The sequence below is a fragment of the Delphinus delphis genome, chromosome 14 (genome assembly GCF_949987515.2).
Source record: "Delphinus delphis chromosome 14, mDelDel1.2, whole genome shotgun sequence".
Classification (NCBI taxonomy): Eukaryota; Metazoa; Chordata; class Mammalia; order Artiodactyla; family Delphinidae; genus Delphinus; species Delphinus delphis.
The window spans coordinates 24,563,959-24,636,047 of NC_082696.1; the positions used below are offsets into that span (position 1 = coordinate 24,563,959).

The 72,089-nt window shown below is 39.8% G+C and overlaps 1 protein-coding gene across 1 annotated transcript; it reads left to right on the forward strand.

Annotated features, from left to right (window-relative positions):
* Positions 1 to 12,495: 12,495 nt before the first annotated feature.
* Positions 12,496 to 47,348, forward strand: TXLNB (taxilin beta). The gene is made up of 9 exons (XM_060029876.2): positions 12,496 to 12,948; positions 19,475 to 19,566; positions 24,848 to 25,018; positions 29,030 to 29,224; positions 31,051 to 31,170; positions 34,906 to 34,980; positions 42,146 to 42,238; positions 44,370 to 44,465; positions 45,703 to 47,348. Exons 1-9 carry the CDS (start codon positions 12,510 to 12,512, stop codon positions 46,831 to 46,833), a joined length of 2,412 nt encoding a protein of 803 aa, XP_059885859.1. The 5' UTR covers positions 12,496 to 12,509; the 3' UTR covers positions 46,834 to 47,348.
* The last annotated feature ends 24,741 nt before the right edge of the window (positions 47,349 to 72,089 follow it).

Genomic DNA, 72,089 nt, shown 5'->3' on the forward strand with positions numbered 1-72,089 from the left:
GGGGACAGGAGAACTCATGAGCCTTGGAGAAGAAAATCAAAATCAAATCAATCAAAAACTAACACTAGGGGCTTCCCTGGTGGCGCAGTGGTTGAGAATCTGCCTGCTAATGCAGGGGACATCGGTTCGAGCCCTGGTCTGGGAGGATCCCACATGCCGCAGAGCAACTAGGCCCGTGAGTCACAACTACTGAGCCTGCACGTCTGGAGCCTGTGCTCGGCAACAAGAGAGGCCGCGATAGTGAGAGGCCCACGCACGGCGATGAAGAGTAGCCCCCGCTTGCCACAACTAGAGAAAGCCTTCGCACAGAAACGAAGACCCAACACAGCAAAAAAACAAATTAATTAATAAACTCCTAGCCTCAACATCTTAAAAAAAACAAAAAAACAAAAAACTAACACTAAAAGTGTTAGTTACCGAACCTCAAAAAAAAAGCTATTTGAAAGAGATGCCTTTGGCAAACCTTTGAAAGGAGGCACAATGCTCGAATGGCAAAACACCATGAATCTATCATTTTTGGAGAACTGATTCCTTTATTTAACTATTGGCAAGCAGTGCTGTCTTATTAGGAAGGGCTGATTTTTTTTTTTCATCAAATCTCATCTACCTGAGGATGGATCAGGGTGGCTCTGGACAGGACCTCTGAGTCCAAGGGAGGTGGGAAGATGATCTGTGGGATCCCTTCCCTTGCCAAGATTCTGCAGATGCCACTATAACCATCAAACCCCGGAACAAGGAGGAATGAGAAGAGGGGATGGAGGAAAGAAATACACCTGACAGTCAAGTCCCAGTGCAAAACCACAGGTCCTCAAAGTTGGGAACATCAGCAACTGACATTTCAGTCAGTCTGCATCATTGCCTTCTTGTCATTAATTTTGGTATCTTATGACCAGAGTTCTTTCAAAAGGGATCTATTTCCCAAGTCTCCTGTGGGGAACATGAGCCAGAGGAAGGGGGACACCATGAAGTGACTGTAACCCTGGAGTTCGGGAATTCTGCCCCCAGGGTTATGCTAGAGTATTCGAATGCCAGCAGGGTTTTCCTGCCAAGCTGCAGCAACAAGCAGACCACTACCCAAAATAGTATCCTAGAACTCGGCTGGATAAACTGTTGGTGACACAGGTTTAGACAGGATGGAGGGGAGAAACATCACCATGCTTCAGCCATATGGTCTTTTTTTTATTTTATTTTATTTTTTTTTTTATTTTTTTTTTTAACTGTTTTTGTTTTTAATTTATTTATTTATTTTTGGCTGTGTTGGGTCTTGGTTTCTGTGCGTGGGCTTTCTCTAGTTGCGGTGAGCGGGGGCCACTCTTCATCGCGGTGCGCAGGCCTCTCACTGTCGCGGCCTCTCTTGTTGCGGAGCACAGGCTCCAGACGCGCAGGCTCAGCAGTTGTGGCTCACGGGCCTAGTCGCTCCATGGCATGTGGGATCTTCCCAGACCAGGGCTTGAACCCGTGTCCCCTGCATTGGCAGGCAGACCCTCAACCACTGCACCACCAGGGAAGCCCAGCCATATGGTCTTCCAGCCCCCTTGCCGGCAGGTTAGAACAGTGAAGCCTGTTCTGGAGAATGCCATTGCTGCAGTCCTTGGTGGCCATGAAAACTCAGCTCTACCCTCAGTGCACACATTTCATGTGAACAAGGCAGTACACAGTCCCATGCTCCTGGGTCTCTACTACATTCAGCAATGCAGTAGGGAGGGAGTCTTCAGAGATGAATCCAATATTACTGCGATATGACAGATTTTATTCTGACCTTCCTTGAACAAAATATTGACATGAGCCAAATCTCCCTTGTGGAATGCATGCAGCAAATCTTTTTAATTGAGATTAGAGAATCTGTGTAAAGGAGCTTACTCTAAAATTTATCTGCATTATTTATAAGAAGAAATTCATGATTAAATTGTTATCATGAAAAAATATTTAAGTGTAAATATTTTTACACTTAAGAAGTGGAGTTCTTCTTTCCAAGTGTGGCACCCAATACTTATGCAAATTTCAAATGATTTATTTTATTTGTGAAAGCTACTTCACATTGCCCTTTAACAGAGACAATCCTTGTTTAACTAATTCTCACTTTAAAGTAATAAAACTAAATTCTTTTCATAGGGTATGAATCATACATTTCACTTCTGGAGACCATCTACACACAGCTAGTACAAATTAAAGAGGTATCACCATAGGAATCGAATATTGTAACTTGCTGCATGGTTTTGTATTCAGACTAATTGAAAATAATCTCTGCTTGACCACAAGCCCACACTTTCTCCTATTCTAGAAACACAAAGGTGATGTCTGCTGAGGAAAACAGAGTGTACAGACTTGCTCCTTACCCCAAGACAAATCTAACCCAGGTCAAGTGTATATATACCATGACCAAGAAATGATAAAATAGATTCTCACACTTAAACTCGATTCTAAACAGCAACAATTTCAAAATGCTATTAGTTCAGAAAATATTAATTCCCATTTCACAGGCTTGTCTTAAATGCATCATTACTGGAATTAGTTAACTTAGTGTTCATTACATAGATCACATTTACTGTGTTAATCTCAGATCAACCATATAAAATAGTAGTCCCATTTTACAGAGTAAGAAATTAAAGCTGAAGAAATTAAAATAGAGCCTAAGTAAAAGACAGAACTGGAATTCATATGGAGGCTGCCTAATTTGCAGGATTATAGCCATAATTATTATATGATTTCTGCTTCTCTTAAGCCCGTGGTAGAATTCATAAACTCTTATATTTGAAAGAGATCATAAGTGAGTCATTTAATCTAATCCTCCCCCACTGCTCCCACCATGCAGAAATTTCTTCTTCAGAATCTTTAAAAGAAAGAACAACCAGGCTTTATTGGATATTTCCAAAAGTGGAGCTTCTTTCTTTGGAAGATAGTTCATTTCATTGCTGGACTATTAAAATGGTTAAGTAGATCTCCCTGAATCCAAGATGACATTATAAAGATTTTTTTCTGACCTCTTTCTCCTCTAAAACTCACTAGCAAACAAGAACAAGAAACAGAAATAGAAACTCTAACATCAATGAAATCAGAAGAACTGAATCCATAAACCCCAAACCACAATGAATGAGGACTACAACACAAGACATAATGGCAAATGATCCCACAGAAAAAGTGTGCTTGACAGAAACAGGGCTGGATGGCCACAGGAAAGGCAGTGAGAAAGTGAAAAGCAAGCTAATTTGCCTGGTAGACTCTGAAAAGGCTAAAGAATTTCAAGTTAATACTCAGCAAGTGGTGATACTATCAAAAGTAATAGTAAGGCAGGAGACTACAATGGGATCATTTGATGGCTAGTCTTTTGTTTGGTTTCTGTATTTGGTTTTTTAACTAGGAGAACAGTTAAACCGAAGGGTCCCCAACTCCACATCACAAAGTCAAGTAACCTCTCTCCACCTTTTTGGGATACCTGAGGATTGTTCTCTGGAGAAAGTTAACCAAAAAGGTTCTGGACTCAGGGATATGAGGTCCAGAGGAGAACAAGGTGAGAACAAATTATAAAGTGGGAAGGAGGTTAAATACATGAGTCTCCAGATTTAAAAACCAACTAAGCACCCAACACAATCAATGAAAAACGGCCCACATCAAATTTTATTATTGTGAAGCTTCATGATATCAGAGTTAAAGAGTAGATTCTAAGAGGTTCCAGAGAGGAAAAAAGAAATAGATCATACAAAGGACCAGGAATAAAATTTTAAGAAAAAAATCTGAAATGAATAGACAAGGGAATAATGCCTTAAAAACTTTGATAGAGATGTAAAAACGTTTCATCCAAAATTTTTTTTTACATTTTGTAAAAAGGTTTATATCTAACCAATTAATCAAGTAAGTACAAGAGTAGCAAAAAGGCATTTGAGGCGTACAAAGTTTCCCATAAATGCTTTCTCAGGAAGCCAACAGACAATATGTTTCACTAAATGAGGAAGTAAACCAAGAAAGAGGAAGAATGGAAATTAGGAAACATGAGAAAGGTAAAGGGAATTCCCAGGATGACAGCAAAGGAAGTGCTAGGACCACAGCTGTGCAGCAGACCAAGAAAGTTACCAAACTGGACCAGAGCAGGAAGTCAAGGCTCTGAGGGTGTTGGTATGTGGAAGTGATATCTCCAAGAAATATTAGAATGTATAAAATTACCTGATAGATTTGATCTTGGAGGAAATTGCATAGAGAGGTATTTTACAGAGTTCTTGTACAGGTTGGGAAGACAGAGTGTTCTCAATACGAAACAAATAAAAAGAAAAGGTAATCATTAACTCCAGGAAAAACAGAAAATTGCAAAAGAATGGACCTATTATCACAGTGTTCTACCTGATTTAGCATTGAACTTTATTTCAATAATGAAAACATAGATATGAATTAAAAATTGAGATGTAATTTTCTTGAGAAATAAGGAAAGGAAAAGTGGTGTAAATAATTTAAATCTTTACCTATCATTATGGGAAGACAATAGGTAATGTCAAAAACTGATGAGTTGACAGATAGCAATCTAGGCATCTTATTTACAAATGAGGAAGTAAATCACAGAAGCAATATCTGTAATAGTTTAATATTTTTGCCTGGGGAGCTTTGGGGAGCATGGCAAAGTTGGAGGAAGGGATAGTGGGGAGAACAAAGGAATACCGTTTCTCGTGATAAGCTTTTTAGTATCATTTTCAACTATTTTCTTGTAATACTTACATAACAATGTTATTTTCAAAAAATAAATTTATTCCTTACAGTAGCTCCAAGATTGATTTTATATTGGTCTTCCCTGCTGGTGCAGTGGTTGAAAGTCCGCCTGCCGATGCAGGGGACGTGGGTTCATGCCCCGGTCTGGGAAGATCCCACATGCCGCGGAGCGGCTGGGCCCGTGAGCCATGGCCGATGAGCCTGTGCGTCCGGAGCCTGTGCTCCACAACGGGAGAGGCCACAACAGTGAGAGGCCCGCGTACAGCAAAAAAAAAAAAGATTGATTTTATAATAAAGCACTGAGCTCTACTGATTTGTCTTTTTAGTTGCCTTCTTTGAGCCTCTACCACGTTACAGACAGATTCTTGGGAGCCACTAGTTAGTGTGTTTGTATATTCATTTAATTGTAATTAATATGTACAGGTATACCTCATGTTACTGAGTTTTGCTTTACTGTGCTTCACATATATTGCATTTTTTACAAATTGAAGGTTTGAGGCAACCCTGCATCTAGCAAGTCTATTGGTACCATTTTTTTCTAATAGTATTTGCTCACTTCATGTCTCTGTATCACATTTTGGTAATTCTCCAAATATTTCAAACTTTTTCATTATTATCATATTTCTTATGGCAATCTGTAATTAGTAATCTTTGATGTTATTATTGTAATTTGTTGGAACACCACAAACCACGCTCATATAAGATGTGGAACTTAATGGATAAGTGTTGCTTGTCCACCAACCAGCTGTTTCCCTGTCTCTCCTTCTCCTCAGGCCTCCCTATTCCCTGAGACATGACAATACTAAAATTAGGCCAAGTAATAACCCTACAATGGCCTCTAAGTAAAAGAAAGAGTCATACATGTCTCACTTTAAATCAAAAGCTAGAAATGACTAGGCTTCGTGAGGAAGCCGTGTTGAAAGCCAAGATAGGCTAAAAGCTAAGTCTCATGCACAAGTGAATGTAAACATTCTTTTTTTTTTTTTTGCGGTACGCGGGCCTCTCACTGTCGTGGCCTCTCCCATTGCGGAGCACAGGCTCTGGACGCGCAGGCTCGGCGGCCATGGCTCACGGACCCAGCCGCTCCGCGGCATGTGGGATCCTCCCGGACCGGGGCACGAACCCGTGTCCCCTTCATCGGCAGGCAGACTCCCAATCACTGCACCACCGGGGAAGCCCTGTAAACATTCCTGAAGGAAAGTAAAAGTGCTATTCCAGTGAACACATGAATGATAAGAAAGCAAAACAGCCTTCTCACTGTTAGGGAAAATGTTTTAGTGGTCTGGATAGAAGATCAAACCAGCCACGATATTCCCTTAAGCCAAAGCCTAATCCAGAGCATTAACCCTCTTCAATTCTATGAAGGCTGAGAGAGGTCAGGAAGCTGCAGAAGAGAAGTCTGAATCTAGCGAGGTTGGTTCATGAGGTTTAAGGAAAGAAGCCGTCTCCATCATATAAAAGTATAAGGTGAAGCAGCAAGTCCCTGATATAGAAGCTGCAGCAAGTTATCCAGAAGATCTAGCTAAGATAATTAATGAAGGTGGCAACACTAAACAGATTTTTAGTGTAGACAAAACAGTCTTATATTGGAAGAAGATGCCATCTAGGACTTTCACAGCTAGAGAGGAGGAGTCAATGCTTGGCTTCAAAGCTTCAAAGGACAGGCTGACTCTCTTGTTAGGAAGAGAAGTTGAAACCAATGCTCATTTACCATTCCAAAAATCCTACGGCCCTCAAGAATTATGCTAAATCTACTCTGCCTGTGCTCTATCAGTGGAACAACAAAGCCCGAATGACAGCACATCTATTTACAACATAGTTTACTGAATATTTTAAGCCAACTGTTGAGACCTAGTGCCCAGAAAAAAAGACTCCTTTCAAAAGATTACTGTTCATTGACAAAGCACCTGGTCATCCAAGAGCTCTGATGGAGGTGTACTATGAGATTAGTGTTGTTTTCATGACTGCTAACAAAACACCCATTCTTCAGTCCATAGATCAAGGAATTATTTCAAATTTTAAGTCTTATTATTTAAGAAATATATTTTGTAAGGCTATAGCTGCCATAGATAGTGATTTCTCTGATAGATCTGGGTAAAGTAAATTGAAAACTTTCTGGAAAGGATTCACCATTCTAGATACCTTTAAGAACATTCATGATTCATGGGAAGAGGTCAGAATATCAACATTCACTAGAGTTTGGCAGAAGTTGATTCCAGCCCTCATGGATGACTTTGAGGGGTTCAAGACTTCAGTAGAGGAAGTAACTGCAGATGTGAAATAGAATTAGAAGTGGAGTCTGAAGGTGTGACTGAATTGCTGCAATCTCACGGTAAAACCCTTAACATAAGGAGTTGCTTCTTATGTATGAACAAAGAAAGTGTTTTTTTGAGATGGACTCTACTCCTGGTGAAGATGCTGTGAAGACTGTTGAAATGACAGTAAACGATTTAGAATTGTACATAAACTTTGTTCATAAAACAGCAGCAGGGTTGGAGAGGACAGACTCTAATTTTGAAAACTCTACTGTGGGTAAGATGTTATCAAACAGGATTGCATGCTACAGAGAAATCATTTGTGAAAGGAAGAGTTAATCAGTGTGGCAAACTTCACTGTTGTCTTATTTAAGAAATTACCCCAGTGGGCTTCCCTGGTGGCACAGTGGTTGAGAGTCCGCCTGCCGATGCAGGGGACACGGGTTCGTGCCCCGGTCCGGGAAGATCCCACATGCCGCGGAGCGGCTGGGCCCGTGAGCCATGGCACATCCGGAGCCTGTGCTCTGCAACGGGAGAGGCCACAGCGGTGAGAGGCCCGCGTACCGCACAAAAAAAAAAAAAAAAAGAAAGAAAAAGAAATTACCCCAGCCACCCCAGCCTTGAGCAGCCACCATCCTGATAAATCAGCAGCCAACACTGAGGCAAAACCCTCTGTCAGCAAAAATATTCCAACTCACTGAAGGCTCAGATGACGGCTAGCATTTTTTATCAAAACAGTATTTTTTAATTAAGCTATGTACACTGGTTTTTTTTAGACATAATGCTATGGCATCCTTAATAGACTACAGTACAGTGTAAACATAACTTTTATATACACTGGGAAACAAAAAAGTTCATGTGACTTTATTTATTGCAATATTAGCTTTATTTTGGTGGTCTGAAACTTAACTCGCAATATCTCCAAGGTATGCCTGTGTAAGTCAATTCTGGATTATCTGGGTAGCTGTCATTTCAGTGTTACCATGTATATCGTTCATTTTGTGCCTTCATTATCATGTGTACATCTAGTTAAGTTAGCACCAATTATTTTAATAATTGCAGGAAGATGAGAAAGAGCAATAAATGATGCATTAATATCAAAGGAAGTCCAGTTGAAATTATGGCAGGTCATATGAATGAAACTTATGTAGTAATCTGAATGGACCAAGTGTTGATGAAATTGAGTCATTTCATAAAGCCTATTGTAGAAGAGTGCCAGGAACTCAAAAGGACTAGTAGCCAGTACCATATTCATGTTGCAAGTAGCAATCTGGGTTCAGCAAAATATTATCAGTCACATAAAAGTAATGTTGTTATTCTGAATTGTATTTATTGGTTCTGTAGGGTTTTCTAAATAATATTTTTTAATTGTATCATATAATAACTAAGTATCAGAAGTTTATACCTATTTTTACATCAGTATATATTGGTACAAATAATAATATAATTTGTTTCAGTCATGGTGAGTTCTCTTTCTTCCTTTAAATTAATTTCAACATTAAGTTATTCTGTTAAGAGAATATGTACATTACTTAAATTTGAGAAGCACTGACTTATTGTTTGTATTTACTGAGAGATCTCTCCGGGCTGGTTTGCTACAATCCAATATGAAATATCACTCACTGTGGCCCTCACCAAGTACTCATTAACTTCGAAGGAAGTACTTTTTCCTCTCACCCATTTTAATTCACCAACTTTATTATCAAATGATGCAGTAAACAGCTTCACTGTCTTCCTCTCTGGAATTTCTTTATCCTGACCTCCACTTACTGGGTACTCATCTATCTATAACCTATGCCTTCCCTGAACTTGGAGAAAGGGGTGAAAAAAAGTTGGAGAGTAGGATTATTTCAGTTTCCTTTTGCTACTATAACAGGTTACCACAAATCTAGTGGCTTATAAACAACACAAATTTCTTCTTTTATAGTTCTGGAGGTCAAAAATCCAAAATGAGTTTCACTGGGCTGAAATCAGGTGTCAGCGGAATTGCATTCCTTCTGGAGGATCTCAAGAAAAATGTGCTTCCTTGTCTTTCCCAGCTTCTCGGGGGTCCTCACATTTCTTGGCTTGTGTCCCTCCATCACTCTGACCTCTGCTTGGATCATCAAATCTTCTTTTCTGACTCTGACCCTCCTGCTTCCCTCTTTCATTTACAAGGACCCTTGTGATTACAAGGGACCCACCCAAGTAATTCTGGATAGTGTGTCTATCTCAAGATCCTCAACTTGATCACATCTGCAAAGTCTGTTTCACCATGTAACATAGCATATTCACAGGTTCTTGGGACTAGGATGTGGAAGTCTTTCTGGTGGCATGATTCTGCCTAACACAGTGGCTATCAATATGCCCAGCCAGTCCCAAGAGCAGAAACTCTGATGGGGGAACCCAACTTGGAAAAGTGTGGGAACACATTCTCCAGAAAGAGAAGAAAAGGGTAATGGACGTAGGTTAAGAGAAAGAGGCATTATATGGTGAATGAAGAGGAGGTTATTTTTCTGAGGAGGATTAAGGAACAGGTTGAAGGCTTGAGATGGTGGGAAAGACTTGGAAAAGTCACTGTGGAAGGTGGGAAAGCCTGCAACTAAAGAAAAAGCAACTGCTTCCCCAGGGCTTACCTGAGTAAAGGCAGTTACCTCAGTAAGACGTGGGGTCTGAGGTCACGCCAATTAGCATGTACATGAAGATGGCACTAAACCCAGTGCCAAAAGAGCTGTCTAAATTTTTATTTCAAATTTTAGGACAAAACCAAACAATGACATAAGAATTAAAGTGTTTCTACCATCTCCTTTTTGTTATGCCATGTTTCTTCTTTTTCCTTGATTCCTATAAGAAACTTGACACTAATTAAGCTAGCATAAGAAGGTGGTAAAAAAAGAAGATGAATCATAGACCACCACTGGAAATAAACCAAGAAATAAGAAAAACTGATCTCTGCCCCGAAGAACAACAATGGTGAAAAACTGCGCTAGCAAAGGGGCTATGTACTGAGAGTTTAAATATTTTTTAAAGGACAAAACATGGAGTCTGATAAGATGTACCAGCTGCTTCTCTTTTCTAAGACATTTGCCCAGGAGACAGCTACTAAAGCTTGAGTGTGTTTCTCTCTTGCTGTGTCACAGGATGTTCCTCTCCCCTCCCCACCCCCTCCCTGCTCTCCTGCTGCGTGTGTGTGTGTGTGTGTGTGTGTGTGTGTGTGTGTGTGTTCGGTTTCTCTCTTCCTGGTAAGAACTCAGCCCCCGCCTGTCTCCTGCTGTTGCTGCTGCTTGACTAGCTTGCTGCCTCTTGCCTCTCCTTTCTCTCTCTGCTTAGCACCTTGCCTTCTGGTAAGTATGAAAAACACTCCCCCAAGCCCTGTGAGATGATGTAGGGTGCGGTTTGTGGTGTTCAAAACTTGCAACTTTGAGACTGCCAGTGAACTGTTGAAGAACTTTCCATTGTTTTATTTACAATTAAAATGTGTTGCTCAGGAAGGGATGTGTGTGTGGTAATCTGTTGGGACTGCCAGGACAAGTGAAAAATTCTCTCTCAGAGGAGGCAAAAGATGGGCAATGAAGTTTATAGAAAATAAAACAGAAATAATCCCTTGCTGTAAAACTGATTGATATAGAAAGAGAATTTAAAAGTAACAGAGTTCTTTGTTTTTTTCCTCTTGTGGATTTGTCTTGAGGCTACTTTTAGGAATTGAGTTGTCCTGTGGTTTACAACAACTCAGTTATTCTGTTTTAAAGTAAATGTGGAGCATGAGTTTAAAGGAGATCCATGGACTTAATATTAAAAAAATCAATGATTACGGCCTCTGATGAATGAAGAATAAATCAAATACAAACAAAACGCTTGCATTTAGACTAACCACACTAAAATTCCTATGGACAATCAGTTTTAAATTCATTGCTTTAAAGTTTGGTTTACTTTAGATTTTATTTCATCCTCAGGAGGCTCCCTAACACTTTAAAACCCACATATGGATTTAAACCAATAAATGTTTACTGTTTTCAGTTTGATTTAAAAAGTATTCTCTTCCCTTGATTTCCAAAGACGAAGTGCTAAAGGCCAGGGCTCCTTTTAGAAGAGCTTAAAATAACTTCTGGCTGGACAGCAGGTGCCATGTGTCTTTCTCCAAGTTCAGGGGAAGCACAAGTTATATATAGATGTGTGTGCCCAACAAGCAGGGGTCAGGATAAAGAATTCCAGTGATGAAGACAATGAAGCTGTTTACTGCATCGTTTGATAATAAAGATGGTGAATTAAAATAAATGAGAGAAAAAAGTACTTCCTTCAAAGTTAATGAGTATTTGGTGAGGGCCACAGGTAGGTGGCAATGTCTGTACATTGAATTTTCTGTTGTTTGCATTCGAGCATTTGACATTGCCTGCCCTAAGAACCAGAGGAGGAAGCTGCATAGCACATGGAGCAGTATGTTTTCGTTTTCACTTTCATGCCACCACAACAGCAAAACCTGTGTGTTATTAGGACCCTGTCGTAATTGTATGCTGCTAATTAGCAGCATCACCATTAAATATTATTTACAAATAAAGCGCACCATAACTTAAAGGTCTAAGCCAAAGGTACTGCAACACTAGAAATGGTGATAGCCAGAAACCCTCAGCCCATTCCTCACCCCCTATTTCCAAAGAGCCCATATTATACCTGGATTATTCCCCTAGTTCATTCCCTCCCTGCTTTTTAGACATTTCTATTTCTTAACAAGTATTGTTATCCTAGAGCTCCTTGACTGAGACAAGAAAGTTGCAATCTGTTTTTTTTCTAAAAGAAAGTCAGTTTTTATATCAGAACAAAAAGGTATAGAAACTCAAGGAATTGTTATTATGAGCATCACCATGTTTCCATACAAGTTCATTAGTTAATTTATACCTTTCCTCATTCTCTCTTATTCCAAAAATGAGGCTGGTTTGAACTTCAGAAAATAAAAAGTGTTTTTCTGATTGACAATTACATGTTGCTCATTTGGGAAAAGGAAAATACCAGACAAGCAAGTATCTCCTGTATCCAATATAATAATTCATTTATATTAATGGACTCATACTAATCAATATGGATTAAAATAGAGTTTAGAATGTTATCATTATGAATGATTTTAGTAAGGTCAATGGCTCTTGTATTCAATGTTTTAACTTTGGGGAAAAAGCACCAATTTAAATTTAAACGTTAAATGTATATATCTATGTATTTATAACGACTGTAAATCTACATAGAATTATATAAGAGAATGGTATCACAAACTGGCTATTCTAAGCAAAATGACAAATATGACCATGAAAAACGGTATCTTGAATTACTCTGTTAACATCAGTAATAGGAGATACTATCAGAATTTAAAGACCAAAACCAAAAATATGCTAATGGTAAGACTCGATTTGGAAAGATGCTTCTCACTGTTCCTACTCAACTAATTGCAATATTGGCGGTTTGTGGAAGTACATTCATTCTATGTTAGAAACTGTAATTAGTAGGTGCCCATGTGGGAATAGCCTTACCATTTACCTGTAACTGAGTTAACCACATCAACGCTGGCTGTGCTTACCACCAGATACCACTCCCAGTATGGAGACCAATCAGTCTGTACAGCTGTCGGGGGAGCCACAGTCAACACCTGTGGGGGACAGTTCAGTATTGCCCAGTCAAAATGGCCTTGAGAAGCAAGATGATCAGGATTCCTCAACCCCACTCCTAGCACCTGAGGAGGAGGCAGGTGTGCAGCCTGAACGGGGAGCCCATGATATCTCTGAAGAACTGAACCGACAACTGGAAGACATCATTAACACGTACGGGTCTGCTGTCAGCACGGCAGGGAAAGAGGGTCCCACCACGGCCAAGGAGCAGCCTGAGAACACAGCACCACCTGACAATGAGGACAGGGCCTGCGAGGAGGCCGCTGAAGAGACGGAGAGAGAACCTCCGGCCTCTGGAGAGCCGCCCACGTCCAAAGAGCCTGTCAGCAATAAAGAGCAAAAACTGGAGAAGAAAATTCTAAAAGGATTAGGCAAGTAGTTACATTCTAATGTATGACTTTTCTTTGAATTATTCCTAAAAAGGGGCACTTCCTCCAATCTTGCTAAGAGCCACATCTCATATCTGGATTTTACCACAATAGCTTCCTTCAGGATCACCAGTACCTTACTGTACTTATCCTCAGCCCCTTAGTAGTGTGTTCCATTACTACATATATAAAATATTTTTTAATTTAACAAAGCTCTTCAGAAATGTATTAATTATAGAATGTTGAAAATCTCAGAAAACAATTTTACTCTCATTAGTTCACTGGTTCAGCAAATATTTACTAATGCCTAGTCTTTATGAGGTACACAAAGATAAAAAAGTCTTTGGTTAAGGAGCTCTAGGTCTGGAGGGAAAAATAAACATGTACACTAATTGTTATATAGGATAAGTGCTACAACAGGCACAGGAAAATTGTTAGGAGAGCACGGAGGATTGGTAACACCAAAAATGGCTGTGAAAGAAGGATGAGAGAGTTAATTGTTTAGCTATGAGTGAGAGCATGTTACTGCACATAGGAGCATCCCTCTGCTTGTCTTGGTGAATTTCACTGAAACACTCACTACAATTACCACCTCCTATGTGATACATTCCCTGACATGCCCAGGTAGTTAGCATCACCTTCCGTCGTCATGAAATTTTCTGCAGCAATCATTTGTTTATATACCTGCCTCCCAAGCTGGAGGGAGAATCTATTGAGACAGTGGTCCCATCTTATTCGTTTCTGGAAGACAGTGTGGGAGAGTAAAAGATCATGGGCACTGGAGTCAGACTCCAGTGGACAAGTTACGTGTAAACCCCAAAGTATGTCTATGCTGTCATAGGACCTCACTTTGGCGCGTGAAACCACTGCTGGCAATGCTTTCAAGAAGGGCTAAAGGACACATTCAGACAGCTACTTTACCTACTTAGCATAAAAATGAACCCAGATAACACCAAGTTCTAAAGTGCAAGATTAGAATCACTTTAGTGTTTTGGAACTCTGGGAAACAGAATAAAGTTGCTCTGTGTTACAGAGCTATTTTTTCTTCCCTATCCAAGGCATCTCAGAAATAACCTTTTACATTAGTCATTGTTAAACTTTCCGTAAGATAAAACAAAATCACATCGCAGAGGTGAATGATTTTAAGTATTCCAAACCAGGAAAGTTCTTTGGCTTTATCACTTTGAAACTACTTCTACATAGGAATTCCTATGTGTTATAATGGGGGGATAGGTATGAAGAAAGCAGGGGTGAAGTTAAACATGACCAATTTTGGTTTCTATTCTGTCTTCCATAAGTTATTTCAAAGTCTGTATTAACTGCATACTTACCAAATAATCAAAAAAATTCTTAAAGAAAGAAAAACTTTCACAACTAATTCTGCCACTTTCAATAAGTTACCAAAGTTCAACTGAATGTTTATCAGAACCAATGTTTGTGATCAGAGTGCCCAGGTGTGTCCACTCTAATTACATGTGTATAAGCTGCTGACACTTTCATGCTGTTCCTCTGAACACTATCAGTATATTCTTCTAAACATTGTACTATTTCAGCTCTATTATGGGTTAAAACAATTTTTTTAATTAATTAATTATTTTTGGCTGTGTTGGGTCTTCGTTTCTGTGCGAGGGCTTTCTCTAGTTGCGGCGAGCGGGGGCCACTCTTCATCGTGGTGCGCGGGCCTCTCACCATCGCAGCCTCTCTTGTTGCAGAGCACAGGCTCCAGACACGCAGGCTCAGTAGTTGTGGCTCACGGGCCCAGTTGCTCCGCAGCATGTGGGATCCTCCCAGACCAGGGCCCGAACCCATGTCCCCTGCATTGGCAGGCAGATTCTCAACCACTGCGCCACCAGGGAAGCCCAAAACAATATTTTTAAGCTAATTTAAATATTTTAAACATCATTTCAATTATCTGCAAGTGGTTTTAACAGGTTTCTTGGCTATTTTTCAATTAAATGATACTACACTATGGTCTAGACCAATGATTTCAAACTTACTGTGCATTGGAATCAAATGCAGAATTTGTCAAAAATGCTGTGGCTGAGCAGAGAGATTCAGAATTGGTAGGTCTGGACTGGGGCCAAGGCACCCTGGGTAATTTTGACACAAACAGATTGCGGAAGCAATGGTTCTGATGCTTCAGAAAGTTCTTCCTCCACCCATGTGGAGAAAATATAAAGTGCCGGCTGTGGTCTTCTTTTAGAAACTATTTGAAGCTTTTATAGAATATTAGTATGTCATTCAATCCATACCTGAAGATATATCTTTAGTCTTTGCTTACATATTTGATCAAAGATGAGTCTTTAATTATTGTATGTTTATCAGATAACATTTGCTTTATTGATACATTTGAGATACTGAAATGTTCTGACTCAATAACCCCAAATTTTCCAAAGTATATACTTTGGGATATTTGAGATTTCAGACCAAGCTTGTCTCCTAACTGCCAGAACTCTCTGACCTCTAATATATACAATAGTGAAAAATCTCCAATAGTGATGGGCACAGTTTACAACATTTCCTAAATTTATTGGACCAAAAACACCCATCTTTCACAGAACACCTCTGAATATTTGGGAAATGTCTCTACAACCCAAGCACTAAAGACTTGTTTTTCCTTTACAGGCTGCATATCCTCCCACAGTTAACATATTATACACTGGAGCAGCTGGGGGAACACTTTGAAATCTCTTTAGTTGGTGGAGTCACTTTCTCCTTGGCATTGACCAAAACGAAAAACAGATTCCACATGAGACAGCACCATGACATGTCCTCTTAACATCTAAGTGTCCCCCTTCCTTCCCCCACCCCATCTTCCAGCTCACAAGTGTCTTATTAATCTCTTCTCTGTCAGCGTTACGTGGGCTGCACAAGTCCCACGTAGTAAGAAGCACAAAACAATGATAAAATGTAATATCCCTTCTGATATTTAGATTGATAACTGATTGAGTAGGAATTCATAGGTTTGAAGCATAAACCCACGAGAAAAACAAAGCTGATCCACAGGTCCATTCTGAGCTCAGAATCTATCTAGTCAACTCACTGATTTACTGAGAGGGAAATTAAAGCCTAGAGAGTTTTAAAGTCTGCCAAAAAAAAAATTATTCAACTAATTGATGTGGTTGTGAGATTAGTCATAAAGAAAGCAAGATGCAGACCTGAAGTCACTAATATTACAGGGCCAAAGATATATAAAAATAATTGATACGTTGGTTGAGGAGCATTTAATTGAGCTTCAGTTAATTGGTTTCATCTTTCCAGTGACAGGTGAGTTTCAGTTCTACCTTCTGAGTAGCATCTTGACTAGGACATTGATTTTCTAAAATCTTTTTGGCCATTGACTTACTCTGCCTTAGAATGGTCACCTTCCCAGGTAGTCTATTTTATAAGATTTTAGCTTGATTTTTTTTCTAGTTTCACTCTGAGAAGGAAATAAACTGTTGCTTTGATATAAATACTAAATTTTCTGGAAGAAATGGTAGAAAACCAGAAGAATTTAGGAGAGAGAGGAATCCACAGAGACTGAAGGGTCTATGAGTAGATTCATAGAGAAGCTCAAACTTAGGCCAGATCCTGAAAGGAAAGGAGGGTTTGGAGGAGTAAGTGAAGTAAGAGAAAAGAAAAATTTGTCTTGGGAAAAATGATGAGTACTTTCTTCTGACCCAAGTTGGGAATGGATGTATTTATTTCTTACTGCTTTTTCTGATATTATTCTTTTTTATTGTAAGGTTTTGCTTTATTTTGTTTTCCCTGGAATAATCTCATTATTAGGCTCAAAGTTGTTTTCTTTTTAAGAAAGTTTTCTTTACAGTTATAGCTAAGAAATTGCTAGCACCTTAAACACATAAAGCCGATTTTTCCTCTTGTGTCAGACACTGTCACCAAATGACCCCATTTCCTAAAATTGTAAATTATAGCCTTTCTTAGAAGATGAGTGGGTCTCTGTCTATCCCCCTCCTCAACATAATCCCACACAGCACTCTAGTCCAGTGAAACCAATGGAAGTTTACAAATTAAGCTCTCTGACGTTACAAAGTTACGTATTCCATACATGCTTGTCTCCAGTTTCTTGGATTTTTTTGTTGAAATCATTTTTGAAGGGCAGACTGATGCATCTGAATGTTAAACTTCTATACAAAATAAGAGAATATGAGAGCAGAAAGACACCTCAGTGAGTGTGACAATTAAAAAAAAACAAAAAACACCTGTTCTCATCATTAAAGAAAACAAAAGGGGGAGAAGATACTGAATGTGGAGAGAAAAAGAGGCCCACTGGACTCACTCAAGACACGATACGGTTTTCTACGTTGATACTCACACTGAGAGGTATGCTAAGCATACATTAAATGTCACAGGGGAGGGGAAGACCTGCCTTTCCTCTAGCTGATCACAGAGTTGTCTTCTGGACAGCGTTCACTTGACTTACATGATATTAGTGCACAGGTTGGCTTTGTTCTATTATTACCAAGAGTAACTAAACACTTGCCATGGGCCAAACACTGTGTGGGGTCCTGGGCCGAATCTGGCCAACAGTGCAGGCTCTTGCCTTTAATGGATGATCCTCCAACGCAGGACAGCAGTCAGCATGTGAGCACAAACTGAAGACAAGGGTGAGGGGATGGCCTGACCAACACAAGTCTGTCCCTGCTGCTACAGAAATCACTCAAGGCCACGCCTGGTGGCGGCGGAGCGCAGAGCTTACCAGTTTAAAGGCAGCGTTATGCCACAGGCCATATTGGATTGCTGGTGGGGCACCACTCACCCCCACCTTCTCCCCTGTCTCAGACTGTGTCTCTAATCTGAGCTGATTCACTGGGCAAATATAGATGAAACCAGCTGTTAGGAATGAGGTCACTTTCTTCAAAAAAGTTTCCTTTAATTTCTCTAGGTTTCCCTGGCATCAAAATTCCACATGGGAGTGGAGTGATTTAGAGCAAGTAGACAAACCTTGGATTCAAGCCTTGGCTCTGCCAGTACTGATTATGTAACTTTGGACTTCTCTGGGCTTTCGATTCTTAATCTATAAAATTAACCAGTTGTCTGGGTGCTCTTTGAAGTTCCTTCTAGACCTAAAATTCTTTGATGCCGTTAGAGTTATCAGTTTTAGCAAATGAAAATACAAGCTGCCCAGGGAACTTTGAATTTCAGATAAACAAACCATTATTTTTTACTACGAGTGTGTCCCATGTCCTGTATTTCATCTGGCAATCCTAATTCCATGATATACCTGCCTCTCCAGGATGAAAGCAAAAATTCCAGCAAAGGAGACATGGCTGTTCTTGGGGGAGAGGTTGTCAAAGTTGTTAATATTCTTAAGCAGATTTATATCAGGAAACTTGGGCTCCACTGTATGGTCTGACCTCCCAACCCTGATTAGAAAGGGTGGCCGTCACAGGTGGGTGAGGATGGGGAAGCTGCTCCACCTTGGCCCTGCTGTTTGCAAAGATACATTCAGTGGTACATACACGTAGGCCTCAGGGTCTGGCTCCTGCCTACAATGCTCAGCCCAGTGGGCACTGAAAGACAAGATTTCCAGGCATCACAGAAAGGCTAACCAGGCAGTGTGAGCTGAAGAGGACAAAAGGAAGAACAATGGGGAAAGCAAAGAAAGAATCTGAGGCTCACTGTCAAATAATCAGGAACAGATGAGTTTTTAAATGTAGCATAAATTCCAGCTGGAAACAAAATGAAACTGCCAACAGAGATTAAGGCCTGGGTGAGAGAAGGGAAGACCCAGGGAGGCTAAATCTGCAGCCAGAGAGACACAAAAAGGCCTATGAAAAAGGCCCTGCATGTCTTGGGTCCATTTTCTCTATATTTTGACTTTATTCCCCACTTGTTAGGAAATACAACCAGAGTCATTCCACCCAAACTTCATGGAGCAGGCTCATGCACAGAAACAAGAGAATTGGTTCCCCTCCCCCCCACAAAAGAGCAAAGAGGTACTAAAGGAACAAAACCAAAAACATGGGCAGCCTAAACTGTCATGTTTCTCTGCTTTGGGCTGGAATTTTAACAGCTCCATGTATTAATGCTGGCTGTTTCACAGTAGTCAGATATTTGGATAGGCTGGTTTGCTTCTTTTCTTAGATAATTAACATGGGGAAGTGGATGATTTATTCTTTCATAAAGTCAGTGTTTTTTATTCTTTTGAATATTTTCAGAATGTTCAAAATCCCTTGGAATATTTAGAACATGGGGGGAAGTAACAAGAATGGATTCTGGGGATGAAAATTTGGGGACTACCCTAATAGCAGACATTTATTGAGAATCTACCAGGAGCCTGACACTGTACCACACATTTTTACAAACTTCTCATCTAATCACTTATTCTGCAAAATAGGTATCATTCCTTCATACAGGGGAAAAAAAACAAAATTACATCTGCGGCTCAGACAAGTGAAGTGGCTTGGCCAAGGTTGGATAGCAGCTAACAAGCAGACAACCTGAGATTCTAACTCTTATCATTTGACATCAAGTTCAACACTTATTTTTTAAAATGTCTTTATGGTCTTTGTTTTCTTTTAAGGCAAAGAAGCCAATCTGCTAATGCAAAATCTGAACAAGTTGCAAACTCCTGAGGAAAAGCTTGATTTTTTATTCAAGAAGTATGCTGAATTGGTAAGTTCTTTGATTAGCCCTTTTTGTCAGAAAGATTCAAGCTCTGGTTAGAGCTGAGAAAAGGATGCTGTTAGTTTTTCAGGTATATCATTATAGCTGGTTACCTCAGACAAATCAAAGCCAGAATTCATAAAGGCAGAATTTTTAAAAAAGAAAGAAAGAAATAAAAAGAAACAGGAAAACTGAGGAATAACAGCAAAAGGAAGAAAGAGGATACAGTTGGAGTCTACTCCACCTTCAATTATGTGCATAATTTGGGAGATGGAAGAATCATAATTAAAAATTGTGAATATTTAAAAGTTCTTTTTGCCTTTGTAATAAAACAGAAATACACTAGAATAAAGGCAAACTTTCATCCGGTTCTTGTACACAGATTTTTTTGAGGGGGTGGTCCCCTCAAGAAGGCAGAGGGTTAATCCCACCCCTCAGTTTGTGACACATTCTCATTTATTCTTGATGACTTTATTGATTGATTCATTCACTCATTCTCTTTGATCTACATTCTTCTCCTTGTCCCCCACGATGGCAAAGCATTTGACATGGATTGTTTTGTTTCCAGTTATAGGTCCTCCCATGCAGTCTCCCTCTCTATAAGGTAGGACCACTGGCAGGAAGGGAAGCCACTCCCAGACTTCAGAGAATCTGTGAAGTGGATGGTCTCCTCGCCAGTACTCTTATAATAGGCCAGTTGGAAGAAAGAGGAGGGTTTAGTGAAGCCAGCCCCCCTAGTTTCAGTGAACCCTCACAAAAACTGGCTAAAGGAGTGGCACCTGAGCTCCGTGCACCACCCCTGAGGTGTACGAGACCCACTGAGGAGATGTGGTGTCCTCTCAAGTGAGGCTGGGCAATGTACCTCTCTCTCATTTCTGCTTCTTTCCCTCATTTCTTTTCCACTTTCTTATTTCTTTTGGAGAAGCAGTGACAGGAAAATGAAACTTAAGCCCCTACACACAACAAAACAATTCCTCCAGGCAGTAGATTGAACTGCCCCTGAAGGCAGATTTACCTTACAGCAAAGAGGCTTAAAGAGTCAGTGCCTCTCACTTGTATGGGCCCCTCTGAGGCCCTGAACATAATTCTCTTTTTTAAGTTTTTTCCTTTTTTTTTTTTTAAAGAAGGTCTCCAAAACTGAGACCCACAAACCCCTCAGGTCTCTGGCTGCATCTTATCCCTATTGATGGAGTAGAGTTTAGTGAGTGACTTGTTTTCCTTCTTTTTTTACTCTAATTTTAGCACTGTGATCCCTATTTATTCTTTCCTTTCTTCCTTGTACCTCGATGCGTCCTGTTATGCTGAATTGTCACGCAACAGACCCAGAGAAATTCTGAAACCCTGAATGACTAGTGATTGCTTAACTCTACCAACAATACTTTTATTTTTTAATCACATAAACCACATCACAATAATATAAGGAAAATGCTGAATATACAAGTAAAAATATCTCTAATCCTACAATCTAAAACACAATCGTTGATTTATCTGTCTTCCTTTCCAGTTCTGCCATACATTCAGAGATACCTTTTGTATAACTACCATCATAAGGTGCATATAATTTAGTATCTGTTTTTTTGGCTCATATGACAGACATTTTCCCATGTACTTTGTAGTCTTCATAATTATATTTTGTCAAAGCTATGTAATTTTCCATTAATTGACTTTATCTACTGGTTCTCTAATTTGGGGACATTTAGACTCCTTCCAGTGTTTGTTTTACCAAACATTCATGCAGTGAACATCATCATGCATGAGATCTGTTCATTCTCTTTTATGATCCCAGGAAAAAGTTTCAGAATTGGGATTACTAAATCAAGCAGTATAAATGCTTTTTTTAATGGCCATATTGTTTTCCAAAAGAATGGCAGAAATTTATAAACCAAGTATTAGTGTATCAATTTTATTGCAACTTGTTTAACATTGGCTGTTAACCACTCATGAGCAATTTCAGTGCCATAAAATGGTAGGTGTCCAATTTAATATTTTTCCCAAAAATCTGGCCCCATCCTCACCTGTCCGTCCTTGCTCTTTTCAATAATTACTACATTGATTTCCCTTTGCCCTTCAATTTACTCACTCATACCAAGGCCATTCATATTTAGTTCCTAGTGCCATGTTCCATACTTGGATGAACCGGGCATCTTTCTAGACTACTACTCTTTATGGTGCTGTAGCCCCACAGCAGATTATCAGGAAAAAACCACTTACCCAGTCTTTCCAAGATTTTCTTCATGAGCCAGGGCTGTTCACCCTGGTCTCCAGGAACTCCCCAAGCCCACTCACTCTCCTAGCCAAGAAGTCAACCCCACAGGGGTTATTTTTCCAGAAATTCTACTCAATTCAAATCTTACTATACTTTGGCATTTGTATCATACCCTATAATAAACTGTTAAACTCAAAATATCATTCTAGAAAAAATGAATAGGAGAAAATTGACCCCCAAACACCATCACATATCCTTTTCAGAAAGGAAAAATTATGAAGAATTTCAATCTTTTACTTGGACACTTAAAAGCTATTTTCCCTGCTCACTGATTCAGATATTAATACGGAGAGTGTCTGAAATACAAGTGTTAACATAGAATAAATCATTAAATTCAAGGCTGTGAATCAAACTGTCACCCTAGCTCACTCATCCTTACAGATTCTAAATCCTGTAATATCATCAACTATTGTATTTACTAATAAATAAGGATAAGTTCATTAATAAATAAGGACACCTCATGACTAAATTAAGAAATGACCTGGAAGAAATATTTTTTGCAAATTTCCTCCATTTAAAAGTAGTTACAACGTTACTACTTGGCATTAATTTTACTTTTTTAACTTAATAGTAAAAAAAAGAGAGAACAAGAGAAATTCCAGATAAAAATCTTATATGCCTGTTAGAATTGTACAGAAGACACATGTCTAAGGGTATTATTAAATCACAAGGCCAGCATTTGACTGAAGTTGACCCAGCTGCAATACGTTTGCTTTCATTCATTAAGAAACCCCATATGCATTCACATAAATCTGAAGTATGGAACAAAATTAGCCACACTCTAAAAAAAATCGTCAGCAAGTTAAGGGGTTCTATTTAGAGCAAAGCAAGACAGACCTAGCTATATTTCAGATGTGTATGATCCTGCCTTAAAACTGGAACATTTAAATGGCCAGTGAGGTATAGCACAAATCCTCTCTTGCAACTTATGAAACACATGCAAGGTATCCTCCTCCTGATGCTCAGATAAATCCACACATAGGGCAGTGTTCCCCCAAACAGGGGAAGTTTTGCCAACCGTGGGCCAGTAGGCAATGTCTCTGGAGATACTCTGGATGTCACAGTTCGGGGTGCCACTGGCATCCGGTGGGTAGGGGCCGGGGATGCGGCTAAACAGCCTACAATGCAGGGGACAGCCTCCACAGCAAAAGATGATCTGTCCCCAAATGTCAACAGTGCTAAGGTTGAGAAACCCTGACAAATGGTTTAATCTTCCAAAGGTAAAGTCTGAACCAAAATGGCAATAACAATGATAACAACATATAAATGTCAAGAAAGGACAATAGGTCATATAAAGTATGAACACAAGTATGAGAAGTTTCACCCCTGTCTAATAACTATGGTGCAACATGAGGTTAGCAGGAGAAATATATAATAAAATATAATTGGTTTTCCAACTGAACCTCAAGAAGGATACCAATTTCAATCGATATTTATAGTAATACGGACTTAGTTTTTCCTGATGCTAATTCTCACTAATAAGTAAAAAATGTCCTGAAGTATGAAGATAGAACATCATGTATGAATAGCCCCAGCTTAATCTGGCAAGGGTTTATCATGGACATTTCAGGCTGATGGGAGGGAGGGAGGAAAGGATTAAAATAAGATGTAAACTGAAGAAAGTGTGACAGTCCTGTTCATCTAGTTCAGAAAGAACAAATGCTTTTTCAAGACAGGGTAAGTGAGACATGTATCAGGGCTCACGCTGTGTGTGTATCCATTTGCATCTGGCTCTGCGAGGTACCAGGAGCACCTGGGGTCCAGAAGCACCCAGAGGCTCCCAGGCCTTTTCCTCTTCATTAGCCAAGAAGGTCATTATTAGGATGAGTACCCTCCTGGCCTATGCACCATTCAGGTTCTAAGGGAACTAAGTGCAGCAGAGGAAATGGGTCTGGAAAAAGGCTCCAGCTTGTTCGTGGCCACACTGATCATCAATCTGGGATCCACACTCCTACTACGCTAGTCTCTGGAGGCTGAACCCCCAACTCCCCCCATTCCAACAAGATTTCCATAAAAATGTGTTGCCAAATTTACCAGACAAAAATACAGAACGCCCAGTTAACTTTGCATTTCAGGTAAACCAACAACATTTTTTTTTTAAGTAAAAGTACCTTCCATGCAATACTTTGGATATACTTTTACTAAAAACTTATTCACTATTTATTTGAAATTCAGATTTAACTGGGTGTCCTACATCTTACCTGGCAGCCCTACCTCAGAACTTTAGCATCCCGAGATGGAAAGCCCAGGGGTTCATTGGTTTCATTCTCCATGCCGCCCTTGATTTCGATACTTTAGCTGTGGCTGCTGGAGAAGTGAGAGAAGAGGCCCCACCTGTGCTCAGCAGATACAAGTGTCATGGTTTATTCACCACAAGTACAGAGGGTGAGGGAGATGGGCAGGGAGCAAGGCTTGTTAAGGACACCTGCCATGTGTGCTGTTGGGTTGTGCAGTGGCTATTTCTGAAACTTTGGTGACAGATCATCAACCCTTAAGTAGTCGAGGGGTACATTCTCCGCTCCCCCTTTCTCATAACCACAGACTTCATCTTCTGTCTGCTAGGAAGCTGCTTTTCACTTTCCTTTTAAAAATAGTTACTAAAGCTTGTCTTGAGAAAGAATTGTGAAAACTAAATGTAAACCAAGCAGACACACCACTGACTATCCTCCTAACGCAAGGCATTATCATGAATTCTGAGACATGCTTCTATACTGACTGACTTCATTAGACTCAAGAAAGATAAAACTGTTTCTAGACCACCAAGAAGATCAAAGCAAAAGAGATCAATAATAAGAATGATGAAGGAACAAAACCCATAAATGTTATGCTCTTAAAACCATATCTACAAGTACTGCCAACTTAACATTTATGAAGTTCTTTTGATTCCAGAGGGACAGTGATAATAGCAAAACATTTTCCAAACAACCATACAGCCGTCTTTAGGCGTTTCCTCTTTGGGTCGCTTTCTATCAACTCAACAGAGATCCCTGCCGTTTTCTTTCACATTTGCATCCCCACATCCAGCTGGATGAGCATCGCTCTGAGCAAAGGAAGTTAAAACTCCTACAGAAGAAACAGGCACAGATCCAAAAAGAAAAGGACCAGTTACAAGGTGAACACAGCAAAGCTATCCTTGCACGAAGCAAACTGGAGGGTCTGTGCCGGGAGCTGCAGAGACACAACAAGACACTGAAGGTATGTGTCACCGAGGCCCCACATAACACACCTTCTTGCATGCTCTGTAGGCACAAGCTTCTGCTACTTACGGTAAGGGTGTGAGTTTTAGAATCAGAGAGAATTGGGTTCAAATACTAGCCCTGCCACTTGCTCACCTGTAACTTGCAATAAATTATTTTACCTCCCAAGCCTGTTACCTCATCCATAAAATGAAGATTATACCAACTTTGCTGCGTGGTCAGGGAAAAATTAAATGAGGCCACACATGTAAGGTGCTCACATAGTACCTGATGTGGAGCAGACCTTTAGTAAAATGTGTGCCATTCCTCTTCCTTATGTTGAGTTTGTTTTGTTTTGTTTTTTAAGGTAGGCCTTAGTTCTACTCTTTAAAATACAAATTTATAAAAATTCAACATTTTTTGTACAATAATGAAATCTGCATGACATGAAATAAATTGACACAAAGCTAACTGACAGAATAAGGCAAGATTCAGAGCTAAAATGTCAATAGTCACCTGAAAAAAGAAGCTACTCGAAAAAACAGTGAAGCTCTTCAAGCTTAATTATTCAATCTAAAAATAATAGACTGATCACTTCAGTCAGTCTGCATGGGTTTCATTAATTACAGCGTAAGCCTCTAGCAGTGTGGTTAATTTGATTACACACAGACACTAGCTCCATCCAGTGAAGCAAGATGCAGGGCTCTCCAAGATAATACTGCATGTATCCACAATCCCCTTTCCAGCTGAAGATCCTAAAGCTTTTGACAAACAAGAATTAATTAGATAGCAATATTCTTGTGAGATAGTTATTATTACACGTGTTTAAAAGAAGATACTTTAAGAAACAGAGAGATTAAGATCATCGCTAAGTTTTTACAATGGAGTTAGGAAGAAAAATGGAAGAGGATAATGGCTCCTCGTATCCCAAAACTGTTTTCCGATATCTGGGAAATGAGAGGCCAGTGTGATGAACTCTAACTCTCAAATTACGAGTTGTAGGAGATGGGCTTCTGACATCTCTTTAATCATTGCACTGGGACAATCGAAACCCAGGTTATATGGGAATGGGGTCATCATCCTCAACTTCAGATATGTAATCAAGTAATAGCACTCTGTGCTTACATAAATCTCCTGGCTTTCAGTAGCGTTGTATAGTAAGGAGATAAAAGTTAAATTTCCTTTAATGATGTGGATGGAATCATGTGGCTTGATCTCTTTGGACAGCATTCAAAGACAGAATGACGCAAGTGGCAGGAGATCCTGTAGCTATACCCACACACCCTCAGTAATGGCTTCCAGTTATGGAAATGGAATTAATTAGCATTATTATGCCAGGACTTGTGCTGAGTGCTTTTACATACACATTAGGTGTAATGTTCCATAAGTAACAATTAGCTCTAGATCATTTATGTCTTTACCGAATTTTTGTCTTGTTGCTCTATCAATTGCTGAGGGTTGGGTGTAAAAAATCTCCTACTATAATTGTGAAATTGCCTACTTCTTTCTTTTAATTACATCAATTTTTGACTATAGGAATCTTCTAGTTCAAGCTATTCATATGTCTATATGTAAATTAATAATTTATTGATTCATTAAATAAACATATACTGAATACCCATGGATTGTGTCCCAGGCACAGCACTGGTTCTAAGATGCACAGTGATGCTTGAAAAGTTTTCTTAGTTATTTCAGATTTTGTCCCTCAATTTTCTTTGCATTATTAATTTTCACTTTGAATTTTCTGCATGATAAAGAAAATTTTATCTCAGACATTGTCCAAATGATTGCATTTTCTTTACCAGTGGACTCAAATTTTATGACTGCAGTACATTTATTTTTCTCTCATTGAAAAACAATGTAATGTAAAATGCAAGACGCCATTCTGTGGCCCAGGATTGGGTGCTATGATGGTTTGACATGTGTTTACTGCCATATTAACTGCCATACCTTCTTTCTCTAGCCAGTGGCCAGTGAAAAACTCAGACTTGCTGGGTAGCATGGGGTGGTCCTTTCATTTACTCATTCATTCATGGATGGAATAGTTATAAATGCAAATGACATTCAGATCATGGAGTATAATTCTACGACTAGGAGGTTGTTGGCTTCTAAACTAATCGGGAACAATAAGGAGACAATCACTATCACATGTATGTTCAACTGCTCTTAAAAGACGCCAAAATCACTTTTAGTGAAATACATATAGTAAGTGTTAGCATTCAAAGTTCAGGGAAATAACATCTCCGATAGTTAATTTCTTCAGATTAGGAAGTGTAGATTTCTTCTACAATATCCCTAAGAAATTTACACTCAATAAATGTTTATACTATGAATAAATTAAGATTCTGATATCAGGAGTCATATTAGAGTTAGAAAATATGCAAATATTGTAGAAGAAAGGGGATGCGTAATGATAAATTAAAATATTTCCAGAGCATGTATTTTCAGCATCAACTTTTATTTTGATCACATTATTCTACAGTAATAATAAAGATTTGCACAATTACTTCTGTTTCAATCGGGATTTCTTTTTAAAAATCCTGTTACACAATTTGATCATGGTAGGCAACTAAATGCAGTATAATTTTACTTGCCAACAATGAAGCAAGCTTTCATAATAACAATTAATCAGAACTAAAGGAATACTAAAATGTCTGTAACACTTGTCAGCAGTGTCTCTATCTTCGGTATGATGTAGCAAGATTAAGCCCTTTTATTTTAAAAGAATGAGAGGAATAAGTACAACACAAATAATTCTCAATATAGATATGGGGAAAATTTGGGTACATTGTCAGCAGTTAGCAATGAAGGGGGACTTCTGATTTAGGAGAAAGGAGAACAGCAATGATATAAAAGTTAATTTTCAATTCTTAAATGTTAACAAAGTAGAAGAGGAGAATATTAGATATTTCATTTTAGAGTTAAAGAAGATTTGAAACATAATATTGCTTTCAAATTCAAAATTTACACTGAACATTTCCATTACCCTATGAGACACAATGGATGATTGCTCCTTCAAAAAATATCCAGCATAGGGGACTTCCCTGGTGGCACAGTGGTTAGGAGTCCGCCTGACAATGCAGGGGGCATGGGTTGCGCTCTGGTCTGGGAGGATGCCACATGCCGTGGAGCAAGTAAGCCCGTGTGCCAGAACTACTGAGCCTACTGAGCTCTGGAGGCCGCGAGCCACACTACTGAAGCCTGCGTGCCTGGAGCCTGTGCTCCGCAACAAGGGAGGCCACCACAAAGCCCGTGCACCGCAACGAAAAGTGGCCCCCGCTCGCCGCAACTAGAGGGAGACCACGTGCAGCCACAGGGAGCCAACACAGCCAAAAATAAATACATAAATTTATATAGATAAAAAAATATGCAGCATATTTTCTAAGATTTCCTTTTACATTCTTGAATTGCTGTAATTCATCTATGGTTATCTTAGTTTCCTTTTCAAGCTTTTTGATGAAAGTTTTTTTTTTTTAACTAAAAAAAATTTATACTGTGATCACTTATATTTAAAAAACTTGGGCAATACAATTATGTGATTAATATGCCATCATTTTTATAGAGGCATAAGATCTATTGTTCTTCTTTCTATACCAAACCAAAGGAACACATGATATGTCCCATCAATCAGTAAAACCAAGTGGCCTTTTTTTTTTTTTTTTTTTCCAAGTGGCCTTTTTTTCCAGGCTACAGCCAAGAGATCAGAACCTTAGGGCTGCATGTCTGTTAGAAATCCCTGCAGTTTATTCACTCAACAGGGGACCCGTTGTCTTTAATAAAACAAGCCTACTCATCACCAACTATCAAATTCAAGGCCCTTGCTGCACCTGCTCTGAGTGACCGTGTATTCACAGCTAAAACCTTTGCTCAAGCATTTATTTTGGGGCTGAGCAATGTTACCTCTAGAGAGCTGAGGAAAAAACATCCTTCTTACCCTGCACACTAATCTCCTTTCATTGACCAAACCCTGAGTTCTGTAAACCCTGGTGCGTGTAAACCAGCATAACAAGAGTTTGCTTTCTATCCACAGGAGGAAACCCTTCAGAGGGCACGTGAGGAAGAAGAGAAAAGGAAGGAGATCACAAGTCATTTCCAGAGCACACTCACAGATATCCAGGCCCAGATCGAGCAGCAGAGTGAGCGAAATATGAAGCTCTGTCAGGAGAACACTGAGCTCGCAGAGAAACTAAAAAGCATCATTGATCAGTATGAGCTCAGAGAGGAGGTGAGAACCACATCAAACAACTTAGAAGCACTGCATATAAAACCGGATCTGGGTTGTGAAGGTGGGGAACTTGGTTAATGACAAAGTTATGGTCAGCCCTCTCGACTGATTAATATTTAGGATTGGATTTCTTTTACTAGCCAAAATAAAAACAGACGGTATTACAAAGTACCTGGCTGAAAGTCATACAGGATTTCTTCAAAACTGGAATCACTGCAAAGGTAACAAATAGAAAGTGGTGGGCCGTGAACACAGTTATTCTTGAAAATAGTATTTCTCAGCCTTTTTGAAACTCTCTCTACAGAACCAAGAAATACCTCACACACTCCCTCTTAAGAATTACTATGTCACCTAAATTAAAAGTCTGCATTGTATATACCCCACAATCAAATAATATATAAAATATTACTATATAGTAATTATAGTAATAATGGCATTATTATTTATGCTTAGCTTGTGCCAGGCAATGTGCTAAGTATTATACTTTACATACAATATGTCATGTAATTGTCTCAACAATCTTATGCACCAGATGATAACATATTATCCACATTTTATAGATGGGAAGCAGAGGCTACGAGATTCAATCACTTATCCATAGACACAAAAGCCAAAGAGTTTTGTTGTCAATGGTTTACATTAGGGGGACTATAAGGATCTTTTATTATTCCAAAATTAAACTTTAATATTCAATATGTTTTTAAGACTCCAGATGCCCCCTCAGGATTTTGATATATCATATCCCTTTTCCCATCCCACCCAAATTTTAAATATCTGCCTTAAAATGTAATATAACATAGTCAAAGTAGCCCTGTTGGCAACATGCTAAGGTTTTATCAAGAAAAAACCTGAGCCAATAGAAGGTGGTAATAGCAGTTAGGTAAATCAAGAAACTCCTCACAGTAAGCCATAATGCCATGCTACCGTCTTATCTTGTCACGAAGACCAATCCTGCTCCGAAGTGGAGGTCCAGGAGAAAACAAAAGGGAAGGAGCTAAAAAGAAAATGTCCATACTCTTCAGAGAGATCTCATATGGGAATGGCCTGGTAGACTAGTTGTATATTCCAAGGATTGGTTCTAGGTAAGGCCCAAGGATGGAATTCCACATGTCCTCTTGCCAGTGGGACCTCCTAATGACCAAGAAATTCTCCACACTGAGGTAGAGTTGGAAGTTTCTCTTCACCAAGGTAGTCAAGAGGTCAAAAGGCATGGAGGAGGCAGCAGCACATCTGCGTGTCAATTCACCTGTGACCCTCAGCCTCGTCTTGCCCACCAGAGAAACAGAGCTGATGTCAGGGGTTCCTGTTTCAGTCCCAGACCCAAGGCCACAGGCTGTTACCTCAGGGCTTCCTCACCACCCTTTGAGGCAAGCATGTAGAGGAGAATTCACCATGATAAAGTGAATTAATGTTGTGATTAAAAGTGGTTTTATATTCACAGAAAGCACCAAAATACCAAGTGATAGTGCTGTAGCCCTTGCAACATACATCATTGTCTGTGCTGCCTAGCATACTTACTAGCGCCATATCTAATAGTTACCAAATTTAGAAAAATACTGTTCGGACCTTTTGGAGTTAGCACTGCTGAACTCTGGCACCTCCACCTTTTGCAGCCACTTTTGTGTAGTGCAAAATGCAGGGGACTCCACCAATTTATGACTTTCATATAAAACCATAAGCGATGCCAATGCATTTATTCTCCTCTTTTTTTTTAAAATCTTAAAACCCAGCGAACACGTGTTTATGTCAACATTACTTTTTTTTTTACATTGTTTTCAGCACCAATAATAAGTCAAGCTTAATAATGTGCACTTTCTTTTTCTTAGCACCTGGACAAAATATTTAAACACAGAGAACTGCAGCAGAAGCTGGTGGATGCAAAACTCGAGCAGGCGCAAGAAATGATGAAGGAAGCAGAGGAGCAACACAAACGTGAAAAGGAATATGTACTTATCACCTGAGTCTGTGTGCTTGTCTGGTCTGCCTTGGGGTCAGAGAACCCCTGAGAATGTTGTTTTTGACAACAGTCATAGAGCACTAGACTGATGGAGAAAGAGCCTAAGCTTCCCTGGAGAATGAAATTGGCTAGCCCAGTAGGAAACACTGTACTACACTGTTTTTTACCTAAAACAGTCATGCATCCATTCACCAAACCTTTTTCAAACACCTTTCATGAGCTATGCACCCTTCTAGGTGCTGGGGTGTAGCGGTGAACAAGAAGGAGAAGGCCACACTCCAGCATGAATCTAACTGGGAAGAGACGCAATAAACAACAAAACAAATAAGGAAGGATAATTTCATATAATAGTAAGTGCTACTAGGGAAATAAGGAGGAACCTCGAATGGGGCAGAAGGAGAGGACCTACTTTAGACTGGGTGATTAGGAAGGCCTACCGAGAGGAGGACGCTTGAGCTGCGCCCTGCCTGGTAAGAGGGAGTCAGAGAGGAGGTCTCCAGCAGCAGTGTCTGCAGAAGAGACAAAAATCCTAATGCTGGAACCGGCATGGCATCCTCCAGAAATTGGAAAAGGTCAGGGTGGCAAGAGCAGGCTGACCCATGGGAGAAAATTTCAAAATAAAATTGCAGACGTAAACAGGGGCCAAATTGTATAGCTCTGTAAGCTTGAAATGTAGTTTGGATTTTATTCTAAATGTAATAGGAAAGTACTGGGTAGTTTTAGCAAAGGAAGTGACATGATCTGCTTTGCATCTGTAAAAGCTGAATTTGGCTCGTAGGTGGAGAGTGAACTAAAGAGGGACAAGAAAGCAAGAAGAGAGCTAGGCAGCAATCTGGGCAAGATCTGACGACGGCTTGGACTGGGGAGGTGGCAGTGGAGAAGGAGAGCTGGATGTGGATAAAAGTTATGTTTTTAATGTAAAACCAACAGGCAATGCTTTGAACAGGAAGATGGTGACAGTGAGGAAAGGAAGGAGTCAAGGATGACTCCTGAGTTTTTGGTTTAAGAAACTGAGTGGTGGCTTTTACTGACAACTCATTAACCCCAAACACTCCAAAACAGGTGAGAGAATTGAGGCTCAAAAAGGATATGTGACTTGTTTAAGGTCACACACTACTAAGTGACCGAGATGTGTTGGTCACGTCTCCAGTGTATCTGTCCCCAAAGCCCAAGCTCTGTGATAGTACATCACACTCAGAGATGTGTTTCAGAGGCATGAGTTAAAGCAGTGTCTGTTGCTGGGGAGAGAGAGATTTGACACAGTCAATGGACCAGTTGTTCAAATGTAGCCATTTAACAATTGATCACAAGCTCTGCATTTGCCTAAAATCAGACTATAATCATTTCAATTTGTTAGAATAGGAATTTTTTTAAAACTTCGGTTTTCAAACTTGGCAACAAAAGGATAAATTCTGGAGAACATAACCTGGTGGACGTTGCATAATTTCAAATCAGATGTCCATGTGCTCTTAATAAAAAGATTAATTGATTAAATCCATCTACAACCTAGCTCTCAAAGTAAGAAGTAAAGCATTTATTTATTATTCAGAATCCAAGAAAACGGATACTCCACTGTTGATGTAATTACTCTCAGGTAAGATATGCTTCCTACAGAATATCAGTACCTTTGGTATTTAATATATGAGGCATGAGAGAGGAACAACTAGGCAAAGATTCATGTGAGAGAGACTGGGGGGCAGACACAGAGTGACTCAACCTTAGCAAGAAACTAGCATGCTGCCCTCTTTTCCTTCCCTGATTTAGCAAAACAGCAGGTACAAGTCAAAGAAAGGTAGTCTCCCTCAGTTCTTCAAAGCTAGCGGCTACCTTCCTGGGTTCCAGCTCTGACACTTCTTTTTGAAAGTGATGAAATATCAAGTCAGAGCTGCAGGGGAGGGGAGGGGCCGTTCTTCATTTCAAGAACAGGCAGCCTCCTTCTTCCTTCTTCATCGGGAACCACCCATCACAACAGGGCCCCTGTGGTCAAGCAGGGGCCGGCCGTGTACATTGCAGCCACACAGCTCAGATGGCCAGAGGGGGCGCTGCAGGTCTTCCACTCCGCGGCTGCCTCAGACCTCTCTTACAGTGAGTCAATTGCACTTCTATAATAATTGATCCTCACTGCTCACTGGGAGGCATGGAGGGACATATACAACCCCCTTTTACAAATGGAGAGGTCAAGACTAACTTGGATAAGAAAAAAGATGCCTCCAAGTTTTTACAAATAATGATTTTATTATTTTTGGTTCTGATACCAAAAATGAACATTATTTTTTACAACATGAATAAACAAAAAGAAATTTATATCAGCATATCTTGAAATAAAATAGAAACTTCTTAACTGACAGCCACCTGACTGACTAACCAGGTTATCCATGATGTTCACCGTTCTCTGGAAGCACGCTGACAGGTGGCCACAGCATGCTGAATCCTGGGGCTAGTTAGCCACTCTGGAATATCTACCCGTGGTTGCCCATGTTAAGTAAGACAGAGCTTACTAAGAATCGGGTCTTTGCTCCCAAACCTTTTCTTCCCAGTTATCCTTGGTTTTGTATTATGTAAATCAACAGAATGATACATAAACTGATGAAATATGTGTTAAAAGACAGAGTTGTTTCTAAAAAAAACTATGCTTAATGAGTTGAAAGCCTAGATGTAGGCCAATAGCAAAAAAAAACTGTCAACTTAGATGTGAGCAACTATAAAAGACTGGAAGAAAGTTGTAAAACTCTAGAGAATTATCCAATCAAGCTGCTTTACAAATATCTTAGGTCTTTAGGTTCTAGCAGTATTGTTTTAAAAAAATTATAAATCTTATATGCCATATTATAGATATGATTTTTGTAAAAACAAGCAAAAACCCTCCGAATTCCAATCAGAAGATCCATACCCAAAACAAAGATCACAGCCCTACATCAAAATTGATAAATAAATGAACATACATCTTAAGTTAAAATAACATGTCTTACATATGTATGTGTCATTTTTACGCCTAAAACAACTTTTTCAATTTAACCCATGAGTTCCAGTTCTGATCGTACTTGACATGAGGGCCTTGGTTGTATTTGAAGGGCTGCCTTATAGAAGAGAGGTGAGGCTTCTTTTGTAAACCTTATATAGGATTTGGAGTAATAGGTCAAATTTCTAACCTGGTGTTTCTCAAAGTATAATCCATGGACCACCAATATCCAAACCATCTTGGGTATTTGCTTTAAGTACAGATTCTAATCACACCCTAATACTTCCTAACTTATTTTCTCTGAGAAGGATTTGCAGTTTAACATGCCCCTGAGGAGATTCCAATGCATACTATGGTGGAGAACAGTGGTCTAATATAAAGGAACAGTTGGGTTTAATATAAAGGAACAGTTGCTCACAACAATGCCCCAGGTGGGAATATTATGGAAATGTTCAAGCAGAGGCTGAATGATAGTTGGCCAGAATTTCTACAGACGGGTCCAGAATTTGGTGGGAGGTTGAATTTTGTGTGATTCATGCTTGAGTTGGAGACTTTTTTCCTCTTTTTTTTTTTTTCCATTGGAATCACTAATTTTTAGTTGAGAATCAAACTTTTTAAACTAGTTGTTTTCTTAGCTTTCTTAGATTCTTTGCAAAGTTCCCCCAAAATTACTTAAGAGGATTACTTAGCAAGTAATTAAGTTTACACACAAGTTACAACAAACGGTAATCTAAATGAGTCTTTCCATGCATTCTCTTCTCACAGTTGCTGAACCAGGCAGCAGAGTGGAAACTTCAGGCCAAAGTGCTGAAGGAACAAGAGACAGTCCTGCAGGCTCAGGTGAAGTAGGGGTACAACAATGCATGGGTGTGCCCTCCTTGCTGTGAACCAAAGGTAGTCAGCAAGAGGCCTTCCATGTGGGAGGGGAAGTAGGGACAGAAGTTGGAAATGAAGAATAACTTCATATTTATTATTTTTAAGTAAAAATAAAAGTACAATGTTATACCTAAGAAAAATAAATGCTCTGCACCAACAACTTCCAGTCAAAAGGTCTGCTGACATATCAATACAAATGAGGGACAACCAGAATAAGCTGGTGGCCAGGTCCTTGCCTACCTGTTCATATGTCCTCTCTCTCCTCCCCCATTAACCTGTCAAGGTAAGGGTAAAATGTAACTGTCCAGATGCACCATCTATAACTGTCAATACTGAAAATGTCCTTACTTGTTTGACATTATTTATAATAAAAGGAAATTAGAAAAATAGAGTCAGCACCCACGTTTTTGTGCTATCAGAGGTTGGCCTTGTCAGTGTCACACGATTAAAGATGGCAGACATCAGAAACCATTTTGATTTGGCTTCGTGATGTTATGTGTATGTTTTGATTAGACTATGGGAATTCGTATTTCAGGCTCAAAAATAAAGCCTCATGCAACAACTGGCTCTGGAGGAAAGCCAGACCTATCCATCTTTCTGGTGCCCTTGGGGCTCTGCCCCTGCTGGCAAACACTCCCTGTTAGTTTCCAGGAGAGCCATCCTGCCACAGGCCGGGCCACAGAGGGGCTCTAGCTCCCCTGCTGGGAGAAATGCCCAAGTGCTAAAGGGACTGTAAAATCTCACAGAGCAAATTCACAGAAAGCGAGAAAATCAGAAGCCTTCCAAACTGGGCAGCATTAATTTAAGATTTGAATAATTCACTTGTAAATGTTTATGTGCTGACTGCTGAATATTTGTTCATTGTGAAAAAAATTCACTGTATGAATGAACAAGTTCAATGAATACGTGTTCATTTTTCTTTTTACGTGTTCATTTTTTAAAAAGGAAAGTAGGAAAAACAAGAAACTTAAAATCACAAATTATACCACTACACAGACAAAAACAAAATAACATTTTGATATGTAACCTTCCTAAAGCACACCTTTCCAATGTGTGTACAAAACCCAATGATGAATTGTTTCCCCCACTAGTAGATCAAAATAGTTTAAAAATATTAATTACATAGAAATACAAACCGTAATTTTTTTTCACTATTAATAGAATCGAAGGACTAAACTCTAAAGTTACAAACTCAAGGTGATCCTTTAGGCAGTCACGGAACACATCATATCATGGTGTGGGGTGGGTGGCAGGCAGTGGCAGTTTTCTAACCAGAGGCAGGCAGGGGGGAAAGGAGGTGTGACCTCACTGTCCAGTGCGGGGGCTGTTGTGGGGGAGAGTCCAGAGAAGCAAGTCAGGGCTTCTGGCTCTATCCCTGTCCCATTCACAGCACAGAGCCTTGAGGGGTACAACAGGCAGTACTTGAAGCTATTCATTGTTCCATCTGTTATAAGCAATCTCTATTCCTCTATGTTAAATGAAGAATAGATTAATACCACTAGACTCTGGGCTAGAGAGTGACTCATTTGGCTGGTATCAGAATCTAGGTCTTTAATGACCTGTGAAATAACATAAAGGTGTGATCCAATTTCCCACCTATACCCACTCAAGTTTGAAAAAGTATGACCCAGGGTTCTAGACTTGCCAGTGTTCCTCGTTCATCCCTCAATACTGGGTCGAACCCAGGGACCAGGGTCAGAGTCCTGGCTCTTCTACTGTGAAGCTGTCTGATTCTGTGCAGCTCACCTAAACCTCCCTGGACCTAAATTTCCTGGTCTGTAAAATAAGGATGTTGTAACGGATCAATGATCCCAAGCTGGAGTCCTCTGACCTCTGGGAGGCCCATTACTTTTCAGTATTTCCAAAACCTAATAGCACATAAGGCAGCAGCTACTATCTAAAATGTAGTTGTTTCTGACATTATATCAGCTTTTGCTTAGCAGCATGGATGGCAGTTATTCATATGTTTGATTAAGTTTATAGAAGGAAAATGAGTTAATTAACATGTAGTATATGCAGTTTGTTTTCAAGTTATGCACTCAAAACACTTAGCTCAGGGCTTCCCTGGTAGCACAGTGGTTAAGAATCCGCCTGCCAATGCAGGGGACACGGGTTCGAGCCCTGGTCTGGGAAGATCCCACATGCCACGGAGCAACTAAGCCCGTGCACCACTACTACTGAGCCTGCACTCTAGAGCCCACGAGCCACAACTACTGAGCCTGTGTACTGTAACTACTGAAGCTCGCGCCTAGAGCCTGTGCTCTGCAACAAGAGAAGCCACTGCAATGAGAAGCCCGTGCATCGCAACAGAGTATCCCCTGCTCACCACAACTAGAGAAAGCCTGCTCATAGCAACAAAGACCCAACACAGACAAAAATAAAAATAAACTAATTAAAAAACAAAAGAGTAGACACATTCAACAATTAAAAAAAAAAAAAAACACTTAGTGCCTGCCCCCATAGTAAGCATAATTAATTCAACTAATATTTATTGAGCATCTAAGTGCTAGGCATGGTTCTAGATGTTAGAAATATAGTACTTAATAAGAGAATCAAAAATCCCTGCCTAATTAAACTCACAATCTAGTGATAAATATTAATTAAAATGCTAACAACTGATTAGTGTATGCGCTAACATTAGTATTATTTCATAGGTAAAGATCCACATAATGATATATGAGACAAAAGAAGTCTTTATTTGAAAAAAAGTTTAAGAACCACTGGAAAAGATGATCTCAAAACCACGTTCAGCTCTAGTTTATGAATGTAGAGAATATCCAGAGCTGAAGAACTCAGCTAAACTAGATAACCCTGCCTCCTCCATCACCTTGCTTTCCATGGCACGTGGCTCTCTCTGTAAGGACCCTCCCTTGTCTATCTCTTTTGTCTTCAAGGCATTTTCAGAACTGCAATAATTACTTAGTCATCACGAAGAATACAGAGGCCCCAAATCCCTATGTGTAATAATGTTTAAATGAGCTCCTCTTGAAAAATATCAGCATTATATTTTTTAAATGTTTAAACCTTGAAAAACAAAGTCTATCACAGATGATCTTGCAAGGCACTCAAACACTTCCTTTGGTTTGACAATTAAAGGAGTTGGATGGGGCTTCCTTGGTGGCGCAGTGGTTGAGAGTCCGCCTGCCGATGCAGGGGACACGGGTTCGTGCCCCGGTCTGGGAAGATCCCACATGCCGCGGAGCGGCTGGGCCCGTGAGCCATGGCCGCTGAGCCTGCGCGTCCAGAGCCTGTGCTCCGCAATGGGAGAGGCCACAACAGTGAGAGGCCCGCATACAGCCAAAAAAAAAAAAAAAGAAAGAAAGAAAGGAGTCGGATGGTAGGAAGGAGAGGCCTTAGTCTCCATTTCTATGGTCTTAGCAAAGGAAATATCAAGGATAGATTGTGTTTTCCTAGGCGGAAGTCACTTTTCAGTCATAAGACAACATGTTGCCAATCTGGGGCATGATTCTCACTTAGGGAAGAGATGTTTAGCTTTCAATTATACAAACCAAGGCAATAGAGTAAATGTCAGAGATGATCAATGGGATACAATTGTGGCTACAAATAGAGTGTTCATTGGATCGATAAGAATGAAGATGGTGGTAGATGTGGGAAGTCAGCAATACCCACAAAACACAGCAGCACGGACACAAAATACTACCCCAGGGGGAAGATCAGTGAGTCAACTGTTAAAGATGGGTATTCATAGTCTTTAATCTCAGAAGGCCTCACCTTATCTATATAAGATGAAAGGAGATTCCTCTGCAATTACTATTATAATTGGACTAGTTCCCAAACCAAATCTCCCAAGTTGGCTAAGACAATTCCTGGACACGTTTCTGTTTCATATATGCTATGAATGTTTGTAATTAAAATTTGTGCTCAGGTAAAAGAATGTGTGTGCCGCTCCGCCCATTTAAAAGTGAAATGTCAGGGCAACTGTTGTTGTTACTAACCCTAGAATAGTTTGTGTATATTTCTGCCTCTGGTAAAAATACTGAGGAAGACCTCTGGATGTCCCTTCCACGCTTCCCTGAAATACCAAAGTGAAAATGACACATCAAACATGCATCATGGGCTTCCCTGGTGGCACAGTGGTTGAGAGTCCGCCTGCCGATGCAGGGGACGCGGGTTCGTGCCCAGGTCCGGGAAGATCCCACGTGCCGCGGAGCGGCTGGGCCCGTGAGCCATGGCCGCTGAGCCTGCACGTCCAGAGCCTGTGCTCCGCAACGGGAGAGGCCACAACAGTGAGAGGCCCGCATACCGCAAAAAAAAAAACCAAAAACAAAACGAAACAAAAAAAACATGCATCATGTCAGCATAATAGTAAGAGGGAAAATATGACCAAACACATATCCATAAAGTAAACAGGAAGTGTGCATTTTAGTTCGTATCAATAAAGAGTGACAGAGTTGGTTACTTGAGAAAAGTACAGTCCATACAGGTTTTGCCACGTATGACAAAGAGGTCAAATAGGAAGAAAAGCAGACTATTAAAAACAGTCACTAAAAGGAAGAAATGGAGAGCTATCGTTTAACAGGTGTAGAGTTTCAGTTTTGCATGATGAAAAGTTCTGGAAATTGGGGTGTACAACAATGTGAACATACTTAACAATATTGAACTATATACTTAAAATGGCTAAGATGGCAAATCTTATGTTATGTGTATTTTACCCAATTTAAAAGATGAAAAGAGAGAAAAAGTTGATGGTCACTAGAAAAAAGCCAGAAGTGGTAATGAAGTGAGACACTACTCCTTGGAACTCTGGTATATCTGTCTTCTCCATGCCACAAGAAAACATGGGGAAGGGAAACAAAATCTGCCGAATTTATACACCAAAAGAACATTTTGCCCAAAGAATAAGGAGAGAGCTGGCCGGGGTGCGTGTGGTTGCCCCCGTTGAGCCTGTCAAGGTTGTGCAGGCGAAATGCACCGCACACGTGCCCACTCCTTCCCTTCCTGTCTGCAGCCTACAACTAGAGAGAGGGTCTAGTTGTGCAGGAGAGGGTCTGGGAGGACCAGCTCAGGAGATCATATCTGCGAACCCCCTGTACTTCTGCTGGAATTACTGAAAAGCTGGAAAAAGAAAGAGGAGAAAGTAAGGAAAAGAAGTTAACAGGAGGCTTGGCCAAAAATACAAATGAATGGATTTTGTGATAGGTGAAGAGGATCAGCTGGGGGTAGCTGTCCCCACCCTATACCACTAGACCATGGGCAGTACAGGCAGCCAGTCCCACAGGAGCTTACACTCAAATTGAGGGACTTGACCTATTCATTCACCCTGAAATCAAGGTTCAGTGGATCTCAGCCAGTACTTTGGGAAAAAATGAAACAATTAAATAGACTATATCAAGAGTGCATTGCATATAATGATCAAGTACAGTTGACACTTGAACAACATGAGTTTGAACTGTGCTGATCTAATTACACGTCGATTTTTTTCAATAGTAAATACTACAGTACTGCAGTATCCAAGGTTGGTTGAATCTGCAGATGGGGAACCGCAGATATGAGCACCCGGGAGTACAGAGGGCTGACTATAAATTATACACAGATTTTGCACTTCATGGAGGATCAGTGTCCCTCACCCCCTGAGTTGTTCAAGGGTTAGCTGTATTGTCTTATGCACTATGTGTGTAAAACCCTAGGGTACCTTCCTGGCCATGAATTCCCTTCTGCCACGTTACCCAGTCTTTTTAAATCTGTATGCCAAAGAATCATGAGAAGAATTTTAGGCCACTAGAGTTACCTCAAGTTTTATCACATATCCACAGAGTTAATGATTGATTTCAAAATGATGGTCAACTGTTGTCTGACTTGGGAAAATCTGTGTCCTATGAAAAGTTTTACGTTATTTTGTTGTTCTTGTGTACTGCAATAAAACCCTGCTATTCTGAATCATGTGAGAATGAGCCATCCTAGATAAGCAAATTTTCTTGGTTCTAGGGGTTGTTTGATTCCCACACCCTTCCTCTAACTCCCATCCCCAAGACTGGGAACTCTCCAACCTACTGGCTTTCGGTCAGTCACTCTTCTCTGCTTTTGAAAGGACAGTCTCACAAGTACCACCAGCCAGCTGGCGCCCAACTGAGGACTTGAGACTGTTCCAGACAGTCAGAGTACCAAAGTCTCATTTGAAAACGGAAACTTTCCATGTTAGTAAACAAGAATCACCCATATTAAATCTCCACTCACTCAAAATGTGCTATCCTAAAATTATTTTCAAAAGATTTTATTATTGTATCACTGTCAGTAACAATCAAGGATTTATGCACTCTCCTTCCCTATCCTGCCCTATTCCTACCCCAAATACAAGCCTCGGAATTAAGGATGTGGAGGTACAAAGCTTCTCCATACTCCCAGGCTAATCCTTATGATGTTTTATTGGTGCAAATTAGAAAAAGGCATTTCTCCCTCAAGACTCATTATTTCCATCTATAAAAAAATTGGTATCATAAACCGATTTTGTTGAAAAGGGACAACTAACTGCTGTTGGCTAGAACACTGTATTCATAAATACACAAAACCACAATGTCAAAAAGGGAAATGACGATTGCTTATGATAGCACAACCTGCATAATGCAGCTACCCTCGTCCATGTCTGGCCCATACTTGTCTTCATTCTTGCTTCCTTCAAGACCAGGTACAAGGCTCACCTTCTCCACAAAACTGTGGCTCAAATGATCACCTGCCACACTCACCTCCTTCTCTGATCAGTACTTAACTGACTTGGTACTTTGTATTCACTGTCCTATAATCAAGTTGTCTTTGGGATTATCTTCCTGTCAGGAGTGCAGGTCCCTCAAAAACAGGAACTACAGGTTAAATGCTTTTGTACACAGAGTCAGTGCTTATGTTCAATGCTCAAAAAATGTTTGCTGGTAAAAGTTATAATGAAATGGTGATGATGTATTTTATTATTTCATTTTTCTTTAAAGAAGTACTTCAATCATACTCACTGACCTAGGCTGATCTCGTAGTAAAAAGAATTGAACATATCACTAACATTGTATTAAAAATTACCTTATATCATTTTTGTTCTCAAACAATAAACAATGACATGTTGTTTTGTTCTGGAAGCATTCTGAAAGCAGTCCTAAAACAAATCTACTCTTTCCCCTGTTTACAGCTTACTGTCTACTCTGAAAGGTTTGAAGAGTTTCAGAGCACACTGGCAAAAAGCAATGAGGTGTTTGCCACCTTCAAACAGGAAATGGAGAAAGTGAGTATTGCTTATCCCTCACAAAATACTGACATCTTCTAGTTCGACACGCAACACTCCTTTGGGTTCATTTTTCTCTTGCTAAGATATTTCAGTGCATTTCATGAAGTAATGAAACATTTAGACATGCAAATGAGATTTGGACTGTATTTTTTTTATCGGTAAGTATCTGGTGAATTAGTCTTAGGAAGAGTCTGAAAACACTAGGATACATTTTCACTCTGAGGAAGAATATTTTCATTTTCTAGGCCATGGAGAGGTGTAAAAAGAAAAGATAAGAGCTAGAAATTTAATATTATGTTGTTTATACTGAAATTAAAAACTAATCTTTTAAAGATTAAAAAAATTAATTTTCATACAAATAAGCAAAAGCAGAATGTTAGAGTAGAAAATACCATTTCATAGGATCCTTCTCAGAAGAGAATATATGTAATAAGATATAACGGACAGGGCGTTGAATGAGGAGATGAAGTCTGGGTGTGTTTTTACTCATCAAGTAGCAGTGAACAATTCACTTAACTTCCCCCTTATCTATAAATTAAGAAACGATTTCCCTTGCCTACTTGACAAGATTGTGAAGTTCAAATAAGTTAATGTATTTTTAAGGGTCTTAAACTTTTTAAAAGTCTTTTACAGATATAAGGTGCTAATATTATTGTTGGACATACTGTTTATATTTTGTTTAATTCAGTGTCTTCCCAAAATAAAATCAGCATCAGAACTGTGTTTCTGAACAGGCACTGGCATTAACCCTTTTTAAGTGTAGAAAGCATTCTTTGAAAAAATTTTCATAAACTAATATGATAAATTTCACAATTCATGAGCAAACTTAAAGGGCCAACATTTGTTAAAAGTTACAGCTTTCTCACTCCACGATGGATCCATCCATTTAAAAAAATTTTTTTTAATTACAGAGTTAGTTTTAATTTGGAATAAATATTAGAGTAGTAAAAATGCTGTTATTTATTGCAAAATTACATAGTTTTAAGATTGGAATAAATATTAAAGGAGTTTTCTATCTGGAGTTAATTTATAGACTCTTAGCAGAATTAGCAAAAAAATTTGATATGCATATTGCATTTCTTTAGGTGTGGTCCCATGGATTTCATCAAATTCCTAAAGGTGCTGATGACTTTTAAAAGTTTAAGTCAGTTAAATGATCAAAATAAAAAAGCACTCAAGGCTCACATAGCTTCTCTATAGGGCCCAGGGGCCAACTGCTTGGGCCCAGCCTCTAGCCTCCAAGCAGACCCGCCTCAGGCAGGTTAGCATGAAGCAGCCAGTGCCCAGGTGTGGTTCATCCAGGGTAACTGCACCTGAACACACGCCTTGTCCTTCAGGCAAGCAGAGAGGAGGAGGAGCTCCTATAACTAGGAACGTGAGTAGTTTCAGGTCTGAAAAAGCCAGGCTTCATTTTAGTAACTTCTGGATGCCCTACACCCAGCCCGGCCTGGCAACTAGCATGCACTCTGCACATGTTGCATTAAATGAAATAACTCCAGCCCTACTCTTCTGCTAACTCACCTGAATATTACTCCACCTCTCTGAACCTTAGTTTCCCCGTTTATAAAGTGGAAGTGAAAACAGAATCCTCCTTGGGGGACTGTCTCAAGGATGAAAGCAATAACGCATGTAATCACATTCTGTGAATCCTACTGCACTCTACAAATGTGAAGGCTGAGAACATAGAAAGTTGCCTTTGTGTGGCTACTTCTCAGATGTGCCCAGATATTATCAACATTTTAACATCTGAAAAGCCAGGCCGACCTTCTCACTAATAATCTTCCATTCAGTACAGTAAATAATCTAAATTTCAAGCTTATTCTTGGAACTCAATAAGGCTATTTTTATTTTAAGAAAAAGAAAAAGCAATGACAAAACAGAAAGGCCTTAAGTAGTTTTCCTTTCTCCTTAATTGGCTCTGGTGCAAGTAAGTTTGTTCACCACTGACCTAGATGATTCAAAAATAAATCATGGCTCTCTCCACTCAGTCATCATTTCTTGACATCGAATTTTTGCTTGCTTCAGCAGCTGGTAATGAAAGGACTTTTCTTGAAGTCACATAGGGAACTGATAGTTTCTTTGATATATTAACTCTTCAGAATTAACATTAAAACACTCATTTTTGTAGACCACTAAGAAAATGAAGAAGCTGGAAAAGGACACAGCCACGTGGAAAGCTCGGTTTGAGAACTGTAACAAAGCTCTGTTGGACATGATTGAAGAGGTGAGGAAGTTTTTCCCCTTGTTCATCTTCCCTTGTCTAGTCAATATATTTATACTCAGAAAATAATTATGGTCTAATACCACAAAATAATTACTTTTGAAAAAGAGCTGAATTTTTCTGGGATGTGGTATATGATATTGTAATAAAAATAATTAGAGCAAACGTCAATTTAGTAATTTAGTCTTAGGTCCAGACTCATAAAGAGTGTTGTGACCCTAAGTCACACGCCTACTTGTTGATTCCAAAGCTGTCCCCAAAGCAGCACCACACCTGCTGGACCGTGAATTCCTTAAAGGCAGGATGAGTGTTTTACCTGTCCTTGAATTTCCCTGGTGCCTGACACAATACAGGCGCAGAATAAATTAATTAGTTGATTTGAACATAACTGAGAGAAGACACTAGCCCAAGCACCCAGGGTATGTGCTATTTTATAGACAGATACAGAGATATATTGTTTAATTCCTCCAACAGGCATTTAAATACTGATATTACATCAGGCTCTGGAGATTCTGAGACCATAAAGGCAAAGATACATGGTCCTTAACCTGAGAGGCAGGGCTTTCAAGTGAAGGCCTCTCCACGTAAAGAAGTGGGGGAAAAAAAGGTACAGAGTAGCACAAAGGTGGGGCTGAAGGAGTAAGATGATTTCATGCACAAACACACCAACATTTCTAGAGGAAAGGAGAATTGAACAGTTCAAGCAGCATCATGAATGAGTGTGTGGTGAGTTTCTCTGGATATAATTACTGTTGTAACAATTCATCCCAAATTGCAACCAATTCCAAAGAAATGTGCTTATTATTCATAAACATAAATCAAACAGTTGCTGGATTAGCATATAGCAGTTTATCTACAGAACAGATAAGGCATTGCTGATGGCCAAGACCCAGTCCATCTCAATCATTTTGTCATAAACTTCTACTTATGCCTTCTAAGTCTTAGAAGCAGGAAGTTCATTATAAGATTTTAAAAGCCCTAGACTGAAGCAGAGAGAAGCTTTGCTATCTTTCTTTTCTAAAGAAAAGAATACGTGGCTTAAAATTCTACCAGAGTCTCCAACACAGTACAAAACTAGAAGTGATGTCCCTGACAGAGTATCTGTCCAGCCACCACCCTGTGGTCAGAGCCTGACAGACAAATTCCTGGACAAATGGTTTTGCTTCTCTCCATAGAGCATCCTGGCAATTTTGCTTTTCATGTCGTTTTATAAGTGTGTGTGTGTCTGTTTAAATCACAGAAAGCACTGAGAGCTAAAGAATATGAGTGCTTCGTGATGAAAATTGGAAGGCTAGAGAACCTCTGTCGAGCTTTACAAGAGGAGAGAAACGAACTCTATAAAAAAATTAGAGAAACAAAAATGCCTGAAAAGGATGACCAAGGTCAGCTCACCTCTGACGACGACGAACCGGAGTCAAATACCTCCGTGGGTGAAGAGGCAGATGCGGAGGAAGCCAACAGTGTTCACAATGCTGTGCAAAATCTGACCGCGGCCTTCATGGTCATTCATCGTCCAGAGTCAACCCTCGATGCGTCCAAAGAAATCCAAACAGAAGTCAGCAGTCCTCAAGGGGGCAGCGGCACGGCCCTCAAGGGGCTGGAACAATCCCCTCTGAGCCCAGCATGCCATTCAGGGAGTCCCCTGCAACCCCCAAGTCCTCAGGCTGAGGCGGAGGGAGGCAACGAGGCAGAACCTCCCCTCAGATCCGGGTCAGGAGCACAGGCCCAAGGCAATGGCCCCCCGGCTGCACCACAGGCTGATCCGCAGCCCCGGAAGCCAGAGGCAGCATTTTCCAGCCAGGCGCCGGAGCCTCCGGCAGAAGCGTTTCTACGGGAGATGGAGGCCAACGAGCAGACCCGGAAGCCAGAGGCAGCATTTTCCAGCCACGCCCCGGAGCCTCCGGCAGAAGCATTTCTACGGGAGGTGGAGGCCAACGGGCAGTCCCGGAACCCAGAGGCAGCATTTTCCGGCCAGGCCCCGGAGCCTCCAGCAGAAGCATTTCTACCGGTGATGGAAGCCAACGGGCAGACCCGGAAGCCAGAGGCAGCAGCTTCCGGCCAGGACCCGGAGCCTCCAGCAGAAGCATTTCTACCGGTGATGGAAGCCAACGGGCAGACCCGGAAGCCAGAGGCAGCAGCTTCCGGCCAGGCCCCGGAGCCTCCGGCAGAGGCTGTTCGATGGGTGATGGAGGCAGACGCTCGTGCCCCCCCGCCCGCAGCGGGAGAGCACGTGCCAGCTGGGGAGTCTAGATGTGAGCCCAGGAGGCAGCCCCCAGCAGCAGCAGCAGCAGCAGAGGGGCTGCCAGGAGGGGCCTCAGCTGGGCCCCCGCTGCCCAAAGTGGCCGACACCAATCTGGAAGGAGTCGACTAAGCCTCCTCTGCCTTCTGAGGCTGTTCTTCCCGACTTTCCATCGTCCTAACAGATTGTCTCCTGAAAGAGGCGTTAAGGGCTGGGGACGTCTAATGGAAGAGACTTATTTAGAATCAAGACATTTTAATATGTTATGCGGAGTACCTTCAGCCTTTGCTATTTGTTCTCAACTTATAACTGATTTGGAGCTTTTCTATTTAACACTGATAGGATAATTTTCTCAAATGGCAACAAAACATACGAGTAGCAAATTTATATTAATTTGCCATTAAGATGGTACTTAATTCAATTTCTTAATCAACAGTAAGATTTGGTGTTTAAAGACTCCCATCACAATATATAAATACTGAAAATGTGATGCTTTATTTATTTCCATAGAGTTTAATAAGTGCCATAGTAAGTAATGGATGACCAGGTTCCATTTAAACATTATATACATTGTGTGTGTGTATGTATGAATATATACATATATGTGCTTATGCACTTATATACACGTGTATATTTTATACACATGTATGCAAATATATATTACACATATATTCTATCATCTCTTTTTGGCTTTCTGTCATGCAGAATATTTAGATGCTTATCAAAAAAATTATCTCTTACTTTTGCACCTGGGACTACAGTAGACTAAAGCTCTGTGAATTAGAAATAGGTTCAGAACACAAATATTAGGCTACATAATGTTGGGTAAAAATAAGTAACCCAATGGTAGGTCAATAAATTCAACCAATGGATTAAATGACAGAACAGGATTGGGTTAGATCGCAAGGCTATACAGAGCACATAGACACAAAGATGGCCAAAAGAGGCCCTAAAAAATGGGGGAACAATCACAGCAGTAGACTGCTCACCTCTTGCAGCTGCTTATCCTACACAACTCGGCCCCTTGCCTTGCAACACCCTCATGTGGTGAAGCAGCCCACTCACGCCTTCCTGCAAGGAAAGGGTTGGAAGTGGGAAAGGGAGGTGGGAATAGAGGGATTGAGGGCCCTCAGGCTGAGAGTCTGTGCTCTGGTACCCCGGCTTTTGAGCTAGAGGTCTGGAGAGAGCATATTCACCTGGCCCTGCCAACTCTTCAGTTGCCTCCCTGCTGTCTACCACTCTCTCCAGAGGGTTTCCCCACCACCTCCTGCTGTCACTGCCCTAATCTATATTCTCAAAGCTTCTGCTCCTTCTTTCCAACCCTCTCCTTGGCAGCAGGAAATTACATTCAGCCCTCATCTCAATTATGGCTTAGTAAAAGCTATTATTTTTCCAAAACAAATCCACACAGGGTTTAAATATGAGTGATGAGGCTTGCAAGCCAACACATTTTCTGCTTTGATGAGTTCTGTACAGCCAGAAGTTCAAAGCAAAGGACAAGTGGGTCCCTACTCAAAATGACTTGAAAAATAGGTGAGGATTTAGGAGATGCAAAAGCTAGAAACACCTGGGGTTGTCTACATGAGTATACCATTATTACTGCGTGACAAGAACCGCTAATGATACTGACAGCACGAATTACTCTATCTAGAGTAAAGAGAGACTGCAACAAAGAAATAGGAGGGAAGAGAGGGAGTGAGGGAAAAAACAGATCTAACCCAACCCTACCTTAAAAGTTGAACTCAAGTAGAAAAATGGTTTAAAGCAAGATTCTCTACTACTCATCCAAGAAATCATTTTTCAGTGTTGCATGTGGCTGTCTGCTAAAGCACACAAAGTGCTTGTAGGCAGCAACCATATGCTATAAGAATTGTAAACTACATAATATTTGTTTGAAGCAGACAGTGAGGGTAGTAACAAAATGCTAGTCAGGAAAAAAAAATCAGGAAGATAGCAGAACCCATGTATTTTTAAAGGCTTAAAATTTTATAACCACAGTGTATCCAGCCAAATTCAACATTAACTGAAAATCTTAGCTATTTAAACATTCATTTAATTTAGAGCCAAATATGTACTACAGCAATCCAGGAGGGTCTCCTTTCCCATTATTTACAGAGGCTGAACTTCCAAGAATGGGGTAAGATTAGATAATCATAGTAAAGTCTCACTCTGAATGTTTAGCAAGAGAAACAGGCAGGAGAGGAGCCGAAATCCAGTAAATCAAATATTCTAATAAATATTCTAAAAAGCCCATTTTTTTTCAATCCAAAAGCTTTCATAGCAACACGTTACTCACTAAGGTGTATATCTTGGGCAGATTTTCAGATACAATAACTTGCCTGAAATTTGCAAGGCTTAATATAGGCTTTGGAAGAATTATTTTAATATTCAAAGAATGTTTTATTATAGTCCTTTGGCCTTACTAATTATAACAATAACTCACAAGGCCCAAAAGAGTAAGGAATTTCTGTTCTCTATCAAGGTCATATAACTGTTTCTAGAGATGCCAAGTCTACTTTCCAGAAACACTGAAGTTATTGGTATTTTCTAAATTAAATAACTATAATTTATGTATTTACTAAAAAGGCACTTCTCTTCCCAAATGCTCCAGTAGTGGTTTTATTTTAAAATTTTTCACTTATATTTATTTTTACTTATGTTACTTCTATGTTTCAACAATATCTAACAAAGATTGTGGTTATATTCTCTTGGTTGAATTTTTGGTCTATGAGTAGAATGTACATGGAATGAACACTTTGAAAATCTTGGTGTGGGTGCGTGCGCACGCGTGCGCTCGGTGAGAGAAAAGAGGGAAGGAGGAAGGGAGAGAGAGAGAATGTGACAGCCCAGGCCTAATGAGAGAGCAGAACCCAGGCTCCTTGGCCTGGCCATCCGCTGCTGCAGACCTATCACGCTTCAGTTCCAGTCTCCCGTGAGACCATGTTTCCACAAACTTCTCTGGCATGTGCCCTCACAGAAATATTCTGAGGAGTAAGGGAGGGAGTGTAGAAGGTGTCAGCTCATTTTCTCCTTTTTCTACCTGCTTCAAGACTTTTCTCTAACAAGATCGGAAGAGGCCCACTGTTCTGCCTTTTGTTTATTCCCTCTCCCCAACCCATCTTGATCCGGGAGGGGCTTCTGGAACGCAGCATTTCCTAGCATGCTTGGAGAAGAGGGTTGCTTAGCTAGAATGAAAGAAAAAAAGATTAAACCTTGCTTTTTTCATATGGTATAGATACACATTTTTAAAATAGCTCTTTTTTTTTTAAATAATGAAAATATTATGTGTATGTTGCAAAACTGAAGCTGCTTTTCAATAAGACTAAGAGATAGCGAGGAGAGAGATCATTTCAGGAAAATTTCCTTAGCCCCTGCTCTAACCAGTAGTTAAATCCAGTATTTAGAAAAAATGAAAGTAATTAAAATGTAAAGGATTCACTAAAAGAAGATATGAAATAAAAATGATAACTCTGGTCTCTAAAATTTGTTCCCATCATAAACTGGCAAGTAGGATTTAGGAAGTAAGTAGGCAAGTAGAGTATATAGGTTAAATTTTCACAAGGCTTAACTAATTTCCGTTTCTGAACCTGAAAATTAAAGTTATCATTAGATCAACCATGAGAGCATTCCGTGAGAATAGAAACATTCATAAGTGATAGCAATAAAGGTTTTCCTCAACACTGTTCAGTTGTATCCTCAATACCTGAAGTCGCGTCTCCTTGGTGGTATCCCCTGATAGAATTTCCACAAATGCTAGTTACTGATGCATATGTGTGTGAATGTACACACACATATGCACACAACACACATGTATAAAATTTGACACAGATTTAATTCTGTTCCTATAGGTGAGTCTTTACACCTGTATTTTCAAAGGATACCTACTATCATTTTTCCTGACAAGGACAAAGTATAAAAAGGAATCATTTTCTTCATGAATAAGGATATTTGACAGAAACATTTAACTAGCAAAAGCAACCTACAAATTCATTGATCCATGGCAGAAAAACTATTCACAGAAGCTGTTTCACTCTATCTGGAGATAAGAAACAAGACAAATCACTTCAGCAGGACAATCAACCTTGGCAAAATCTGAATGCAAGTCCTTCCTGCTGGATATTAGAGCCTCAGACTTTCTATTAACACCGACGTTGATCCCATTTAATTAACTTATTTATTTGCAATATATGCAAATATTTTTGAATGAATGAATGAACTGTTTAATATTAAAAACTTTTTTTACTCTTTTTTAACCCCAAATTAATTTTTTAATTAAATCCACTTTTTAAAATTTTTATACAGTTTTTAAAGGTTACTTTCCATTTACAGTTATTATAAAATATTGGCTATATTTTATATTTTAACTTTGAATTTTTTTAAGTGGCATATCATAATGTTCAATTACCTCATATCATAATTAAAAGATACCTAGGTGTCAGATTGATTATTTCAGCACTGACAGTCAATGGATGACATAACAAATAACACAAAACCACCATAACAAGAAAAGCACGAAGACATATGTTAAGAGAGGGGAAGAAAGAAGGAGAGAGAGCTATTATATAAAAGAAAAAAATAAAAAGATAAAACTTTAAGACTATTAAGAGCAATAAAGGAAGTGGCACATCAATTGGTGGTCCCTTTTGTGAAAGCAGGATTATAATAAAGGGCAAGAACCATAATGACATTCACACACCTCCACACCGTAATGTCAACTTGGGGAAATTTTTACAAACATGTTTCTCAGTGTTGTTGTTTTATTCTTTCTTCTTGTTTGCCTTTCTTTTAAAATAATAAATGTGGTCTTTTTAGTATTAAAATAATAAAATTATAGAACATTTAGAAAATAGAGAAAAGTGAAGATTTACCCAACTCTATCACCCTAACAACCACTGTCAGCATTCACTATATAATAGTGTATTTTATTTTATTATAAATTTATTTTATTTATTTATTTATTTTTGGCTGCATTGGGTCTTCGTTGCTGCGTACAGGATTTCTCTAGTTGCAGCGAGTGGGGGCCACTCTTCGTTGCAGTGTGTGGGCTTCTCAACGTGGTGGTTTCTCTTGTTGGGGAGCACAGGCTCTACGCGCGAGGGTTTTAGTAATTGTGGTGCACCAGCTCAGTAGTTGTGGCACACAGGCTGAGTTGCTCCGTGGCATGTGGGATCTTCCCGGACCAGGGCTTGAACCCTTGTCCCCTGCATTGGCAGGCGGACTCTTAACCACTGCGCCACCAGGGAAATCTTATCATAGTGTATTTTAAATTACCTATCTTTTTCATTTAACGTTGTGTTAGTTTGTCTTTGGGGGAAGGTGCAGTAGTTCAAGTGAGAGTAATAGCTGTTAACAGCTGCCAGCTTTGTGCGTTCACACTGTTATTCAAATTTTATATGCTTACATGGAAGCATATTATACTATTTTTAGAATAAGCATGGCTGTGCAAATACAGATACACAGCACACTTATATGTTGTTTGAAAAAGTTATGCCATGCAATGCACTTAAACGTCCCACCGCACATACACAAATTTCCAAGTAAATCTACTGGACATGGGCTAGAGTAAGACGTCTAAACTTAACACAGCTCAAAAAATTATATAAATATCAGAAACCAACTCTAGAGAAATGCAAATGCCTTAAATAACAAAACAAAAAAAAGTCCAACTCCAGTTTATGAAGCAACAGGAAACATATGATAATACCATAAAACATTACATTGGCTAAATAAAGGTCAATGATCTAAAACAAATCTAATCTCTTTAAAGTTAATGAGACAGTTAGTGGCTTTGTTGCTCTAATGAAATGATGGTCACCATCACTAGCTATAGCATATCTATTAAGTAGGGCAAGGCTAAAAACTGTTGTGACCTGAGATTGTTCTAATAACTACCAGGCAGATGCAACCAACCATGGAATATTCAGGGATCCCATATACTAAGAAAGTCAGAGTTGAAATTTATAGAAATAGTACAACAGGGACGCTTTCATCACATCTAAAGTCACAAGGTTAAACATATGTCAGATTGGAGGACTGGCAGTGTGATAGTATAAGCAAGATTTATTAGAATACAGCTAATGCTCTACCCAAACCAGTATAACTCCTCATAGACTACTGTAATATAGTGTATATTATATGTTAAGTCTTGTTTCCTTAAGAGTCTTATCAGGAAGTTATTCCCTGGAATAAAATCAGTCAAGTCCAAAGTGAAAAGTGTAGGATAGCACTGGTCCAGGAATCAGGCTGTTGAGTCTCTTGTCCCTGTTCTGCTACCAACCAGCAGGGTGACTTTGGAGAAATCACTTAATATCTCTGGGCCTCAGTTCACTCATCTATAAAATGACAGCCTTGGATTAGATGAGCTCTAAGGTTCTGACAGCTCCGATTACATTCTCAAAAGACTTAGGAAGTTATGTGGGTTTTCTACTCTCCAGAGAGGGTTTTAGTATAAGAGATCTGCATATCACCTTGGGCATGTCTGTTAGAAGTTAGGCAAGGGGAAAGAGACAAGAAATTACTCTAATAAAAAGTTGTTTTTAATTTTAAAATTTAGACAAAGAAAAGGTTATGGGGTAAATCACAAATTCTTTGATTTTTCTCAATAAATATTGAAGTCTTTCTATGTGTGAGGTTCTGTGGTCGCCCCTGGTCAGAGCACCAGTCAGAGCTCCCAGTCAGAGCACTTGGTCATCTGACTCAGGCCTGAGTGTCCCCCCCACTACTTGTCCCACAAATTTCAGCAGCCAAACAGCAGGAAGGAAACTTCTGGGAGCATTTTTATTACAAATGCTACCCAGATCTCCAGGTGAGAAAGTGTGTGTTCCTGGTAGAGAAGGAAGGTTATATGAAATGTGTGTGTGGTTATTTGTGTGTGAATGTATAATGTGTGTGAGTGCGTACCTGTATGTGAGGGCATGTATGAGGATGTATGTGCAACATGTATCAGTGTATGTGTGTAGTTTTGTGCAGGTGTGTGGTATGAATGTAGTTCTGTTTGAATGTTTATAATTGTATGTGACTATATTTCTGCATATTAAGTTGACGTGAGCCTACATAAGTGTGTGGCTGTGTGAGAGTTTCTGGCGTGTGCAAGTTAATGGTGTGTGCGCGATGAGGCTGGGAACGGAAAAGCTGAAATACTATAGATGAGGTTTTAGGCATGTGGCTGGCTTGTTTTTCAGAGGATCATGTCTTGTTGCAGACTTCTGTTTGCACAGCTAATCCTTTTTTTGCTTGCAGTGTCACAGGGCTCATTCTTTTTTGGCTGACAATCTGCCTCTGAACAAACATGCAGGTGGGTGAGGCTGTAAGTGGTAGTGGCAGCTATTCATGAAATACATGCATACACCACCAGCCCAAGGTGACGGCCACCACTGACTCACAAGTCCCATCCTCAGGCAAGGCTATGGGTATGTCCGGGGAAATTCACAAAGACCAGCCATAGCTTGAGCAAGGAACATAAGCAGTGGCAGCAGAAAGGCTAACTTTATTCTGGTCTTTCTACATGCAAAAGAAAGTTCTCACGTGGTCACCGTTCCTAACAAAGGCGGCATCCTTGGAGGCAGAGTTATAATCTCCTCTACCAACCCCCTGGATATCAAGAAAGTTTCTCTGAACTAAAAGCCAAGATCGTGCCCCATCTATTTATGCTTTAATCAGTGAGTCAGAGGGTAGCAAACCAGAGTTGATTGCAGATGCTAGCAGCCAGTCAGTCATGCCCATGACTCATCCTTTGCGCAGAGAGATTTTTTGCTCTGATACAATTCATCTCCCAAAAATATCTAGTATTGACGAGCTGTGCTGTCATAGCTAGACCATCTGGCTGCTCCCTTGTCAGTCATTAGAAAACGGATCCAGAAGTCCTCCAATTCAGTCTGGGAGTAATTTAAAGCAATGCCCAAAGGAAGGAGAGTGAGAGTTTTTAAAACAAATTAATTGCCTACCATACAAGTTAACTGATGATCTTCAAAAGTTAAAGGGAACAAAACACCTAACCATAAATAAAATTAAAAGACAAGAACAGAATGGGAGAAGATAGTCACAATAAATACAACAAAGCATTAATGTCCAAAATACAAACAGAAAAAAAAAAAAGAAAAAAAATACAAACAGAAATCATACAAAGCAATAAGACAAACAACTCAGAAGAACGTGGGAGAGACAGTAGGAGCACCCCACCCAGGCACAAGCGATGAGGGAGAGGGGGCATTTTCTATAGAGAATTTTAAAATGGTAATAAGACCAGCTGCAAGCCAGTCTTCTTTTTATCATCATCATGCACAGCAATCCTGAATAGCATCAGTGGTAAAATTGTCCTCCCTGGCAGAGATGATCACTCTTGCTGTGTGCCCCATCCCCCATTTGTACACCACTGGCATGGAATAGGATGGGCAGTTCATAGAAGAAGAAATGCAAATGACCGAAACACATCAGGCCAATAAAAAGTAAAACAATGAGATGCTATCACTTTTGCTCATTAGACTGACAAAAATTTCAATATTGATAATATCAAATATTAGCAAGGATGACGCAAACCAATAGTCATAACCTGTGGGTACAGTATTGGGTGTCTGTCTTTTTCTTGTCCATTTGGGCATTTTGGCAGTGTGTATTACACATTTTCTAATGTGCAAAAGTAAAAATTATTTAGCAAAGAGTGGACACATGGCTCTTGCCGGCCCGCATCCTTTCTTTGGAGGAAGCACTGTGTCCTGGATACATAGAGTCTAGGTGGGGCCGTCAATCACAGACCCTTAGCCTCCTCACCTATCCTAGCCTCCGGGGCAGCCTGAAGCAGCCTCACACTCCATTTGGTATTTAGTTCACAGACAGCAGCAGCTCCAGGATTTCCACAGAGGAGGGGGTTTAATCTGCTGTAAAGAGGGGCGGGAGGCTACTTGACATGTCATGAAGTTGCATTTGCTTCATGGCAACCACACTGTTTCTACTCTTATGTTATCTTGGGGTTTGTGGGTACTGAAGCCCCTTGAATTCAGTGTGCCTAAGTTTACCCAGAAGAGCCCAGTGAAATCTACCTCTTGGTTCTTTCTGCTGGAATTCTGTCTACCACGTGAAGATCGTCTTCGTGCAGAATAGTGTCAAGAGGAAGGGAGTGAGGGGCTTCCCTGGTGGCGCAGTGGTTGAGAGTCCACCTGCCGATGCAGGGGACGCAGGTTCGTGCCCAGGTCCGGGAAGATCCCACATGCCGCGGAGCGGCTGGGCCCGTGAGCCATGGCCGCTGAGCCTGGGCATCCGGAGCCTGTGCTCCGCAACGGGAGAGGCCACAACAGTGAGAGGCCCGCGTACTGCAAAAAAAAAAAAAAAAAAGGGGAAGGGAGTGGAGTTGCAAGATGAGAGAACAGACATAATCCTGATAACCATATTTGAGCCCCTGAATCCAGTTGGCCTTTACAGATCAAGCATTTCCCTTTTTGTTTAAGAGGGTGTGAGTCAGGTTGCTGTCCATCTGCACTCAGAGAGCCCTGGGAAAGAAGGATGAGGAGAAAGCTGAAATAACTGAAGTGCGGCATACCAAAAAGAAGAGTTTACAATGATAATCATTGAACTTACATCAAAATGTTTTTAAAATCTCATTTTTCTCTTTAATTTCTCAACATATCTTTAAAATCTGTTTATTGCAAAAATACTGAATTAGTACAACGAGAATTCTTTCGTGTAAACTACCACCCAGGTCAAGAAATAAAACATAGCCGAGTGTCCTAGAAGTTCCCTCACCTCCACACCTCCAGAAGGAGCGACCTTCCTGATGTACAGCAACAGGGGTTTGTTTTACTTCTGTGTGTATATATGTGTATGTATGCTGTTGTTGTTGTTGGGGTTTTTTACTTTATAAAGTATTCTTCTGTGTCTTCTTCTGTGATCGAAACTATACATGTGAGATTCATCCATGTTACACATCCATGATTGTAGGAGTAGTTCATTCATTTTCACTGTCATACAGTAATCTATTATATGACTATTCCACAATTTATTTATCCATTTTAATGCTGGCTGACATTTAAATTGTTTCCAATTATTGGCTGCTATAAATAACTTTGCTGTGACATTTCCTAACTATATACTTAGGAGAGGAATTGTTGGGTTATATGGTATGTGCCTCTTCAGCTGTAGGAGATACTACCAAATCGTTTTCCAAAGAGATCGTACCAATTATTTCAACAACCAGTGTATGAGAGCTGCTGTGGCTCTATGTCCTCCTCTTGGTATCATCAGGCAGTTTAATTTTAGCCATTTGGGTGTGTGTAACAGTATCTTATTGTCATTTTAATTTGCCTTTCCTGGATGACTAATGAGGTTGAACATCTTTTCTTATAGTTACTGGCCAAGTGGATGGATATCTTCTTTTTGGACATGCATGACTTTTTTCCCGTTGGGTCATCTGTCTTTTTCTTGTTCGTTTGTAACATTCTCATATTTCTGGAAAGAAATGCTTTATTAATAACTGTAATTGCAAATCAATTCTTCTATTCTGTGGCTCTGTGAATTTTTACTCTTTTAGTGATATATTTTGATAAACAGAATTTCTCAATTTTAATGTTGTTCAATTTATCAATATTTTACCTTTTGACAAATACATGTGTGTCCTCTTTAAGAAACCTTTGTCAACCCCAGAATAATGAGGATATTCTCTCACATTATCTTACAGAAGCTCTGGTGTTTACCAGAATTACCAGTCTACCCAGAATGAATTTTTGAATAAATATTGACATGGGGGCAGATCAATTTTTTCTACATAGATAGGCCATTCATCAAGCACCACTTATTTAAGCAAAACATTTTTCTCCATTGCTTTAGTGCTATCTTAGTCATAAATTGAAAGTCCATATGTGGGTGGGTCTTTTTCTAGACTTCTGTTCCACTGATTGATTTGTTCATGCTTGCATGAACACCACATTGTTTTAATTACCGTAGCTTTATAATAAGTATTTATAGCTGATAATCTATGTCTTCCTACTTTGTTGTTCTTCAAGGTAGTATTGGCTATTCTTAGCCTTTTATTTCCATGTGTAATTTAGAATCAGCATATCAATTTACACACACATGTATATACACATACACACACAGGAATTTTTCATAGGGATTGGATTTAATCTATACATCAATTTGGGGAGAATTTATATTTTTACAATATTGAGTTTTCCCGTCCATGAATGTAGTAAGTATTTCCATTTATTTCAGTTTTCTTTAAATATTTTCCAATAACAATTTAACATTTTGGGGGTGTTTTTGCTCATTTTTCATTAGGTTTAATTCTAGGTGTTTTGTGTTTTCTGATGATATTGAAAACGACATAGCCAAGTTTTACTTTCTAATTGTTTATTGATTTTACATAGAAATATAATTTTTTTTACATATTGACCTTGCAGCTAGCAAGGTTATCAAATTCACTAGCTAATTCTAATAGGCCATTTTTAGATGCTTTTGGATTTTCTGAGCACACAATGTTATCTACAAATAATGTCATTTATTTCTCACTTTCCATTCATTACACCTTTTATTCATTTTTCTTAAGTTATTGTACTGGTAAGGACCTCTGATAGAATTTGAATATGTCTGGTGATAGCACTCTTCTTTCTTTAATTTCTGATCTCAAGGGAACACATATTTCACTATTAAATAGGATGTTTGCTGTTATGACTTCTGTAGACATTATCTATAAGATTAAGTATGATCCCTTCTATTTCAAGTTTGCTATGAATATTTATCATAAATAGATATGAATTTTATAAAATGTTTTTTCTGTATCTGTTCAGACAATCATGATTTTTCTTGCTTTCTTCTGTTAATGTGATAGATTACAGTAATTGATTTTCAAATGTTAGGCTAAATTTACATTTTTGGAATAAATTGAACTCCGTCATGAAGCAATATCCTTTTTACATTAGTAGATTCGGTTTGCTAATGTTTTGTTTAGGATGTTTGCATCTATGTTCATGAGAGAGATTGCTTTAACTTTCTCTTCTTATAATGTCATTGTCATTATGAGCTGGGGAGAGTTCCTTATTTCTCTATTCTTAAGGAGAGTTTGTGTATGTTAAGTGTTCTTCTATCTTTAAATATTATAATTCTTGGGTTAAGTTATCTGGGTCTGGAGTTTTTTGTGAAAAGGATTTAAATTATGGATTTAATTTTCTTTAATAAATTTTCCCATTGTTTCTATCAGTTACTGAATGCCACATTTTCAAGAAATTAATCCATTGCACCTAAATATTCAAATTTATTGCCACAAATTATTCATGATATCCTCTTATATTTTTAAAAATTTTGTAATATCTGTAGCATTTTTCACTTGTGATACGGGTAATTTATGCCTTCTCCCTATGTCTTTTATAAGTCTTATAAGAGGGTTATCAATTATATTGTTCACAGAACCAACTACTGGCTTTTTGTTTCATCTATTTTATCTTTTTTAATTGCACATTTTGTTTTGTTTCATTAATTTGTGTTAATTTCTTGATGTTTCATTTGCTGTTCTTTTTCTAACTTCTTGAGATAGATGTTTAGATTACTTTCTTCCTTTCTTCTTTTCTAACGTATGAACATATGAGTTAAAGACTACTTAAGAATATCCTTAACTGTATTCCACAAGTTTTGATCTATTATATGGATTATCATTCAACACGTTTTCTAATTTTCACTAGTTTTTCTTTGACATATGTTTAAAGGTATATTGATTCATTTCTAAACAGAAAATTTTCTATTTATCTTTTCTTAAGCTTTTAATTAATAGTTTAATACTGTTATGGTCATAAACCATATTCTGTAGGATTTAATTCATTTGAAATTTGTTGAAATTCTTTATAGCTCAGCATAGGTCAATTTTTGATAAATGTTCTGTGTGTAGTTGTTGAGTGCAATGTTCTATATATTCGGTATACAACAGTTTGGTCAATCTTTTTTAAATTAATCAATTAATTTATTTATTTTTGGCTGCATTGGATCTTCATTGCTGCACACAGGCTTTCTCTAGTTGTGGCGAGCGGGGGCTACTCTTCGTTGCAGTGCGCAGGCTTCTCATTGAGGTGGCTTCTCTTGTTGGGGAGCACGGGCTCTAGGCACGCGGGCTTCAGTAGTTGTGGCACGCAGGCTCAGTAGTTGTGGCTTGCGGGCTGTAGAGCACAGGCTCAGTAGTTGTGGCACACAGGCTTAGTTGCTCCATGGCATATGGGATCTTCCCAGACCAGGGCTCGAACCTGTGTCCCCTGCATTGGCAGGCAGATTCTTAACCACTGTGCCACCAGGGAAGTCCCAGTTTGGTCAATTTTGTTAATCATGTTGTTCAAATCTTCTTTATCCTGGTTGACTGATCAATTGATTTTTGGTCACTGGTTCTATCAGTTACTGAGAGAGGTATGTTAAAATCTCCTACTATAATTGCAGATTTTCATATTTCTCCGTTTTGTTCTACCAAGCATTACCTTATACATCACCAGGTGTATATAAATTTACAATTGTGATATTCTTATGTTGGAATGACCATTTTCTTATTATGAAATGTCCCTTTTTATTTTTATTAACACTTGTTGCCTTAAAGTCTACTTTATCTGATATATATGTACAGGTAAATGAGCTTCTTTTGGTTAATATTTACATGCTATGTCATTTTCCATCCTTTTACTTTCAACTTTCCTGGATTCTTATACTTTGCAACATGCACTTGTGTACAACATAGAGCTGGGTTTTGTTTTGATTTGGTTTTTTGTTTGTTTATTTGTTTTATTCATTCTGATATTTTTTCTCTTTTAATTAGAATTTTTATTTATTTACATACAATAAGTGATATATATAAAATCAAACTCACCATCTTGCTATTTGTTTTAAATGTGTTCTTTCTGCTTTATGTTTCTTTTTTCCCTTTCTTCTTGTGTCTTCCTTTAGACTATGAATTTTTCTTATTTTTATTATCCCATTTCTCCCTCTTTACCTGGCTATTTTTAATTATACAATGTTGCATTATGTATTTAGTGGTTACCATAGAGATTTCAGCATTCATCTCTGACTATTAAAGTCTAATAAAATACTATTAAATTTACCACTTTCTGGCCAAAGCAGGGCCTTAGTCCAGTTTAACTCCATCTAATCCTTGTCTGCCTTCCCCTGATTCATCTTTCAGTTTATGTTCTCTCTCTTCAACTATATCTAAGCCATTGTGAAACGAATCCATTGAAATCTTAATTTTAGATATTAATTTTCAAGTTTAGATATTCCATCTGATTTCTTACAGTTTCCAGTGCAATTTCTATCTCATCATTTCAATTCTTGAACATACTAATCACAATTATTTTAACCTCCATGCCTGATAATTGCAATATTCAAATCTCTTGAGTGTTTCCCCACTCAGTTTTCAGTAATTTTCCCTTGAGGTACACTAGATAATTTTTGTCTGAATGCAGGGCATTTTCTATTAAAAATTTTTGAGATAATTTAAAGCTCTAGATTGTATTATCTTCCTGAAGGGAGTTTATTTTTACTTCCAACAGGCAGTTAACTTGGAACAGATTATCATACCCAATCATAAATTGAAGTGATTTGAAGTTGGGCTTCTGACTTTTTTTAAAGAGTCTTCTATTTCCTATGGTATAGTAATTTGAGGGTCCCAACCTAAAACCTGAGTGGTGCCAAGACCCTAGATCACTGGCTGTCCCTAAACACCAAGTTTTGCTCTTCGTGCCCCATAAAACTATTGGAAGCATAGCTTAGCTTCTCAGCCTCTAAGCCACAGCTTGGATATTTGCAAGTGCCTTGAGGGAGAAAACCAGTCCAAATGTCACTTCATTTCTTTTTTTTTCTTTTTCGTAAGGGCCTTGTCCCTTCAAATTTTTGCTGTCTGAGTAGCACTCCAGTGCCTTCACACAGGTATTCTATGCATTTTCTCCATCTTTGCTAGTTGTTCTTGGAGGGAAGGTTACCCTGCAACAAGTGATTCCACCCTCACCAGAAGCAGAATTCTCACCCAGCTTGTCTTTTGAGCATCAACTTTATCATCTTGAGATTCTGGAAATTCATCGTACTTCCTTTGAGCTCTAAAATTAAATGATGCCCTATGGCTTTCCTTAGAGTTTCTGTTTCTTTAAAGAACCAACTCTAAGGGATCTGTTTTTTTGTTTCAGCTAATATTTTGACCTTTATTATTATCTAATATAATGAAAATATTAAAGATCAACCATAGTTGAAACCAAACAAATAAGTTTTTTCCCACGTGCCAAAGCACCTGAAGCCACCACTGGTCCAGCAGGAAAGTGTGCCACGATAAATTAATAATGCCTACCCTAGAGAGAAGTGGTGGCAGCGTATTTGCCAGGCATTTGTCAGAACAAAGGAGATGATCCACAAGTGGATTCATCTCTCTGAGAAGTTGCTTTGTATCCATTCAAATTTTAAAAAGACAGCTACTGCCTCTCTCTTCAAGGTAGACAAGGATTTGCTAACATGGCAGGTACTCATCCCATAAACTGAGACTAGCAAAAACCAGATCCCAGTGGCTGATGGTTTCCCATCGTCTTGTATAAGAGTTTAAGTTTGAATTAGATAGGAAGAGGGGGCAAGCCAGCAACTGCAGAGTTTGACATAGAATACAGTTGTCTTAGTTCATTCAGGAAACTATAGCAAAATACCTTAGATTGAGTGGCTTATACACAATATAAATTTATTTCTCACAGTTCTGGAGGCTGGGAAGCCCAAGATCAAGGTGCCACCAGATTCAGTGTCTGGTGAGAGCCTGCTTCCTGGTTGATAGATGGCCATCTTCTCACTGTGTCCTCACCTGGTGGAAGGGGTGAGAAAGCTCTCTGGAGCCTCTTTTCCAAGGGCATTAATACCATTCATGAGGGTTCCACCCTTACGACCTAATCGCCTCTCAAGGGCACCACGTGTAAATACCATCACATTGGGGATTAGGATTTCAACAAAGGAACTTGGAGGGAACACAAACATTCAGTCCATAACATTGCTTGAGACTCAGCTGTCAGAAAATGGAGGGTAATTATGGTGACCACATTTTCTATACCCCAAATAGAGGGAGGCACTGTCTGAGGAGGGCTAATGCTCTTATACTGGCAATAAGACAGAATGTTAGAAATTAAGACTGACCAGAAGCCAGCACATAGGTATAAAAAATATAACTCTGTCACTGGTTCAAGATGCTCTTGATTTTCACTAATTTGGTTCCAAGACAGGACTTTAGAGAGTTGGCCACATTGATGAGATTTTCCAGAACAGAGTTACAGGAGGGAAGAGCCTCCCTGCAGCCTGGTCTCAGCCTCCAAGCTGCTCCCGGACTCTCCTACAGGGAACCAGAGAGCAGACTCCTAACCTGCTTATTTTAGACAGTGGCTTCGCTTCTTGTCTCCAGCCTCACAGATTCCAAAGGCCTTTACTCTGAACCAGCCTGCGAGCAGGGACAGTCAGAAGCGGCTGCCACCGCGCCGATCATGGGTTTGTGCAGCTGCTTGCCCAAGGAGCTGCTTTGAGTTGACCATCTGGACCAAACCCACGGCCTCCGCGCTGGCTGCCGCCGGCTCCGGCACAAAGAGAGCACGAGCGCCACCTACTGAGCACTGCAGATGTAGCCGGCGTCGCGGCTAGCCGGGTCGGCCCGTCACCCAGCCACGGGCCTGAACCACCTTTATACAGAGGTTAAGGTGGCCTCGTCTTCTGCCAGAGTTAGTGATTGTTTACCGTGGTTAGGCTGAAAAAGTCTCAAGAAAGTTTATTTTGCTCTGAACAAACGAAACTAAACTACAGTTGGGATCCAGGCTGTATTCCACTTAAGTGAGCCGTGGGCAAGCCAGCCAGGGCAGAGTTTGACATAGACCAGTTATTAAGGACTCACCCTGAACCAGATGCTGGGTGAGACACTAGGGACAGAAGGATGAATGATCTACACTAGACCAACAACAGAAAGATGATAAAGCTGTATCTGTACTCCACAACTGGCAAACCCACTCGAGGAGCCCAGCCACAATTCACTCCACAGAGTATATCTCAAAGTATGGAACTGGGGGGAATCCAGGTTTCCCATCTTTCCCTGTGTTCTAAATAACCCCCTGTCACTAAACTTAGATTAAGAAGTCATGATGAAAAAAAAAAAAAAAGTCATGATGACTTCTTTTTTGTTTTGTTTTGTTTTTTGAGTTACCAATTAACAAATAAAATATTTGGAATTTTGTTCTCAAAATAACTGTTTTGCAGATGCCCTAAGTATCCTCTTGGCCTGCCTTTCAGAAAATCTTGCCAGGAAAACTCTCAAAGTGCTAAATCCTTTCCCTGTATTCACAAACTCCTCTACATGTGCTAATAGGACATTTCTGACAGTGATTAGTAAAATACATTTTTAAACGTTTTTAGTGCCTAACGACATCAGGAAATCTTAAAATACAGACAGACATTAGGCTAGTTAGTAAGTAAACACCCTATTAAGTCAAGACCCCAACACACAGTGATGCGGTCACACTTTTGCAGCTGGGCAGCAGAACCTGAACACCCCGGGGGGCCCCTTCCCTACAGAGAGATCCTGGTGTTTTAGCCACAAGGCACAGCCATCATCCTGGCATATTCTAGTAAGCTGTACAGGTGAGCCTCCTCCACTGGGAGGAGACCAGGTAAATGCAAATGATAGGAAATGGGCAAAGGAGTGCCCTGTTGGATGCAAGATACATAGACTTAAGGGAGAAATGAACATTCACAAACTAAAACTTCTTAAGCTACTAGTGTGAGAATTGTATCTGAGGCCCTGCTAAAGTGTCTGGTATTATACTATGATTTTACTTTTGAATACAGTCCAGGTGAGCAATAACTTGATTATTAGGTATTAAATATTTATGTTAGCTCCTATTTTTACCCATAAAGATTCATTCATCATGTTTTCCATCCATCCCAACCCCCTTCTTTTTGCAAGGTTCTGTGCAAAGTAGTTTTGAAAATGTTTCCATCCGATCATTTTGACTGCTGACCTGATAAAATTTCTTATATGCCTTATTCCTACAATTCAGTTTAGACAGGGCACTTACAGCAACTATCAGCTACTACAAATCCACAGTTAGCCATTAGGTGAGCTGCTGGGAGGACAGGCATACACCACTCTGGACTTCTCTCAGAACCTGCCACAGAACCCTAAGGCTGCTCTGGCCCTCGTTCTTTCCAGAATACCTGCACTGGTCTGAGGACTGGCCTTATGCTTCTCTAGTCTCTTTTTGAGGAGTGCCGACTGGTGGGTACTGGGCAGGACCCAGAGGCTGAGGCTCAGCCTTCATTCATCCTCCTTCCCTCCCTTCCTCTCCCTCCTGCTCCATCCCTCAAGGTCAGCAAGAAAGTATGAACTGTCACCTGACCGAGTCAAAAATGCTCAAGACTTGGGGACAGCCTTGGTGAAAACAGACAGAAAATGAAACAAAACAAAACAAAATAACCGTACATGCTTATACAGGAAGGAAACTTAATACTCCAACTCAGCCTCTTACTCAGAGCTTCAGTGCCCTCCATACTCCCTGCCCAAAAATTGTCATCACATTAAACATCTCCAGCGATGGGAACTTATAACCCCAGAGCAGCTCATTCAGTGTTTAGATGAACTTCCTTATATCAGCCAGAATATGACATAATAATACTAGTTAACTTGTTAGATATTCAATTTTGTATATATAATATTTTTTATTCTCCTCAATAAAGCAGTGAGGAAGATACTAATATGGTCCTATTCTACAGATGAGAGAAATGGAGCTCAGAGAGGTTACATAACCTGCCCAAATTCATCCAAAAAGGAAGATTCAGTGCAGGATTTGAACACAGGCTGTCTGACTCCAGAACTCCTCTAAATTATTGAGTTTGCATAGCATAACGATTCCTGCTTCCTCTAACGTCCACTAATTTAGTCTTTGGTTTACCCCTTGGGCCATGAGGGCAACTCCTTCCTCTTCCTCGTGTTAGCCTTGACGTTCAGCGTAGAGGAGGTACTGTCCCTTCTCCTAGCTAATTACCCAGGTCCTTCAACGTACCTCGTAGGGCATGATTTTCATTTCCCTCATTTTCCAGGCCCTCTAATCTCAAATGCTCTATTTGGTCTATGTCCCTCTGAAATGTGTTACTCAGATCCAGCATAACCATATCCTTGATGTGGTAGGACCAGTGCATGGTATAAAGACGTGACCACTGCCTGCACTCTAGACTAGCACCATCCAACACAACTTTCTGCAATGATAGAAATGTTCTACAGCTGCACCGTCTCACTCAGTAACTACCAGCCTCCCTGGGCTAGTAGGTGCTTGAAATGTGGTTACTGAAACCAAAGAACTAAAATTTGTGTTTTATTTTATTTAACTAATTTTATTTTGCACAGCCCGGTTTGTTAAATGGATACCTTGTGGAGAGTGTAGTTCTAGATTCCACATTTCTGCATCACATCCTAATCCATGTTGAGTCAAATGTTCCCAATAAGTATGTCATCCCCATCATAACATGTAGCTGGCTTTTGGGACCCTGCACACATTTTACATTTATTTTTGACAGATGTCTCCTCGCGATCATTCCAGCTGTCAACTTAAAGAAAAACACACAACATAAGAGTTGTAAGTTTAAGTTTTATTCTGGGTCTTGCTGAGGAGTATAGCCCAGGAGACAGCCTTTCAGTAGCTCTGAGGGAACTGCTCTGAAGAGGCGAGAGAGAAACCAGTTCATATATGATTTTTGGCAAGGGAATACGTTCAGTCAAGCATACATCTTGGTAAAAGGCTACTACTGCTAATCACAAAGAACCAATATCTCACGTTAATGATTTTAGTGCTTTTCTATGTATGGGAAGATGCAAGAATCTGGGTTCATTCAAATTCTTCCTGAGATATGCATCTAACTGCCTAAGGGACCTTCTTGTCCAAAGCACAGAGGGCCTCACCCTGTCATCATCTTAACTTCTTCTCAGGGTGCCTTGTCAGTTAGCAACTGCAGCTGGTTATGACTTAACCCTTGTAGAACTGGGTGCTGAGTAATGCAGACGGAAGCAGTGTTGCTAACCAGCTGACCTTAAAATAGGGAAATTATTCTGAATTATTGGGTGGGCCCAATGTACTCACAAAGGTCCTTAAAAGTGGAAGAGGGAGGTAGAAAATGATGTTGGAGTGACGCAATATTAGGAGGACTCAACTCACCATTGCGGACTTTGAAAATGGAGGGAGTGGGCCTTGAGCCAAGGAATGTGGACAGCCTCTAGAAGCTGGAAGGGCAAGGAAACAGTTCCTCCTCTGGAGCCCCCAGAAAAGAATGCAGCCCAGGCAACACTTTGATTTTAGCCCAGCGAAACCTGTGTCAGGCTTCAGACCTACAGAACCGTAAGCTAATAAATTTATGTTGTTTGAAGATGCTAAGTTTGTGGTCATTTGTTATATCAGTGATGGAAAACTAATGCAAGTGGAAACACATTGGTAAGTTAGAGAAATAGCAAGGAAACATCACTGAAACAAAATAAACAAGGGAAGGAGTGGTAACATATGCACTAGAGAAGTAACTGGGGGCCAGACCATGTAGTTTCTTGTTGGCCAGTCTAAGAATTTTGACTTTTACTCTAAGAGAAAGGCGGAAGCATTACACAGTTTCAGGTGGGACTGTTATGCTGAAAATTCACTGAGAGGGCAAGGCAGAAGCAGTAAGAGGGACTGGAGGGCTACTGCAACGAGCTGAGCAAGAAACAATGACTTTGTCTCTTGACAGTGACATTGACAATGACCAAGCAGCAGCACTGGGCTGTGTGAAGTGATTGGATTCCAAACATATTTCAATGGCTGAGTCGACAGTACTTTCTAAAATATTGGATATAGAATATGCAGAAGAAGAGCCCAGCATGATCCCAAGGATCTTGGTCTAAGCAACTGGAGTTGCCAGTAACTAAAACGGAGAGGGATGTGGGAGGAGCAGTTTTGGAGGGAAAGATCAGAAACTCGGTGTGGGACGTGTGAAGCCTGAAATGTCTAATAGACAATTCGGCTAGATTGTATTGTTCGACATCATTCTCTCCCTTTCAGCTGATGGAGTATACTTCCCTATTTTATTGACTTTGGTCTTGGCCATCAAAAATCCCCACCTACCCTTTCATTCCTGCTCTCTGCTACAAGAGAATAGACCAGACCAGACAGAAGTGGTGCCTTCAGACTGGTACCTAGAATGAGAAGACAGAGAAGATCCATCTACGGAACAAGGGAAAAATCTGAACCCAACCTATAGCCTGGAGCTGAGATGCAGCTGAACTACAAACCCATGAGCAAGAAATAATGTGTGTCAGTGTAAAAGCCACTGAAATGTGGGGTTCATTTGTTTTTGAACTAATGCAGCCTAGAGTTAAGGGAAGAAGTCTAGGCTAGATATGTAATGTAGGTATCCTCACTATATGGTTAGCATTTAAAGTCAGGAGACAGGATGAGACCATGAGTATAGATAGAACAAAGAAGAGGGTCGAAGAGTGACCACTGGGTACTTCACGGTTAAGTGAGTGGGGAGATGAAAAGAGCCAGGTGGGGAAGGATTGAGAGGAAGCTAGCCAGTAAGGTAAGAGGAAAAACTGGAACCTGTGGCATGGTGCCCTGACAAAGGGAGTGATCGCTGTATTAAATGCTCATAATTTAAGTACAGTGAGGACTGAGAAATGTCCACTAGCTTTAACATATGGAGGTCACCGATGAACTTCGCAATAGTCTTAATGGCGTGATCAAATGAAAACATCACTCTTTGTGATCCTGGTCACCTATGTATTCATTCATTCAATAACTACTCAGAGCACCTACTCTGTGACAAAGCACTATTTTAGACATTTGGCATTTACCAGCGAAACAGACACCCACACCCACCCCAGAAAAATACATGCCCTTAAGGGGCTTAGATTTTATTAGAGACACACACAATAAACAATAAGCATAATAAATAAGACAGAAGGTGAAGACTGCTATTAAAAAATAGTGCAGGAAAAGGGAAATCAGGGATGCCAGAGGATTGCTGTTTAAATAGGGGGGTCAGGGTAGGCTTCGTAAAGGTGACATTTGATTAATAGCTGTAAAGAGCTTTCTGAGCTAAAACTATACTCCAAGATTTTATTTCCCTCAATGTCCTTAGTTTACATCCCTCAGCTGACATTAAGTAATCAAGTATATCTACAAGACCTGTGACTTTAAAGGAGTCCCCAGATGTTAATTAGTTGAATAAATAAACCAGGAGTAAAAACTAGGATTCAGCCTCCACTTACTTCACTGTTACTCAGTATAATCCAATTAGTACTGTGATCTATCAGAACCACTCAACAAAGAAAACTCATCTTGGATTAAGTCTTATGAAGGTTCATAAGATATTATCAACTCAAAAAAAAAGCCATTAATGATAGATTATTAAAAACTGAATTACGGGGACTGGCGCAGCGGTTAAGAATTCACCTGCCGATGCAAGGGACACGGGTTGGAGCCCTGGTCCGGGAGGATCCCACATGTCACAAAGCAACTAAGCCTGTGTGCCACAACTACTGAAGCCTGGGTGCCTAGAGCCTGTGCTCCACAACTAGAGAAGCCACTGCAATGAGAAGCCCGCACACAGCAACGAAGAGTACCCCCCCCCGCCCCCGCTCTCAAATAGAGAAAGCCTGTGCGCAGCAACGAAGACCCAACGCGGCCAAAATTTAATTAATTAAAAATTAAAAAGAAAACTGAATTACGTGTATGTTTAGCTACTCAAAGAAGAGGCTTAGTTAAGCAGACTTGCTAAATAAGAACACCAGCATTAGGAAGTTACTTTCACATGACACAGACCTGAAATTAAACTTGGTGTTTCACATGAGGCAGGCAAGGGCCAACAGCCAGTTTCCATTCTGTCTGGGGAACATGCCCTTGATTGCTCATTCAAGACTGTTGATGTCTGAACCACACACACTCCATGGGGCTCCCGGGTACACCTCCCTCCTAGGAGAACCAAAAATGCATCATAAGTAACAGAATCATTTCACACAAGGTTTCATTTCACACAAGGTTTCCAATCTTAAATTCTTTATGGAAATATATGACCCAATGCTAGGGGCCAATCATCAGGAACCTGTACATTAAGGTTTTTCATGGTGGAGAGGAAAGAGTTGTGTGGAAAAAGTCTAGTCCAGCAAGGTCCAACAGAACTTTCTCCAATGAGGCAAAAGTTTTACAATTGGCCCAGCCCAGTACGATAGCCACTAGCCACACATGGCTATGGAGAACTTAAAATAGTGCAACTTGGGAAGGGGATCTTTATTTTAAATATTTTAAAATTTAATTAGAATGGCCACTTGTGGCTCTTGGCCACTGGACAGGATGGGACGGCTCTGAAGCCCTCGATTCTAAGTGATGCTTGTATCTGTTTGCCTTTCTATAGGAGGCGGATTGACAAAGAGGATTTTTAAGGTGACTTCTATTTCTGACATTCTCTAATTCTGAGTTTTTCATCGTAACCACTTAAACAATCATAAACATGATCACCTTTCTTCTAAATATGTGAGAGATGAAGTGACTTTTTACCAATGCCCCAGGATAAATGTCAGTTCTTATGACCTAGGTATTTCTTTCCTTTTGATATTTTGATATTTGATTTTCTAAAAGGAATCCCCAAAGGAGCAGGCATCAAAAACACAAAACCAGGGAACACAGGATACTGTATGCTATGGTATAACACAGGTATAACATGTATGCTATGGTATAACATGTGAAAAGAAAAACTCTTTGAATTCTCCCACAACTAGCTCTTTCGTGTCTCTGGCATGCAGAGCTGCTAGTACATTCAACTGTTCATTTAGCTGATGGGTAAGGCTCTGTCCTGGGCAGTATGAATACAAGATGTTGAAAACAGAGGGCCGGCCCTCAGGGCATAATCAGAGTGGTATCTGCCTGGAATCCTATCACATGGTTTCCAGAGCACAACAGTCTAGCATCATCTCTGTACCCCACATCTGGGCAACTTCATAACAATAAGAGCATCCTTGCTAAATGCTGACACTGCAATCGTATAAAGCTCTGTTTTCATCTGGCTCTGCCCTCCCCGCTCCTGCACCCCCTGACAGCTGCAGAGACAGTATTGTTTTTGAAGAGTTGAAAGCCTACTTCCTTGGCCCACATTAGAAATCTGACCCGGAAGTGTATACTTTCAAAATGAGCACATCTTCACAAGCAGACCATTTACTTCAAGACATTTCTGATTTTCTTTCTTTGGGGTTTAATGATAAATTTGGAAATCTTTACATGCATAATTAGTATCTTGTTAATTAAAATTATATGTAAACCAAGAAAACTAGTAGTACCAAAGTACTTGTTCCAATCTCAAAATAGAAGTTCTAAAAGAAAAAACTTCAACTTGACTATCTTAAACATTATTCTTCTTAGATAAAATCATCTCTTTTGAATTTTAGCAATTTTGAATACACTTTCTTCCATAGCTGAGATGATTTGCTAGAGATATTTTCTTAAAACTTTCAACTAGTGCAAATCCAAATATGCACATCAGCTTTAAGAGAAATCATAAACTTTTTAGCAACAGAAACAATATGCCTGCCACCTCCTTTGCAATGGTTTTACCTCGAAAGCTATAATAAAACATTAGTATTTCTTACACTAAGCATCATATAAATGCTTAAAGTTAAAATCCCAATTTCAAAAGAATAAGAACCAGAGCCTATATCCCGCCTACACAGACACCAGATTAAAGACATCTGGAACATGACTGCGATTCCAACACAATTCTTCAAAAAGCTCTTGCTTCCCTGCACACAAAATGCTACATATGCATTAATAAACCTGACAAAAATGTAAACGAGAGACATGCCAGGAGTGAAATTTCTCTTTCAGAATGTTTTCAATCTAATAAAATTCTTATTAATTGAAAAATGCAAACCTTGTAAGTCAAACGCTTTGTTAGAACTTCATTATTTTAAAAAGGATCTACATTTACAATTTCATTTCGGTGTTACGGTAATCACAGATGAACACAGTAATTTTGAGCAAGAAGTATTTTAGTTGTACATACCTCGAGGAGTCTTGTCACCTCTCACGGAATACCACCACTTCAAAAGTAGAATTCAGCAGAGTTTTCAAAAGATGCTCACAGCTATTGAAGGTGATCAGCCTTCTGAACAAATAATCATGACTCCTTTTGGCTCCTACGCCTGCACATAGTATGTGCTCAATAAATGCTGAATTGACTAGCATTTAGCATGTCAAGAATGACATGTGAAAGATTTATTTTAGTGAGAAAGTCACAGATGTTTAACACCAAAAGTTAAAGGCAGGGATAGATGCTTTTTTTTTTTTTTTTTTTGCCATGCGGCATCCAAGATCTTAGTTCCCTGGCCAGGGATCAAACCTGCACCCCTGAAATGGAAGCATGGAGTC

Coding starts and splice junctions, on each gene's coding strand:
- TXLNB (XM_060029876.2), top strand. CDS start 12,510: ATGGAGACCAATCAGTCTGTACAGCTGTCGGGGGAGCCACAGTCAACA. Junction 19,567..24,847: donor TCAAGAAGTATGCTGAATTG/GTAAGTTCTTTG, acceptor CCCCACATCCAG/CTGGATGAGCATCGCTCTGA. Junction 34,981..42,145: donor AGACAGTCCTGCAGGCTCAG/GTGAAGTAGGGG, acceptor CCCTGTTTACAG/CTTACTGTCTACTCTGAAAG.